This window comes from Amblyraja radiata, chromosome 14 (assembly GCF_010909765.2).
Source record: "Amblyraja radiata isolate CabotCenter1 chromosome 14, sAmbRad1.1.pri, whole genome shotgun sequence".
Lineage (NCBI taxonomy): Eukaryota > Metazoa > Chordata > Chondrichthyes > Rajiformes > Rajidae > Amblyraja > Amblyraja radiata.
Window position 1 is genome coordinate 52,688,509 of NC_045969.1, and position 66,094 is coordinate 52,754,602.

Genomic DNA, 66,094 nt, shown 5'->3' on the forward strand with positions numbered 1-66,094 from the left:
CCCCCCCACCGCACCCCCCTCCCCCCCCGTGACTGTTAATTGTTGAGTTTACTCAACCAGGGGGAGACTTTTCCCTGGTATCCGGGATTAGGGAGGCACGTATATAATTCAGTGCAATGCGTTCACTTTGTTCTTGGCTGGTTTCAACACGATGCTGTAAATACTGGCCTTTTGAATCCTGCACTCTTTACAGAGTACAATGGATCTAATTAACCAATTGACTGTACAGATTGCTACTCAATTGCCAACAATATTGGATGGGCATCTTTTGCCCTTGTTCTTCCTCCTTAGTTAAATTTAACAATTGATGTGTCTGCACTTGTCAGTGGCGGCGCGGCTCTGGCTGCAGCGGCTCTCCGGCAGTCCTGTTTGTTTTGTGTTTTTTGGGTTGTTTATTTTCGTTTTGGTTAGTCTAGTTTTGTTTTTTAGTTTCTGTTTGGGGGGGGGGGGGGTTGAAACGGGGCTTGCTGTCTCTCCCTGCGGGGGAATGCGACTTTTATGTCGTATTCCCCTTCTCTGCCTCCGTCTGCGCTGAGGCCTAATGGCGGAGCTGGCGACCTCGAGGCTCAGGAGGCAGAGCCCGCCAGGACTCGCACTGAGCTCGCTCTCGTGAGGACGGCCCAGCTCGGGGCTGGAACAGGGCTTCCGTGAGGGGCTGTGACGCTACCGTGAGGACGGCCGGCCCGAGGAAGGAACGGTGCTCCCGTCGGAGTGGCCGAGCTCGGGGAGGTACGGCGTTCCCAGCCCGAGGGAGGAGCGGTGCCCAGTCGGGGCTGCCCAGTCGGGGCGGCCCAGCCCGAGGGAGGAGCGGCGCCCAGTCGGGGCGGCCCAGCCCGAGGGAGGAGCGGTGCCCGGTCGGGGCGGCCCAGCCCGAGGCTGAGACGGTAACGGCACTCACGTGAGGGCGATCCGGCTCGGGGCTGGAACGATGCTCCGGTGGCTTGCACGGTGTTCTGGCGGCGGTGGCCTGAGTCCGGGGTTCGGCCGCGGGCCAGCGGCTGCGTCAGCAGGACTGGTGGGCGGCAGCTTCGACCACCCCGGGCCGCAGTGTTTGAGCCGCGGGACAGTTGTAACATCGCCCGGGGGGTATCGCCTCAGCGCAGAAGGAGAAGAGGAGGGAAGAGACTGGAGACCTAAGACTTTTGCCTCCATCACAGTGAGGAGATGTTGGGTGGACTCACTGTGGTGGATGTTAATATGTGTTTATTGTTGTTTTTTATTGTATTGTATTGTATGTATTGTGGTGTATGCCCCTTTAAGAGATATCATACACCTATTGTAATACCGGTAGCCACAAAAAGGGGGCTTGCTTAGTATAAAAGCCCTGGTGGTAGTGTGAGCTCTCTCTCTTCCTTTCCCCCTCTGAAACCATGATTAAAGGCACGTTGGTTTTACCTGATGGTTTCTCGATGGTTATTTAAGTATCTGACTCCCGTACTTAACAGTGGCGACGAGATTAAAGAACCCTGATGTCTTACCGACCTCGGCATCCTGAAAGATCGAGTGGAGAACGCTCCCCGCACCCTCCCAAGGTAAAGAAGCTTGGTAGAGACTGAAGAGACTGGTTGGAAACGGACCTAGAGGGTCCAGGAAAAAGAAAAAAACCGGAAGAGAAGGGTGCAAAAAGCGGGAACCGCCATTTTTGGCACGCCTAAAAACGGAAGAGAAGGGTGCCATTTTACAAGTTTTACAAATTTCATTGAAGCTAATTGATGAGCAACATGGCAATAAAAGGAAAATTTGGAATCTTCGAGAGCAACTTAGAGACTTGGGACACATATTTGGAAAGATTTGATGTTTTTTGTACTGTTAATGATATAGCAGATGATAAGAAAGCTGTGAATTTATTGAATTATATGGGTGCTAAGACTTATGGATTAGCAAAGGGGTTGTTACATCCTACAAAAGCTGCAAATGCAACATTTAAACAGATATCTGATAAATTAAAGGAACACTTGAATCCAGCACCATTGTTCTTATCTGAGCGTTTTGCATTTTATAAAAGGGACCAGCAGTTAGAAGAAACTGTGGCACAATTTCTGGCAGAGCTAAGAACATTAGCTGTATTTTGTAAATTTGATGATTTTTTAAATCAAGCATTACGGGATAGATTTATTTGTGGATTGAAAAGTGAGACTCTATTACAAATACTGTTAGCTGAGGGTGATATAGATTTGTCCAAAGCATTTACAATGGCTATGTCATTTGAGAAAGCCCAAGAGGGCGTGGCAGCCATACAACAGAAGAGTCCAGAGTTTGAAACCCATAAATTATTACCAAAGGCTGAGAGATGTGTCCGGTGTGGAAAAACCACTCACCATCAGAAAGATTGCTGGTTTAAAGATAAAATATGTAATGGATGTGGAAAAGTGGGTCACATTGTACGGGCTTGTAGGTCAAAGAAGCCTGGTAGAAGTGAACACTATAGAGCAAGGACATTGGGGGCTGAGGCCAAGTTAGTCCATGAAGTTAGGGAAAGTAGTGTAAGCAACAGTTGTAGTGACTCAGACTTAGAAGCAAGAGAAGTAAGTTGCTTAAAGATTAAAGCAGTGCAGAAGTCGACAGAACTGGATACAATGTGGGTAAGGTTGACCATTTCAGGAGTTTCATTGAAACTAGAATTGGATACTGGTTCAGCGTTAACGGTGATAAATGAGAAAGATTATTATAGGTATTTTTCACAAGAACGGTTGCAGAAGACTAATATTGCTTTAAAAACTTATACGGGTCAAAAGGTTAGGCCAAAAGGAAGGATTGAGGTATCAGCCAAGTACAATGGTATGACAGTGAGGAATCTGTTTATATACGTGCTGAGGGAAGGCGGACGGCCATTACTGGGTAGAGAGTGGGCTAGGAGACTGAAATTTGATTGGTCAACTATTCACTCATTAAAGCACAGGGAGCTGGGGTTAACAGGGCCCTTGCAAAGTAAATTGGTTGAAGTAAAGCATAGGGAGCGGGGGTTAATAGGACCCTCAAAAAGTAAATTGGCTGAAGTGTTGGCAACAGCTCCAGAGGTGTTTCAATCAGGACTTGGCAAGTTGGTTGGTATTCAAGCTACTATATCAATTACTGAGGGGTCTGCCCCCAAGTTTTTTTAAACCTCGACCAGTACCTTTTGCAATTAGACCAGCAGTGGAAGCTGAATTAGATAACTTAGAGCAACACGGAGTGCTCTCAAGGATAGATTGGAGTGAATGGGCTACACCTATTGTGCCGGGTATGAAAAAGGCTTTGCTGGATGGCCCGGGATTAGCACAGAAAGTACGTATTTGTGGTGATTTTAAAGTTACAGTGAATCCAGTGTTAAAAGTAGTACAATATCCATTGCCAAAGATTGATGAGATTTTTGCCTCATTGGCAGGAGGGCAACATTTTTCTAAAATAGATCTGGCACAAGCATATTTGCAGATGGAGGTAGAGGAAGATTCCAGACATTACCTGACGATTAATACGCATAAAGGCTTGTATAGGTATAATAGGTTGGTTTTTGGGGTAGCTTCGGCGCCGGCTATGTGGCAGAGAGCCATGGAGCAGGTGCTGCAAGGTATTCCAGGTACCCAATGTTACTTGGATGATATTTTGATCACAGGTAGGACGGTGGAAGAACACCTCTCCAATTTGGAACGGGTGTTGGGCAGGTTAAAACCTTGTGGCCTTAGGGCTAACAAGGCCAAGTGTGACTTCTTCAAGGAACAACTGGCGTATTGTGGACATTTGATTGATAGACATGGGTTGCATAAATCACCAGACAAAATTGCTGCGGTGGTAAATGCGCCAGCTCCGGTGAATGTGTCACAGTTACGCTCATTTCTGGGACTGATAAATTACTATCATAAATTTTTGCCAAACTTATCTGCTATCCTGTATCCATTAAATGGATTGTTAAAATCAGGGGTGAAATGGAATTGGTCGTTGGAATGTGTGAAGGCATTTGCTGATAGTAAGGCCTTGATTACATCAAGGAAGGTGCTTGCACATTTTGATCCAGCAATACCAATTAAGCTGGCTTGTGATGCATCTCCTTATGGTATAGGTGCAGTGCTTTCACATCAGTTTCCAGGGGGTCATGAACGACCAATTGCATTTGCATCAAGGTCATTGTCCACGGCTGAAAAGAATTACGCCCAAATTGATAGGGAGGCTCTTAGCCTTGTATGGGGTGTTAAAAAATTTAATCATTACTTATATGGACAGAAATTTACATTGATCACGGATCATCAGCCGTTGGTTTCGATATTTAATCCAAAAAAGGGGGTGCCCTTGATGACGGCACAGCGCTTGCAGAGATGGGCCTTGTTTTTGGGTGCACATCGTTATGACATCCAGTATAGAGGCACAAAGTTGCATGGGAATGCAGATAGTTTGTCAAGATTGCCATTACCGATTGTAAGTGATGTACCAATGACTGATGTGGCAGAATTGTTTCATATGTCCATTTGTGAAGTGTTGCCAGTGGATAACAAACGTATAGAGCGTGAGACAAGGAATGATAGGACTCTTTCAGGGGTATATGATGTAACAGTACGAGGGTGGCCAGCGGAAGGAGATTCTCGTTTTCCTCAATATTCAGCAAGAAGAGAACAATTGTCTACGTGCAGGGGTACCGTGATGTGTGGTTCTAGAGTGGTGATCCCCCAAAAGTTACAGAAACAAATCTTGGAGGAACTACACGTTGGTCATCTAGGATGCACTAAGATGAAAAGTCTGGCTCGTGCATATGTATGGTGGCCAGGTATTGATGGCCAGATTGAGGAATTGGCCAAAAATTGTTCTGGCTGTCGGCTTGAGCAGAAGACACCTCCATTGGCCCCTATCCATCCATGGGAATGGCCGTCTGGTCCATGGAAACGGGTTCATATTGATTATGCAGGACCCTTTCAAGAATCTATGTTCCTGGTGGTAGTAGATGCGCATTCGAAATGGCCTGAGGTTATAAAGATGTCCTCGACTACGTCTCAGAAGACGATTGTGACGTTACGAACAATTTTTGCAAGGTATGGTTTGCCTGAACAAATATGTTCGGATAACGGGCCTCAATTTGTATCTGAAGACTTTAAGAAGTTTCTGAAGACTAATGGCATTAAACACTATACGTCGGCACCTTATCATCCAGCAACAAATGGACTGGCGGAGCGTTTTGTACAGACCTTTAAGAAGGCGCTTAAAGCAATGAAACATGAGGATCTGCCTATGCAACATAAATTGGACAATTTTTTGTTCAACTATAGAAATGCGGTTCATGCTGTAACAGGTCAATCACCTGCGATGGTGTTTTTCAACAGACAGTTGGGTTCCAAATTGGACTTAGTTCGTCCTGATCTTAGAAGACAAGTGGAACAGAAAGTGTTCCATTGTGCACCTCAACGTCTTACCAGGAGTTTCCAGGTTGGTGAAGCTGTACTTGCCCGCGATTATAGAAACCAGAAATGGCAGCCGGGAGTTGTTGCGGAGGTACAAGGACCTCTAATGTATGCAGTCAACATGGCCGATGGCCAGATTCGCCGGCATGTGGATCAAATCGTACAGTCTACTATTGCTCCTCATCTGGAACCTCGGTTAAGTGCTTCGGATCAGCCAGTATCAATGGGGGGCCAATGGTCGAATAAGGAATTGGAACCTATGGTGCCTATGTCTTGTTATCCTGTTCTAGCTGCCAAAGAAGCACCTATGCCTTCGTTGGATATTTCACCAGCTAAAGTAGCAGTACAGGTTCCTGACCAGGTGGTTGCAATACCAAAACAGGTGTTCCCTAGCTCGGAAGTGCGGTGTTCGCCTGTAGAATCTGGATTAAGACGCTCAACCAGAATATCAAGGCCGCCACAGAGGTTGATTGATGAACTTTGACATTGAATATGGGACTGACTAAGTGATGTTTCCTGTGTGTGTTTGGGTTTTTTTTTTTTTTCCCTCACGTATTGGTGATGGTGTTATTATATTGTGCTTGCAAAATATAAGGTGAAGGTGATAATGTAATTTTGTCATCTATTATATGATCTGTTGTAGGTATGGTGTACTTTTCCCCTTAGTTTTTGTGTAAAACTAAGGGTTTTAAAGGGGGAGGATTGTGGTGTATGCCCCTTTAAGAGATATCATACACCTATTGTAATACCGGTAGCCACAAAAAGGGGGCTTGCTTAGTATAAAAGCCCTGGTGGTAGTGTGAGCTCTCTCTCTTCCTTTCCCCCTCTGAAACCATGATTAAAGGCACGTTGGTTTTACCTGATGGTTTCTCGATGGTTATTTAAGTATCTGACTCCCGTACTTAACATGTATGACTGCTTCAATTTCGTTCAGACTTCGGTCTGAATGACAATAAAGGCTATCTAATCTAATTTGAGGGAGTTCCATAAACATACCATCTGTAGACAGTGTAATACTGCTCCCAGTTTGCATAGAGCCTGTCTTCCCAGTAATGGGAGTGGGGCCATTCCAGAGATTATAAAAAATATCTGTAAGGGGCTAGACACCCTCCCTGTTGGCCGTTCCCTTGCTGTATCTGTGGGGAACATCGGCAATGTCGAGCCCAATGCCCATCTCCAACATGTACCTTGAGTTGAATCTTAATGGCCATTGTCCCCCCTGTCATGTTCACAAGCGCTGTGATCACATTCTCCCAATCTAGGTTAACCCTGTCGGGGCAGCAAACAATTTAGTAAAATGTGAACAGCTAGAGGCCCATTTTCAGCTAAGGACCCACCAGCATGTTCCTCCCACTTAAGGGCCTGTCTCACTCCTCGTGTCTCCGTTACACTTCACATGGTTAAAGGATGTGCCTTCCTCATGTAAGTCCAAAACTAAACTAAAAACTAAGCTTCTGCGCAAGAAACGTAGCTTCAAACCTGCCCTAGAATACGTCATAAATCCCACCAACATAATAACGGGCAGTCTAAAATTTAAAGACACGTGCCATAATTAATGACACACAAAATAAGCCAAATGGCCATTACATACCGGCTCCGAATTGTTCCGAGTATATAACGAGGCAATTATTAATAAACATTAGCAATAAAAAAGTAGCCATGAAGGCTTAACATATATCAAAAGCAAAAATTCAGGTAATTGAACCCCGTGGCTCCCCGTCGGGGGAATTGACCATTATACTAACCATTATACTCACGAGAAAAATAGCATGCACTATATATCTGCAATCAGAATTCTTCATCGACTCTTCCATCTTCACATTCGCCTTCTAGAAGCAAGCATAACTTGATTATTAATCTTATTAAAACACTGTTTTTAGTTTAAAGTCGTATCATGTGCACCAAACCCTTAAAATCAAGCTGATACCCAGTATATAGTCCAAAACCTAACATTCCAAAGCTTTGATAGCATGAAATTTCTTCCTTCATGTCCGATCATGTCATGGTTGTGTTGTAACAACAAAGTATGAAAATCTTTCAAAAGAATAACAGGATCTTTAGCAATAAAGTTCACCGTTAGGTTAGATTTAATTTCCGGATCATTAGCAGAGATTTCAATTCCCAGCTCAAGCTTTGGCCATTCTCTCTGGCTTACAGAGAGACTCTAGTTCATTGATCCATCTCTTATCACTTAAGAAACGATTCACTGTCAGTTCTCTGGAAACTTCATTCGCAGGATTTTCTTTGGTGTTAACATATTTCAGTTGTGCAACATTAGTAACTCACGATGCTCGTTCCATTGGTAGATTGTCTCTGTCCAAATCCAACTCTCTGGTTTCTTTGGCTCTATCATCTAGTGGAATGCTTTCACAATTGTCGCTGATCCACTTAGAAAGTGTGAATCCTCCCTTAGTGCAGAGGCAAGTCAGATGTTTTACTGGTTGAATTGCTTCCTGCTCAGTAGACATGGATTTTAAGTAGTCATCCATGTTGAAAATATTCTTCAAAGAGATTCCAGAAGTGGCGGCACTGTTGAATGGCTGCGGCTCGCCTGCAGTCCATCTGTTTTTACTTTTGTTGTTGTTTTTTTGTCTTGTTTAGTTAATTTTTTGGTTATTAGGTTGTGTTATGTGTGGGGGGGTGCTGAAACATGGTTTTCTGTCTCTCCCTTCGGGGGAATGCGACTCTTCTGTCGTATCCCCCCTTCTCTGCCTCCGTTTGCGCTGATGCCTAATGGCGGAGCTGACGGCCTCCAACCTGCGACCGACCTTGAGGCTCCGGAGGCAGAGCCAACCAGGACTCACCAACGCGAGGCTAGCTGACTTCGGAGCTATGGCGGCGGCGTGCGGCATGACTCGGCAGCGGCATGACTCGGGGCTGGGACGGTGCTCCGGTGAGGGCGGCCCGGCGTGGTGCTGAGGCGGTGCTCCGGTGGCTGAGGCGGCCCGGCGCGGGGCTGAGACGGTGCTCCGGTGAGGGCGGCCCGGCGCAGGGCTGAGACGGCGCTCCGGTAGCTGAGGCGGCATTCTGGCGGCGGCGACCTGAATCCGGGGCTCGGCTTCAGTGGACGACATCGTTGGGAGCTCGCAGGTCACAGGCTGGTGCCTGTTTTCCGGAGCTCCCGCGGCAACAGCTGCGTCCGCTGGACTGGAGGACGGCAGCTTCGACCACCCCGGGCAGCGGAGCTTGAACCGGCCCGTTCGCGGAGCTTGGTGAGCCGCGGGACTGACTTACCATCGCCCGGTGGGGTAACAACATATCGCCTCAGCGCAGAAGGAGAATGAGGAGGGAAGAGACAGTAACCTTAAGACATTTGCCTCCATCACAGTGAGGAGGTGCCTGGTGAACTCACTGTGGTGGATGTTAATTTGTGTTTATTGTGTGTTTTGTTGTTTATTATTATATGTATGGCTGCAGGCAACGACATTTCGTTCAGACCGAAAGGTCTGAATGACAAATAAAGGATCTAATCTAATCTAATCTAATTATTGCTTCATGAAATTTAGTATTCTCGCCAAACTTGCATTTCGAATTCTGGTTGCGTTGCTCTGCCATACGACAATTAGTCGGCAGACTAACACTTTCTTGTTTGAAAGTTAAGTACAGACAAAAGTGTCCGTCAATCTTTACTGAGTAGTTCATTATATCCATGAACTTCAACTCTTCATTCGACATCTCTTCAGATTCTTTACTGGTACTTTCATTGAAGCCGTGATTGTATGGCTTCATCATCGGCTTTTCTAGTTTATTAGTAGATATTTGATTAACAGCAATGGTAGGATAGTTCTTCTGATTTCTGTTTTTGTTATTTCTTCTCAAGGAGCCATAGATAACCCATCCAAATCGAGTTTTTGTAGCATATGGTCCATCACCTTGGCTCCTCACAATCTGTATAGGTTCAAATGCTTTCAAAACATTTGTTCCGATAAGTATGTCAACACTAGAATTTATTTCAGATATTTTGACATCCTTCAGGTAAGGTCTTTGTTTCAAGTCTTCATGTCTTGGTATATTTTGACGACCAACGGGCATGGTTCCATGTGTAAACACTTCAGATATTGGTATAAAATTATCTTCATCCAGACTGGATATCTCCATACTCGTAATGTAATGACTCCTGCTCTCTTTATCTTTAGTCATGCTATGTAATCGAATCTTACTCTCTTGTCTTGTGATGTTCAGCCTTCTCGTCAGGTTTTCTGTGCCAAAGGTAGTCGAAATTCCGTGATCCAAAAATGCATATGTTTGCAACACTGTATTTGTCTTACTATTCCTCACTTGTACTGGTGAGATAGCAAAAATACAAGCTTCAACCATGGCCCCAATATGAGAAGTTACTTGAGGCGAGGTGATAGCATTGCTAGTAGTTGGCTTCTTCTTCTGTTCGTTTTGCTCCAGTTCCTCCTCTTCTATTTGCTCTGGTAGTTCATCTTCTATTTGTTCCGGTTCTTCTTCTTCCCAATGCTCTGGTGGATTCTTTGCAATGTGAAGTGCTTCAGGATGATATTGCCTGCACTTATAACAAATTATAGGATTCTCACAGTCTTTCACCATATGTCCGTTTTTCAAACATTCAAAACAGATTCCCTTCTCTATCAAGAAATCCATCTTGTCTTCATATTCTTTCATCTTGAATCATCGATCCCCTCTTATGGTGTGACCAACTTCATCACATAACAAACAAAATACTATTTGCTTGCTAGTAGACATCTCTTTTCATTCCATCTGTCGTTTCCACAGGGCTGGTTGTGGTAGCAAAACTACTTCTCATAGGTTCTGATATTTCTTCAGTTTTGGTAAAGGTAGAACCTTTGTTAGTTGAAATTGGTTTATGATCTTCAATAGTCTCGTAGTGTGGCTCTAACATGTACCGTACTTCCCTTTCTAAGAATTTCACCAGGTCTGGTAGTCTGGCTACCTGCTTCCTCTCATCCATTATCCCGCCTCGTTTATATCTCCACCTTTCTCTCCGTCTTCTGGGCAACTTGCTAATGATGACTCGAGTATTACTCGCAAGATTCATTTCCTCCATATGGCTGTGATTTTTCATCAAGCTGCAACAACTTCTCAGAAATGTTGCATAATTACTCAATCTCCCAATCTTCTGGATTGATATCTTTCCAAGCGTGAGCCTTCTCCATGTGTGCCTTAGCAATCCTCTGTTCATTACCATAGTGTTCTTTAAGTAACCTTCTAGCCTTTTTATAGCCATGGCTGTCAGGCTCATTTTGACAGCTTTCTACAAGTACCTGAGCATCTCCGCTTGTGTACCACTGTTACGGCCGCCAAAATCAAATACCTCAAAGGCCAATAACATAATACAAAACCAGGTTCAAATGCAAAAATTATTTATTTTTCACTAACCAAAAAGAACTAAACCTGGATCAAACAAACAAAGAGGGGTCGGATGGGCTAGCAAACAAAAGATAAAGGGTGCTCTGGCCGACCACTCAATGGGCCACATAGAAACATAGAAACATAGAAAGTAGGTGCGAGAGTAGACCACCAGGTCCGTCGAGCCCGCACCGCCATTCGCTCATGGCTGAACACTAAACAGACACACTTACCCACAAACAGTAGACACAAGACACAGAACACAAGACACTACCCTCCCCTTTATACCGCTATCACCCCTCTCCACCCCAAAAACCTCGTGATCTCCTGGGGGAGGCAAAAAACCGGATAAAAACCCAGGTCCAATTCGGGAAAAAAATCCGGGAAATTCCTCTCCGACCCCAATCTAGGCGATCGACACTTGTCCAGGAGATCACTCAGGTCTTACTATACTAACCATACCTAGGTCCATATCCCTGCCCTCTCCCCGTAGCCCCTTATCCCCTTGGCAGCTAAAAAACCATCTATTTTAGTCTTAAATATATTTAAAGTTTCTGCTTCCACTGCTCCCTGGGGCAGTGAATTCCATAAATTAACCACCCTCTGGGTGAAGAAGTTCTTCCTCATCTCAGTTTTAAAAGAGCCCCCCCTTATTCTGCAACTATGTCCCCTAGTTCTAGTTTCCCCGATCATTGGGAACATCCTCGGTGCATCCACCCGATCAAGGCCCCTCACGATCTTATATGTTTCAATGAGATCGCCTCTCATTCTTCTAAACTCCAAAGAGTAGAGTTCCAGCCTACTTAACCTTTCCTCATATGTCAATCCCCTCATTGCAGGAATTAATCTTGTAAACCTTCGCTGCACTGCCTCCAGGGCTAGTACATCCTTTCTTAAGTATGGACCCCAGAACTGTACACAGTATTCCAAATGTGGTCTCACTAATACTGTGTACAGCTGCAGCAAGACCTCCGTGTTTTTATACTCAATCCCCCTAGCAATAAAGGCCAAAATCCATTGGCCTTCCTGATTGCTTGCTGCACCTGCATACTAACTTTTAGTGATTCATGTACTAATACCCCTAGATCCCTTTGCGTTGCATTACAACGCAGCTCCTCCTCATTTAGAAAATAACTTGCCCTATCATTTTTTTTCCCAAAGTGAATGACTTCACATTTATTAGTATTAAACTTCATCTGCCAAGTTGTTGCCCACTCACCTAGCTTATCTATATCCTTTTGCAGACTCTTCCTATCCTCCTCATCCCCTACTTTTCCTCCCATTTTTGTATCGTCCGCAAATTTTGATATATTACACTTGGTTCCCTCCTCCAAATCATTTATATAAATTGTGAACAACTGGGGTCCCAGCACCGACCCTTGCGGAACCCCGCTAGTTACCGGTTGCCATCCCGAGTATGAACCATTTATCCCCACTCTCTGCTTCCTATTTGTTAGCCAATCCTCTACCCATGCTAATATATTACCCCCAATTCCATAATTTTTTATTTTTAGCAATAGTCTCTTATGTGGCACCTTGTCAAAAGCCTTTTGGAAGTCCAAGTATACCACATCCACCGGTTCCCCTTTATCCACCCGGGTTGTTACTTCCTCAAAGAATTCGAGCAAATTCGTTAAACAGGACTTCCCCTTCACAAAACCATGCTGGTTCTGTCCGATGAAGTCATGTTTATCCAAGTGCCCCGTTAGTGTTTCTTTAATAATTGTCTCTAACATTTTACCCACCACCGATGTTAGACTAACCGGTCTATAGTTACCCGCTTTCTGTTTACTTCCTTTTTTAAATATAGGTGTTACATTGGCCATTTTCCAATCCACTGGGACCGTTCCTGCCTCCAGGGAGTTTTGGAAAATTATCACCAATGCATCCACAATCCCCACCGCTATCTCCCTCAAGACCCTTGGATGTAATCCATCAGGCCCAGGGGATTTATCCTCCTTCAGTCTCATTAATTTCCCTAATACCACCTCCTTGGTGATCTTAATAGTATTTAGCTCCTCCATTCCTACCGCCCCCTGTTTATCCAACGTTGGAATATTTTTTGTGTCTTCTATGGTGAAGACTGATACAAAATACTCGTTTAATGCCTTTGCCATTTCCATGTTCCCCACCAACAACTCTCCAGTCTCACCCTCCAATGGACCAACGTTCACCTTAGCCACCCTTTTTCTTTTTATATAGCTATAAAAACTCTTACTATTAGTTTTTATGTTGTTTGCTAAATTCCTTTCATAGTCTATTTTCCCCGTCTTAATTAATCTCTTAGTTATTTTTTGCTGACCTTTAAATGCTTCCCAATCCTCTACCCTCCCACTATCTCTGGCTACCTTATATGCCCTTGCCTTCAGCCGAATACTATCCTTTATAGTTTTACTGAGCCATGGCTGACTGTTCTTACCCTTACCCCTTTTTTTCTTCATAGGAATAAATTTTTCTTGAAGGTTATACAGTAGACCCTTAAACGTACACCACTGCTCATGTACCGTCTTATTCTTGAGTCTGCTATCCCAGTCAACTTTGATCAGCTCAGTCCTCATACCTTCATAATCCCCCTTATTTAGACTAAGCACCCTAGCCTGAGTTTCAACCTGCTCCCCTTCTATTTGAATATGGAATTCGACCATATTGTGGTCACTTGTTCCCAACGAGTCCCTAACTATGACATTTTTAATTAATCCTGCTTCATTACACAGGACCAGATCCAAGATTGCCTCCCCCCTTGTCGGTTCTGTGACATACTGTTCTAGGAACCCGTCTCTAATACATTCTATAAATTCTTCCTCTAGTCTACCCTGCCCAGTTTGGTTTGCCCAATTAATATGAAAATTGAAGTCCCCCATGATTACAGCAGTTCCCTTTTTACATGCGTCAACTATTTGCAGATTTATGTTCTGACTAACAGCGTCACAGCTATTTGGAGGTCTATAAATTACACCCACTAGTGTTTTTTTCCCCTTGTTATTCTCTATCTGTACCCAAGCTGTTTCACTATCCTGATCCTTCAACGCAATATCCTTCCTCTCTATTGCCGTTATTCCCTCCCTTATTAAAAGGGCCACCCCTCCTCCCTTTCTTTCCTGTCTATCTTTCCTAATTGTCGAGTACCCCTCTATATTTAACTCCCAGTCCTGATCCCCTTGCAGCCATGTCTCCGTAATGGCCACGATATCATAACTATATATACTTAATTGCACCGTTAATTCATTTATCTTATTACGAATACTCCGTGCATTTAGATAAAGCACTTTCAGATGATTTTTACTACCCTTCCTTTCCGTTTTTGCCCCTTTTACATCTAGAGCTTTATCTTCACCCATTATGTCTCCTGTCACATTTTGACTTTCCGCTTCCCCACTGATACCCTGCTCTATTTCCTCTACCCCTGCCGTTATTACCCCCCTTGATACCTCCCCCCCGCTACTTAGTTTAAAGACCTCTCTACTGCCCTAGTTATATGATTTGCCAGGACCCCAGTCCCAGCACCGTTCAGGTGAAGTCCGTCCTTACAGAACAGATCCCCCCTGTCCCAGTACTGGTGCCAGTGGCCCAAGAAACCAAACCCATTATTCCCACACCAGTCTTTGAGCCACGCATTCAGCTTTTTAATTTTACGTACCCTCGCCGATTTGGCCCGTGGCTCAGGTAGCAATCCGGAGATCAGTACCCTCGAGGTTCTGCTTTTTAATTTATTCCCTAACTGCTCAAACTCCTTCAGCAGATCCTCCTTCCTCGTCCTTCCTATGTCATTGGTCCCCACATGGACCACGACCACTGGATCCTCCCCCTCCCACTGCAAATTTCTCTCCAGCATCGCAGAGATATCCTTAACCCTAGCACCGGGTAGGCAACACAGCCTTCGGGACATGTTCTGCTGGCCGCAGAGAACCTTATCTACCCCCCGAATAATACTATCCCCTATCACTACGGCATTTCTTCTAACTCCCCCCTCTTGAATGGCCCCCTGATCCACGGTGCTGCAGCCAGGTTGCTCATCCCTCCCACAGCCCCTGATCCCGTCCTTACATTGAGTAAGAGCCTCGGTCATGCTCGTCAGGGACAAGGGCTGTGGCTCCTGCCGCATCTCCTCCTGGTTCCCCCTACCTGCCTCGCTTATGGCCACACCTTCCTTTCCTTGCTCACTGCCTACTGAATTAGTTAAACTGGTCGGTGTGACCATCCCCTGGCACAAAACATCCAGGTAATACTCCCCCTCCCTGATGTACCGCAGCGTATGAAGTTGGGTCTCCAGCTCATCAATGCGGAGCTGGAGTTCCTCTAGCCTCAAACACTTACTGCAGCTGTAGGGATCTTCTACATCAATGGTGTCGACAAATTCCCACATCTCGCAGTATTGGCACATCTCCTGACCGCCCATCTTATATAAATAATTAACTGGTCCTATTTAAGAATCCCCTACTGTATTGATACACCCCTTATTTATATAATCCTACCTCCTATAAATGGGAAAGTACTCACCCCAGCCGTAAATTACCTACTGGTTTGGCTGTCTAGTGGTAATTCCGTCCGCTCTTCCTGTCTGGTCCACTGCTCCCTTGCAGTGCGTGGCAAACCTCTTTGCCTCTGTTTTATATCTACAGTGCGTGGCAAACCTCTTTGCCAACCTCTTTGCCTCTGTTTTATATCTACAGTGCGTGGCAAACCTCTTTGCCAACCTCTTTGCCTCTGTTTTATATCTACAGTGCGTGGCAAACCTCTTTGCCTCTGTTAGTCTCTGTTAGTCTCTCGAGTCTCTCGAGCCGCGGCTCCGTCCGTCCTCCCTCGGCGACAGCACCTCTACTTGTTTTCCTGCAGACAGGCCAGGAGAAGCCAAAGATCAGCAGCACAAACAGCACCTGCCCGAAACCACAGATCTCTGGACTGAGCTGGGTCCACAATCAAAAAAGCCGTCGGACCAGAGACTCTAAACCTGCCTCAGTGTGAAAATAAACCTGAAACAAAACCACAAAAACAATAATGCCAGTCCCATCCTTCCCAAGCAAATAAGTTAATACAGAATGAAGAGTTACATAAGGAACACTATGCAATCAAACAAACTAAACCAACACCAGACTGCTGCCACCAGTCTGAGGGGGAAGAGAGAGACAGAGAGAGAGACTGCCAGTGCACATGGTCTTTTAAGCTGAGGCTCCGTCATCAGGCTCATGTGATGCAGCTTGGGCCAGGAGCCTCCAATCAGGTACAGGAACAGCCAGGCAGCAGGAGGTACTAATGGAAATCAGAGAAACAGGTTAGTACATAATTAACACCAGCAGAGGGAGCGCATAACAACCACTAGAAATCGTAAGCGCTCCTTTTCATCCGTAATTCTCGTTTCTAATACTTCCTCTAATGACCTTACGAAAGTTTCATACCGCAAAGGATCTCCATCATATGTAGGAATTTCTGCTGGTGGTAGAGTGAGAGAGGTATTTTGTCGAGCTATGATCTGGTTGAATTCAGCTTGCCTATTTGCCCATGCAAATAATCCATCCTGATAACCTTGGCTTGGCTCCAACGAATGAAAGACAGGCCTCCCTGGCTCAAACTGGCTTACTCGAGCCTGTGCATCAGGCCTCAGAAAAGCTTGGTTTGTCCCGAGCATCTACAGACACTCCATAAGTAGTTTGTTTCGATCTAGTACTCATTAGCTGAGATTAAGTTTTACCCATCTTACTCTGTTCCAATGGGTTTTCAAAGCCATGAAATCCGGTGAACCTCGATTGTGGAATTGATCCAACTGCTGACTCCCTTGGAGCAGTTTTTCCTCTCTGTCCAGAGCTCATTGGCTTCGATATTCCAGAACTGCATCTTGAACCCCTCACTTTCCAATATTTCCTTCTTTGATTTGGCCACCGCCATCTTTGTGTCTAGTTCCAGTTGTTCCTTTCATCACCTCAACTGTTCTTCTTGTCGTTCAATCTCATCTTTTTGTCGCATCTTCTCTTTTTTCACCTGCTCTTCTTCTCGCTCAATCTCATGTTTCTTCTTCAAGGCATCCTCTTCTATTGAGAGAGCGGCTATTTCAGCTTCAACTCCCAATCGAGCAAAAACCCTTGATACCTAACTGGCTGTAGAACCAGATTTATATCCTGATCTTCGTGTAGATACTTTCGAGATATTATCTCATGTAATCTCATCTTCCATTCCAGCACCTTGTTGCATCGCACCTCCAGCTGTTAAGTGCATAAATTGTATAATTTCAGATAACCACTCCTCTGCCTTATCCATGAAACCATTGAATATCTTCACCCTGTCTTCCCACCAGTGGGAGTGTCTTACGCATGCTTCCCGAGACGGCTGTGAACACAGCAGCGCATTTTGTTTCTTTCCAACCTCTTGACAGAGGTTCCATAGTTGACCCAGATTATATTCTACGTTGATGGCGTTCTGTACTGATTCGATTCGTTTCTTCTGTTTTTCAATTGATTTGGTAACCTGTTGCCATAACTTGTTTCTCTCCTTGGTGTCTTTCAGGTAGGAAGCTTGTGTATTATCTGTTTCTTCTTGCTACATGAGTTTTCTGTAGCTTTCCATTGACTCGTTAACTTGTTCCCATATCGAGTTTTCCTCCTTCTTATTTTCTTTCAGGTAGGCAGCTTGTCCTTGACTAAGCTTGACTTCGCCACCTTGTGGTTCCTCTGGCATGGCTTCTTCTTCATTTTGCTCCATAATTAAACAGGTCCTGGCAGACTGCCAAGTCTTTAAATTGAACATACAGAGTCCTCTTCCAGTTGCTCTAATTTTGTTTTATCAACATTTTCATCAGAACAATAACAAACTGAGATTGTTGCCAACATCTCTCAAACATCCATGGGCTTAACAATGACGTTAGTTCAGAAGGAATGTGTGTATTCTAGACTTCAAAACAAACCAGACAGATTGGAAAAACACTTATTTGGCTATCTTCCAAGCTAGTGGCTCGCATTTCTTTATCTGGCTCTTCTTACAGAAGCCGCTTAAAATTAAAGCTTTGCAGCTTCAAAATTCAAAGAATTAATAGTTGATTTATACTCACAATATCTTGATAATGTATTCAGATCTTCAGATAAGTCACTTAGTTGTCGATAGACTTCGAGGCCATCTCTGGCCGAGATCTATTGTCTTCAGTTCCTCGGCAGGAACCAGTCTTCTGGCCAAAACCACTTTCTAGATCGTAGCCAAATCTTCTGTCCCACTCTCTGGGACTGGGTTTCATCCCCCTCCCCCCCACCCCCCATCAGAGGTATCCTTTGACTTAATGTAGCAGCAGATGTTTATATCATTCAAGAGATTACTTCATCTCGCCACTAAAGTAGACTACATGATTAAGGAGAATGTCCATGAAACCAGAGCTTCTTCACAGATAAATCTTCAGAACAGACTTTTGATAAATAGTTTCTTTATTGTTGAAGAAAAACAATAACGTATAATTAGCAATGTTACAAAATTTTGAGATTTTAAAAATCAAGTGCAATTTATCCCATCAGATCAAGCATAAAAAGAAGTTTAATGTGACACCTAATTCACTTTCATATCTTCAGTATTAAAATAGTTATGGCCATTTTCATACATCCGGAAATTAGCATCTTGTTCCCTATTGCTTTTCCATTGACTTAACACAAAAGCTGTGATCGAGGACAGTCAAACGCCCATAACTTTCTTAAAAATTAAGAGAACTGAATGAAATTTTCAGTTATTGTAGATTGAAGTTTTCTGAAACAAATATAAAACATCTTACTTGGATGACCTGAAAGTAAAGCATATAATTAGATAATTACCTAATTGTAGCTAATTACAAAATTGACCGTTGTGACGGAAATAGTAATAAACACCCAGACTGCCTTAAATTCAAAAATGTGATATTCTCAAGATCAGAACGTTAATATTATTGTATTGTATGCTGTAAATCCGTAACAGATAGGTAAATGAATTACAATTTCTAGCAATAGACCAAGTTTTTATGGAGAAGAAAAGTTGCTAGCTGGTACATTGGCATATCATAATCAGTAGCATCATCACACTCCTCAGATGTCTCCACTAAGCAATTCTGTACACCTTGTTTTTCCTCAACTTTTCAATTTTGGCATTGTAACTACAAGTTTTTATTCTTCAAACCACACATGACATGCCTTTCTGCCCACTACTTTCCCATTAAGAATATCCTGTAGATTCCATTTCTTAAGAAAAGGATATTTTTTTAAATAGCCTAAGTATGCAAATAACAAACTAATCCCATTCACACAAGAATTCACAATATAACATGATTTTTAAATCTCACTGTAATGAATTTATATGCCAGATGGAAGGAATTTAATGTTTAATTCCCATAAATTAATCTAGAAACATCCACTCAATATAATTAAAGTTTTTTTTTTTTTTTTGCACAATACATGGGACTAAAACTGATATTTAGTATAAAAATATTGACTATGGGTAGACAATAACACAAAATATAGACGATTTAGATGCTCTTATGACATGATTGTCCAAAAAAAGAGCATTTAAATCATCTTGCGAGTGGGATTTTCTGGAACACGATCGATTCGAACGTTGCATTTGTGGTGAATTTGAACACCATATCAGCAGGAAAAACACTGCCGGTTCGTAAGGGGCCCAAATCACATTTTCACAAAGGAAAATTAGATTAAAGCCATCCCAAGAAACAAGTTTATATGTAAAATAAACAACTTACATTATGTTTTGTCCCATTTATGCGATCCGTCACGTGTAGGCATTGAGGGCGTTAGAAGTCGCTTTTTATTTTAATGTATTTATTAAATTGTCTCGCGATTAAACAGAACGGAAGTTCTTCAGCAGCTTAGCAGCCCGAGGAAAGCCGCCTCCGATAAGCAGGAGAAAACGGCATTTTAATCCCGCCCCCCCTCAAAGGTGCCAAAGGCACCAAAGTCGAGCACACGGCCGGTGGCAGAACTGCAGCGCCGCTGAAGGTAAGTTTTGTAACATCGCTAGTATAATCCAACCTACTTCTGACTCGTACTCTATAATCTTCGTCAAACTCCAGCATATCACTTTAAAGGTTAGAAAACTCCTTGTGTCTCCGTTACACTTCACATGGTTAAAGGGTGTGCCTTCTTCATGTAAGTCCAAAACTAAACTAAAAACTAAGCTTCTGCGCAAGAAACTTAGCTCCAAACACGCCCTAGAATACATCATAAATCCCACCCACATAATAACAGGGAGTCTAAAATTTAAATACACATGCCATAATGAATGAAACACAAAATAAGCCATTGGGTGGTTCAATTCCAATCAAAATTAAATACGAAAGGATATTAATTTTACTTCCACACAACTACAGTTCTGGAAAAAGGTCTTGTGGACAGATGAGACGAAGATTGACATATCAGACTGCTGGCAAGATCAAAGTATGGAGGAGAGAAGGAACTGCCCAAGATCCAAAGCATACCACCTCATCTGTGAAACACGGTGGTGGGGGTGTTATGGCCTGGGCATGTATGGCTGCTGAAGGTACTGGCTCACTTATCTTCATTGATGATACAACTGCTGATGGTAGTGGCATAATGAATTCTGAAGTGTATAGACACATCCTATCTGCTCAAGTTCAAACAAATGCCTCAAAACTCATTAGCCAGCAGTTCATTCTACAGCAAGACAATGATGCCAAACATACTGCTAAAGCAACAAAGGAGTTTTTCAAAACGAAAAAATGGTCAATTCTTGAGTGGCCAAGTCAATCACCTGATCTGAACCCAATTGAGCATGCCTTTTATATGCTGAAGAGAAAACTGAGGGGGAGATGGAGAGGCGACTTTTTCCAGATCGCTTTTCCACCTCCCTAACAGCTTGGATTGGAGCGCCTTTTCCCGGAGTCGGGACTAGAGCTTCAGTGGCAGATGCAGTGTGGACTTTTCCATCGCAGAGTGGGGCGAACCCTTGCTGAGGGTCACCAGAGATGAGTGCTCCGATGGCTGGCCTGGTGACTATGGCACCATGGAGCTGTTGTCTGTGGAACTTCTAGCCGCGGGCGTGGCGTGGACTTACTATCCCGAGTCTGGGATCCCTTGCCGGTGATCGCCGGAGAAGAGCTCCGACCACCGGCCTGCGGCCTATAACATCCTGAAGCTGCGGTCTCTGGTAGGAAAGTGGCTGATTTGGGCCGCGGAGAGTGTTTGACCGGCCCGACGTCGGAGTTTCGATCATCCCGATGAGAAGGCCTGTACATCGGGCCGTCTGTAGCGGCAACTACAGAGGGTTCATGGCCGCGACCACGGATGAACAAAGGAGGAGGACTGGCTGAACTTTATTGTCTTCCACCACAGTGAAGAATGCTGTGGTGGATGTTTGTGTTGAATTTTATTGTGTAATGTGGGGGGGGGTTTGTATCATCTTCAAGTGCGGAGCCACGCATGACAATCTTATAATATTTAGAAATTAATGTATGTTACCAATGCTAACCGAATCTAAAAGGTAATCAGTAGTTATGATGGGGTAATTTTAAATATAAAATGACAAGACTAAAGCCTCTGTATTTCCTTTCACCTAGCATTCTAAACAAAACATATGAACTGAGAATGTAAATAGAAAAACCGTAAATAAATGTGATCTGATCACCATTTGAGATGTGATGCAGGCCGACATAAAATGGTTCCTGAATTTCCATGGAAGTGTGGCATAAATGGTGTAGGAGTGAATCTGGTAATTAATGGTTGTCGTAGATCAATATCGAGGAATGACTTTCATCACGCTCTCCACACAAACCATCAATCATCCCTTTTTACATTAAACTGTTTGGAGCAGCCGTGTTGGGAGTAAGGCTGTGTGGAAGGTAGGTGATTGTGGAGGAGGGTAGGTGCTACATGCTGTTCCCAAATCACTAGATTTGGGAACAGATCCATTAAATTAGAATTCTTTATTTATCAAAAGTGGGAAATGGAAATCAAGAAACCAGAAATCAGTCATTTTAATATCTCTCCTGCAGAAAAAGCACGAGGTTGTTATCACAAGACACCTGCGTGAACCTTGTGCGACTTGAGATAGTGAAACAAAGTCAACAGAGTATAGTAAAAAGTGATATTGTGTTTTATCTATTAGACTTCCTTTAAAAGTTATATGTGCTGAGGTTGTACTGTAAATAGATTTTCAGAAAGCATTTGATTAGGTGACATTTCAAAGGTTTGGTTCAAAGAGTAATTCGAAAAGGTAACAGGCCCTTCGGCCCAACTTGCCCATGCCGAACATCTAAGGTAGTCCTATGTTTGGCTCATACCCCTCTAAATCATGTACCTGTTCAAATGTTTTTTTTAATGTAGTTGCAAAAAGTATTAAGTCAGTATCTCAGGAGGAGCTTGTTGGCACGAATGGAAGATGAACTATTACCATGGCAAAAACTAGTTCACATTAACTGGTCTTTTACAATCATCGACTTCATTGCACTCATGTACATATAATAGATCAATAGCTGTTGCAAAATTAACATCTGGAGTGTTTCCAATGAAACATGTTACAAATTTGCCTTCTCCAGAGAGTTAGATTTAGCTCCTAGGGCTAAGAGAATCAAGGGATATGGGGGGAAAGCCAGAACGGTGTACTGATTTTGGATGATCAGCCATGATCATATTGAAAATGGTGGTGCTAGCTCAAAGGGCTGAATGGCCTACTACTGCACCCTAGTTTCTATGTTTCTGTTAGAGGTCTGGATTAAAATTGCACCTTACCCTTCCATATCTCTGTGTCTCCCTCTCCCCTGACTCTAAGTGTGAAGAAGGGTCTCGATCGGAAACGTCACCCATTCCTTCTCTCCAGAGATGCTGTCTGACCCGCTGAATTACTCCAGCATTTTGTGTCTATCAGTGTAAACTGGCATCTGCAGTTCCTTCCAACTGGCTGAACTTTATTGTCTTCCACCACAGTGAAGAATGCTGTGGTGGATGTTTGTGTTGGATTGTATTGTGTATTGTGGGGGGGGGGGGTGGGGGGGTGGGGGGGTTCAACTGTATGGCTGCTGGTAAACTCATTTCACTGCACTTTAGTTGGTGCATGTGACGAATAAATTTGACTTTGACTTTGACTTTGACTTTGACTTTGACTTTGACTTTGACATACAACTTTTTCCATATCGTATCTCCGTTGCACTGCGGACTTAACATCGTGGAGCCCGCGGCCCCTGGTTAGAGACCGACTTCGGGAGCTCCAACCGCGGGAGCTTCGATCGCCGGCTGTGGGAAATTCGATCGCCCCGACTGCGGATGCTTCCACTGCCCCGACCGCGGGAGAAAAGGATCTGTATCAGACATTCGTCGGCCCCACACAGCAGCAGCGCGAAGCTCTACTCCAAACGCACCAAACCTTTTCAAAAGATAGACACAAAAAGCTGGAGTAATTCAACGGGCAGGCAGCATCTCTGGAGAGAAGGAATGGGTGGCGTTTCAGGTCCAGACCCTTCTTCAGACACCTTTCCAAACTATACCTTTCCAAAACTTCAATTTGTCAATTGCACATTTTTTCTCGACGACTTTCTCTTTCAAATGTACAGTACATCTTACCAAACAAAGCGAAATGTTCCAACTCCGGCCAGCGTTGTTTAATTCTTGCTGAGGACTTCATCCATACCTCGCACCACGATCTGACACTGGGGCGCGTAATCAACAACCAAAGCGTTGCCAATGTGAACGTGAGTGGGTACATTCCCGATCGGATGCGTTGCGCATCGGAATTGTAAATATTGCCGATGCCTTTTCCGGCAGTGACACTCCTCTTTAAGCCCGACTCCATTAGTTCAAACCCGCCTGCTGCTGTTAGTGCCGCGATTCACATCGTAACGTATTGTAAGGTTAGTTTGACCGATCTCACCGTTCCTCCAGCCCATCCAAGCAGCAGTCCAGGGAAGAATAACCAGGCTTGGGTCGGGTGGGTATTGTGATTTCTGGGATTTGTGTGTGTTGTGTTGTCTGCCATTTACAGGAACTCTACTGTTCTCAGGGACAGATGGGGCAGCGAGGTTACACAAGAGACACGATGTATATTAAAATTGGGATTTTGTTTAACAAGAGCCCGCTGTGAAAGCGTTTACATTTCCACATTGTCCGCTCGGGTTTTCATCTGCTTTGGGGCAAGTGTTTCGACTTTTGGAGTAAGCCAAAAACAATGTATATCATCTGAGCGTAGTTTACTGACAATAGTTATTCATAATGCTGGCGAAGTTATGTTGCACGATTATGGCGAATGATTGAAAAGGGGCAGTTGCTTTTTGTTTAGCAATTATATATTTTATTCATAGAGCACACGGTAATACAATTGGGGTTTTTGTATCATCTTCAAGTGCGGAGCCACGCATAACAATCTTACAATATTTAGAAATTAATGTATGTTACCAATGCTAACCGAATCTAAAAGGTAATCAGTAGTTATGATGGGGGTAATTTTAAATATAAAATGACAAGACTAAAGCCTCTGTATTTGCTTTCACCTAGCATTCTAAACACAACTTATGAACTGAGAATGGAAATAGAAAAACAGGAAATAAATGTGATCTTGTCACCATTTGAGATGTGATGCAGGCCGACATAAAATGGCATCTGAATTTCCATGGAAGTGTGGCATAAATGGTGTAGGAGTGAATCTGGTAATTAATGGTTGTCGTAGATCAATATCGAGGAATGACTTTCATCACGCTCTCCACACAAACCATCAATCATCCCTTTTTACATTAAACTGTTTGGAGCAGCCGTGTTGGGAGTAAGGCTGTGTGGAAGGTAGGTGATTGTGGAGGAGGGTAGGTGCTACATGCTGTTCCCAAATCACTAGATTTGGGAACAGATCCATTAAATTAGAATTCTTTATTTATCAAAAGTGGGAAATGGAAATCAAGAAACCAGAAATCAGTCATTTTAATATCTCTCCTGCAGAAAAAGCACGAGGTTGTTATCACAAGACACCTGCGTGAACCTTGTGCGACTTGAGATAGTGAAACAAAGTCAACAGAGTATAGTAAAAAGTGATATTGTGTTTTATCTATTAGACTTCCTTTAAAAGTTATATGTGCTGAGGTTGTACTGTAAATAGATTTTCAGAAAGCATTTGATTAGGTGACATTTCAAAGGTTTGGTTCAAAGAGTAATTCGAAAAGGTAACAGGCCCTTCGGCCCAACTTGCCCATGCCGAACATCTAAGGTAGTCCTATGTTTGGCTCATACCCCTCTAAATCATGTACCTGTTCAAATGTTTTTTTTAATGTAGTTGCAAAAAGTATTAAGTCAGTATCTCAGGAGGAGCTTGTTGGCACGAATGGAAGATGAACTATTACCATGGCAAAAACTAGTTCACATTAACTGGTCTTTTACAATCATCGACTTCATTGCACTCATGTACATATAATAGATCAATAGCTGTTGCAAAATTAACATCTGGAGTGTTTCCAATGAAACATGTTACAAATTTGCCTTCTCCAGAGAGTTAGATTTAGCTCCTAGGGCTAAGAGAATCAAGGGATATGGGGGGAAAGCCAGAACGGTGTACTGATTTTGGATGATCAGCCATGATCATATTGAAAATGGTGGTGCTAGCTCAAAGGGCTGAATGGCCTACTACTGCACCCTAGTTTCTATGTTTCTGTTAGAGGTCTGGATTAAAATTGCACCTTACCCTTCCATATCTCTGTGTCTCCCTCTCCCCTGACTCTAAGTGTGAAGAAGGGTCTCGATCGGAAACGTCACCCATTCCTTCTCTCCAGAGATGCTGTCTGACCCGCTGAATTACTCCAGCATTTTGTGTCTATCAGTGTAAACTGGCATCTGCAGTTCCTTCCAACTGGCTGAACTTTATTGTCTTCCACCACAGTGAAGAATGCTGTGGTGGATGTTTGTGTTGGATTGTATTGTGTATTGTGGGGGGGGGGGGGGGGGGGGGGGGGGGGGTTCAACTGTATGGCTGCTGGTAAACTCATTTCACTGCACTTTAGTTGGTGCATGTGACGAATAAATTTGACTTTGACTTTGACTTTGACTTTGACTTTGACTTTGACTTTGACATACAACTTTTTCCATATCGTATCTCCGTTGCACTGCGGACTTAACATCGTGGAGCCCGCGGCCCCTGGTTAGAGACCGACTTCGGGAGCTCCAACCGCGGGAGCTTCGATCGCCGGCTGTGGGAAATTCGATCGCCCCGACTGCGGATGCTTCCACTGCCCCGACCGCGGGAGAAAAGGATCTGTATCAGACATTCGTCGGCCCCACACAGCAGCAGCGCGAAGCTCTACTCCAAACGCACCAAACCTTTTCAAAAGATAGACACAAAAAGCTGGAGTAATTCAACGGGCAGGCAGCATCTCTGGAGAGAAGGAATGGGTGGCGTTTCAGGTCCAGACCCTTCTTCAGACACCTTTCCAAACTATACCTTTCCAAAACTTCAATTTCTCAATTGCCATGATCATATTGAAAATGGTGGTGCTAGCTCAAAGGGCTGAATGGCCTACTACTGCACCCTAGTTTCTATGTTTCTGTTAGAGGTCTGGATTAAAATTGTACCTTACCCTTCCATATCTCTGTGTCTCCCTCTCCCCTGACTAATTGTGAAGAAGGGTCTCGACCGGAAACGTCACCCATTCCTTCTCTCCAGAGATGCTGTCTGACCCGCTGAATTACTCCAGCATTTTGTGTCTATCAGTGTAAACTAGCATCTGCAGTTCCTTCCATCACACGGACTTCTTACCCTTCCCATCTGCATGGGGTTGTGCCACTGATGACCACTGCAAATAAGTCAGAGTGTCTCTTTTTAGAATGTCCCTTCAAATATTTTCACCCCACTAGTGCCTTCAACTTTCACATCCTAATCCCTTTTACTGTAACTACCAAACTTTGACTTTTACCAAATGTGTGACCTACTTTTTTCAAATTTTAATTTTTCCTCTCTGGCATTGGTGTTAATTCTTTGATAGATTAAATTGTTATGCCCCTTGGTTGACATTCGCCATTGAATAATCCATTGTTCATGTCTGAGAAACGTTCTTCGGTGAAAACCCACCATGCCTTTTCACAGAAAGCTCGTCAAATATTTGTAGATAGAACATAGAAGAGTACAGCACAAGCACCTGTCCTTCGGCACACAATGTTTTTGTTTAACATGATGCTAAGACCAGCATCTATGTGCCTGCACGTAACCCATATCCATCCTTTGTCTACCTATTCATGTGCCTTTGGTAACTGCGCTGAGGAGGAGGGTTTCCTGGAATGTATCCAGGATGTGTTTTTAAACCAATATTTACATGAACCGACTAGAGGGCAGGCCATCCTAGACTGGGTATTGTGTAATGAGGAAGGATGAGTTAATGATGATAGACAATAAACAATAGACAATATGTGCAGGAGTAGACCATTCGGCCTTTCGAGCCAGCACCGCCATTCAATGTGATCATGGCTGATCATCCCCAATCAGTAACCCGTTCCTGCCTTCTCCCCATATTACCTGACTCCGCTATTTTTAAGAGCTCTATCTAGCTCTCTCTTGAAAGCATCCAGAGAACCTGCCTCCACTGCCCTCTGAGGCAGAGAATTCCACAGACTTACCACTCTCTATGAGAAAAAGTGTTTCCTCGTCTCCGTTCTAAATGGCTTACTCCTTATTCTTAAACTGTGGCCCCTGGTTCTGAACTCCCCAACATCGGGAACATGTTTCCTGCTTCTAGCGTGTCCAAGCCCTTAACAATCTTATATGTTTCAATGAGATATCCTCTCATCCTTCTAAACTCCAGAGTGTACAAGCCCAGCTGCTCCATTCTCTCAGCATATGACAGTCCCGCCATCCCGGGAATTAACCTTGTAAACCTACGCTGCACTCCCTCAATAGCAAGAATGTCCTTCCTCAAATTAGGGGACCAAAACTGCACATAATACTCCAGGTATGGTCTCACTAGGGCTCTGTACAGCTGCAGAAGGACCTCTTTGCTCCTATATTCGATTCCTCGTGTTATAAAGGCCAACATGCCGTTCGCTTTCTTCACTTTGTACCTGCATGCTTACTTTCATAGACTGATGAACAAGGACCCCCCAGATCCCGTTGTACTTCCTCTTTTCCCAACTTGACACAATTTAGATAGTAATCTGCCTTCCTGTTTTTGCTACGAAAGTGGATAACCTCACATTTATCCGCATTAAACTTCATCTGCCATGCATCTGCCCACTCCCCCAACCTGTCCAAGTCACCCTGCATTCTCATAGCATCCTCCTCACAGTTCACACTGCCACCCAGCTTTGTGTCATCTGCAAATTTGCTAATTTTACTTTGAATCCCTTCATCCAAATCATTGATGTATATTGTAAATAACTGCGGTCCCAGCACCGAGCCTCGCGGTACCCCACTAGTCACTGCCTGCCATTCTGAAAGGGACCGATTAATCCCTACTCTTTGTTTCCTGTCCGCCAACCACTTCTCTATCCATGTCAGCACCCTACCCCCAATACCATGTGCCCTAATTTTGCCCACTAATCTCCTATGTGGGACCTTATCAAATGCTTTCGGAAAGTCCAGGTACATTACATCCACTGGCTCCCCTTTGTCCATTTTCCTAGTTACATCTTCAAAAAACTCCAGAAGATTAGTCAAGCATGATTTCCCCTTCGTAAATCCATGCTGACTCGGACCGATCCTGTTAACGCTATCCAAATGTTCGGCTATCTCATCTTTTATAATTGACTCCAGCATCTTCCCCACCACCGATGTCAGGCTAACTGGTCTATAATTCCCAGTGATCTTGTGGTGCAGAACCCCTTGGGCAACAGTGACTATAATATGGTGCAATTCTGCATTAGGATGGCAAGTGCCATGGCTAATTCAGAGACTTGGGTCCTGAACTTGAATAAAGGAGATTTTGAAGGTATGAGACGGGAATTGGTTAGGATTGATGGGCAAATTATACTTAAAGGGTTGACAGTGGAGATGCAATGGCAAAGATTTAAAGACTGCATGGATGAACTCCAGAAATTGTTCACCCCTGTCTGGCGAAAAAATAAAAGAGGCAAGGCGGTTCAACCGTGGCTGATGAGGGAAGTCAAGGATGGTGTTAAACCCAAGGAAGAGGCATATAAATTGGCCAGAAGAAGCGGCAAACCAGAGGACTGGGGGAAATTTAGAACTCAACAGAGGAGGTCAAAGGGGTTATTTAAGAGGGGAGAAAAAGAGCATGAAAGAAAGCTTGAGGGGACTATAAAAGCATCATCATCGTTGAAAACATCAACATGCACGGTGCCTTACAATGCTATGTACGACAGTGATCGCAACTTCTACTGAAGGGTGGATGGCCGTTGGCTCGCAAGGAGCTCACCTTCCCTCTGACATCTTGTTTTTGGTCCTTCTGGGGGTCCACAGCCCCCTCCTCACCTCGCAAACCAGGTGGGGGAGACAGTTTAGTCGCCGACTATCCGATCATGGAGCAGGTAGCACGGGATTACATGTTACCTGTGGTGGGGGGAACTCACCCGACCTGACCTATAAAAACAGACTGTAAGAGTTGCTTTAACAATGTAAAAAGGAAAAGATTATTGAAGACGAATGTAGGTCCCTTACAGTCAGAGCCAGGTGAATTTATAATAGGAAACAAGGAAATGGCAGAACAGTTAAACGAGCACTTTGGTTCTGTCTTCACTAAGGAAAACACAAACAATCTCCCGGAAATACTAGGGGACTGAGGATCTAGTGAGAGAAAGGACCAAAGGGAATCCACATTAGTCAGAAAATGGTGTTAGGTAAACTGTTGGGACTGAAGGCAGAAAAATCCCAGATGGTCTTCATCCCAGAGTATTCAAGGTGGTGCCCTAAAAATCGTGGATTCATTGGAGATCATATTCCAATGTTCTCTCAACGCTGCATCAGGTCCTGTGGATTGGAGGGTAGCCAATGTAACCCCACTTTTTAAGAAAGGAGGGAGAGAGAAAACAGGAAATTTTAATAGCCTTAAAGGGTTGGTAGTGGGGAAGTGCTGGAATCGATTATTAAAGATGTTATAGCAGCGCATTTGGAAAGCAGTGATGGGATCAGTCAAAGTCAGCATGGATTTTTGAAGGGGAAATTGTGCTTGACTAATCTTTTGGAATTTTTTGAGGATGTAACAAGTAGAATGGATAAGGGAGAGCTAGTGGATGTGGTGTTTCTGGACTTTCAAAAAGTATTTTTACAAGGTCCCACACAAGAGATTAGTGTGCAAAATTAGAGCACATGGTATTGGAGGTTGGGTATTGATATGGATAGAGAACTAATTGGCAGACAGGAAGCAAAGAGTAGGAATTAACGGGTCCTTTTCAGAATGGCAGGCAGTGACTAGTGGGGTGCCGCAAAGCTCGGTGCTGGGACCCCAGTTATTTATAATATATACTAGACTAAGTGGGACCCGTTGGGTCCCAGCATCACACGGGAGGGCTGGTCCCCAAACGTAATATTCCACCTCTCCACCAATTCCAATATTAGTGGCCAGTGGCAGGGGGGGGGGGGGGGGGGGGGGGGGTCTGGAGCGCTAGTATTGGTGTTGTGGGCTGAAGGGACTGGTTTCCAGAGGGCGAGTTTGGACATTTTGGGCCGAATGGATTCTTGGGCTGGCGGCTCAGTCACTCACGCTTATTGTGCTGGTACCTCACGCACTCATGGCTGGTGGGCTGGCAGTTGACTCACGGCTATTCCTTGAAATTCCATTTCAAGCAGGGTGCAAGGCCACCAAATTCAAGTGCAGTTTCTTACCACTTCAAGCAGGGTGCAAGGCCACCAAATTCAAGTGCAGTTTCATACCATTTCAAGCAGCGTGCAAGGCCACTAAAGACAGCGAGTTGTGACCTCTCCCTACTCCACCTTGCAGAGACTGAGCCATGCCCACACTTCTGGGTTTTATAGTCCTCCCCCCCCCCCCCCCACCACCCACCAGAAGGGGTGTGGCCTTCATGGCGTGATTGGCAGGAGAGAGAATCTCAACATTTAAAAAAAACGAATAACTCTTTTATTTTTTATCGATGGGAAAAATCCTCAGCACCTGATAAGCGGAGGGGGACTCTGAGTAAGATGGCCAAAAAACACAGCCGTACGTGGTAGCGTTTCTTCTAAAATCAATATAAAGCGCGAACAGGAAGTGGTCAAGATTAGACTTTTAATTATATGGTAGGCAAGGTAACTTTAAGTAGGCAAGGCAACTTTAAGTAGGCAAAGCAACTTTAATTAGGCAAGGCAACTTTAATTAGGCAAGGCAACTTTAATTAAGCAAGGCAACTTTAATTAGGCAAGGCAACTTTAATTAGGCAAGGCAACTTTAATTAGGCAACACAGCTTTAGCATTTCCAAATCGTAGGCAACAGAGATTTAGCATTTTCAAACCTTAGACAACACAGCTTTAGCATTTCCAAGCTGCAAGTAACACAGCTTTAGCATTTCCAAACCAAAGGCAACACAGCTTCAGCATTTCCAAACCGTAGGCAACACAGCTTTAGCATTTCCAAACCAAAGGCAACACAGCTTTAGCATTTCCAAACCGTAGGCAACACAGCTTTAGCATTTCCAAACCAAAGGCAACACAGCTTTAGCATTTCCAAACCGTAGGCAACACAGCTTTAGCATTTCCAAACCAAAGGCAACACAGCTTTAGCATTTCCAAACTATATTTTCAAACCACATTAAGGGCACTGACAGATCAGTAAAACCACTCACATTTTAGTAGACATGTGTTCAGTGTTATTCACAGCTCAGACTGAGAGACGTGACCCTCTCGCTCCCCCATCTTGCAGAGACTGACTGAGGCACTTAACCCTTCCGGGTTTTATAGTCCCTCCAGAAGGGGCGTGGCCTTCAGGAGAGAGAATCTCAACATTTTTTAAACACTAATAACTCTTTTATTTTTAATCGATGGAAAAAATCCTCTTGTCCTGCGGAACGGGAGTAAGATGGCCAAAAATCACAGCCATAAATGGCAGCGTTTTTTCTAAAATCAATATACAGAACAACAGGAAGTGGTCAAGATCAGACTTTTAGTAATATAAAATTAACAATTTAGATGAGGGAATTAACATCTCTAAGTTTGCGGATCACACAAAGCTGGGTGGCAGTGTGAGCTGCGAGGCGGATGCTATGAGGCTGCAGGGTGCCTTGCATAGGTTGGGTGAGTGGGCAGAAGCATGGCAGATGCAGAATAATTATAAAAGGACCGGACAAGCTAGATGCAGGAAAAATGTTCCCAATATTGGGCGAGTCCCGAACCAGGAGCCACAGTCTTAGAATAAAGGGGAGGCCATTTAAGACTGAGGTGAGAAAAAACTTTTTCACTCAGAGAGTTGTGAATTTGTGGAATTCCCTGCCACAGAATTCCCAGCCACAGTGGAGGCCAAATCACTGGATGGATTTAAGAGAGAGTTAGATAGAGCTCTAGGGGCTAGTAGAATCAAGGGATATGGGGAGAAGGCAGACACGGGTTATTGATTGGGGATGATCAGCCATGATCACAATGAATGGCGGTGCTGGCACGAAGGGCCGAATGGCCTCCTTCTGCACCTATTTTCTATGTTTATATGTTTCTATAATGGGGGTAAATGTTAGGTTATCCACTTTGGTGACAAGAACAAGAAGGCAGATTATTTTCTGAATGGTTAGAAAAAAACTGCAGATGCTGGTTTAAATTGAAGGTAGTTACAAAATGCTGGAGTAACAGCGTGTCAGGCAGCATCTCTGGAGAGAAGGAATGGGTGACCTTCCTCAAGGTCTCGACCAGAAACATCACCCATTCCTTCTCTGCAGAGATGCTGCCTGACCCGCTGAGTTACTCCAGCATTTTGTGTCTCCCATTATCTGAATAGCGTCAGATTAGGAAAAGGGGAGGTACACACCCAGGTCTCGTTGCACATCAGTCACTGAAAGTAAGCATGCTATTACAGCAGGCAGTGAAGAAAGCTAAGGGGGTTTAATACAGACGAGTGTGAGTAGTTGGCCTTCATTGCAAGAGGATTGGTGTTTAGGAGCAAAGAGGTCCTACTTCAGTTGTACAGGGCCCTGGTGAGACCGCACCAAGCGTATTGTGTGCAATTTTGGTCTCTTAATTTGGGGAAGAACATTATTGCTATTGAGGGAGTACAGCGTAGGTTAACCAGGTTAATTCCCGGGATGGGGGGACTGTCATATGCTGAGAGAATGGAGCAGCTGACCTTGTATTCGCCGGAATTTAGAAGGATGAGAGGATATCTTATAGAAACATCTACAATTCTTCGAGGATTGGACAGGGTAGATGCAGGAAAAATGTTCCTGATGTTGGGGAGTCCAGAGCCTGGGATCACAGTTTAAGAATAAGGGGTAGGCCATTTAGGACTGAGATGAGGAAAACATTTTCACCCAGAGAGTTGTGAATCTGGAATTCTCTGCCAGTTCATTGGATGTTTTCAAGAGAGATAGATTTAGCTCTTGGAGCTAATGGAATCAAGGGATATGGGGCAAAAGCCGGAACGTGGTACTAATTTTGTATGATCAGCCATAATCATATTGAATGGCGATGCTGGCTCGAAGGGAAGAATGGCCTACGGCTGCACCTATTTTCTATGATTCTTTGATTGTATCCAAAGGACTCTTAAATGCCACTATCATACTTGCATCTCTCCCCCCCCCCCCCAACCTCAACTTCCAGTCTGAAGAAAGGTTTTGACTCAAAACATCACCTATTCTTTTTTCCAGAGGTGCTCCTGTCCCGCTGAGTTACTCCAGCTTTTTGTCTCTCCGGCATAAACCAACACCTGCAGTTCCTTCCTACTCATCTTTAAACATTCATTATGGTGCTTACAGAGTACTATGCTTACATATCTATGGTGCTGCTGCAAATAAGAATTTCATTGTTCCGTTTCGAGACAAATGAGAATAAAACACATGGCTTCATGGAAAAAGCAGAGTTGGTGAGAGGTGCTGGTGGAACATTGCTTATCGGGCTGGAGACCTTTCACTAGCGGTGTGCCGCAAGGATCAGTGCTGGGTCCATTGCTATTTGTGGTTAATATCAACTAGAGTATTTGGATAAGAAAGTAGTTGTATAAGAAAGTTTGCAGATGTCACTAAATCGGATGGTAACGTGGATCGTGAAAATGATTATTGCAGCAGATTCTTGATCAGCTAGGCAAGTGCTCTGCAGAATAGCAAATGGGGTTTCATACAGATGAGTGTGAGTAGTTGCACTTTCGGAAGTTAAACTAGTGTACGAATTTCACAGTGAATGGCAGGGCTCTGGGAGGTGTTATAGAGCAGAAGGATTTAGAAGTGCAGCTACATCATTCCCTGAAAATGGCATCACAAGTAGATAGGGTGGTTGAGAAAGCTTTCGGTACATTAGCCTTCATCAGTCAGGGTATTCAGTATAGAAGTGGGGATGTTATGTTACACTTGTACAGGACATTGGTGAGGCCACATTTGGAGCATTGTGATCAGTTTTGGTCATCATTCTATAGGAATTATGTCTTTTTCTTCTTGCGTATGGCATGCACAGCCTAAAGTTGTAGGACAACTTGTTCTATTTGATCTTATTTGATTGTGCACGCCGGGTTGATTGCATTCGTCGAAACAGGGCGGACCACGTGAAGGTTGCAATCTCCCACCCCATCTTTCAGCTGGAAAGAATTCAGTGCATATTTACAAGAATGTCACAAGGACTGAGCTATAGGGAAAGGTTGAACAGGCTAGGAATTTATTCCTTGGATTGTAGGAGGCTGCATGGTGATCTTATAGAGGTGTATGAAATGGATGGTAGGATGAATGCACAAGTACTTTACCCAGAGTAGGGGAATTAAGAACCAGGTTTAAGGTTATGGGGGAAAGATTTAATAGGAACTTGAAGGGGCAACTTTGAGACACTGGGGATGGAGGGTTATGGAACAAGCTGTCAGACGAGGTAGTTGAAGCAGGTACTATAACAATAATTAAGGAACAGTCACAAAAAAAGTTGGAGTAACTCAGTGGGTCAGGGAGCATCTCTGGACAAAAGGAATAGGTGAAGTTTTGGGTTGAGACCCTTCTTCGGGTATCTGAATTAAAGACATTTGGACAGGTGCATGGATTAGAAGGGTCTAGAGGGATATTGGCCAAACATGGGTTGGAGGGATTCGCGTAGATGGGGCATAAGGTCACAAGTGATAGGAGCAGAATTAGGCCATTCAGCCCATTGAGACTACTCCTCCATTCAATCACCTCTCTCTCCTAACCTCATTCTACTGCCTTCTCCCCATAACATCTGACACCCGTACTAACCAAGAATCTATCTATGCACCTTGATCCGCTGGAAAAGTTCAGCCAAAGAGCCTGTTTCCAGGCTGTATAACTCTGTGACTGCAACTGCAGTTAGAGAGTCAATGAAGGCATAGAAAGCGTCTAGATGGGTTGTGTGAATATTGGAACACGGGTGAAATTGGGCTTTGAATGGAAGGGGAGAGAGGGTTGAGGCTAGATGGGTGCATTGTATCAGGAAGGCTGTATTGTCAAGGATGCCTGTCAACCAGGGTATTCCCCTTTCCCTCCTCTATCTTCTGGGATAATTTGCATGAACTTGAAAGCTTGGATGTTCAGATTTAAGGATAACCTCTTTGTTTATATTAGCTTTTTACCACAACCAGAGAGCAGTGCTGAACTACTACCTACCTCTTTGGTGACCCTCAGACTATCCTTGATCGGACTATGCTGGCTTTACCTTGCACTAAACGTTGTTCCCATATCATAAGGTCATTAGGTCATAAGTGATAGGAGTAGAATTAGGCCAATCGACCCATCAGGTCTACTCCGTCATTCAATCATGGCTGATCATGTATATTTACACTGTAATGGTTCGATTTTAATCATGCATTGTCTTTCTGCTGACTGGATAGCACGCAAGAAAGGCTTTTCACTGTACCTAAGGTACAGGGGATGATTTTTAGAATAGAATAGAATAGAATGCCTTTTATTGTCATTCAAACAGCTTGGTTTGAACAAAATTGCATTTTCTACAGTCTTAACAATTACAAAAGAACCCAAGACCCACACTTAACACAATTTACACAAACATCCATCACAGTGAATCTCCAACACCTCCTCACTGTGATGGAAGGCAAAAGTTTTATCTCTTCCCTTGTTATTTTCCCGTGGTCCAGCAGTCCAACTGCAGTGTTGAGGCGACTGAGGCTCTCGATGTTAAAGCCCCTGGCGGGCGATTGTAAGTCCCGCGGTCGTTTAAGCCGCGCCGGGCGATGTTAGGCCCCGCTCCAAGTCATTTCACCCCGCGATTGCAGCGGGAGAGTTTGCCGTTGCGGGAGCTCCGAAAAGTGGTCTCCCACCAGGGACCTGCGAGCTCCCGATGTTCCTGTCTACAGGGCCTGCGGCTGGAGCCTCTGAAGCTCCGAAGTCGTGTCGCAGCCGTGTGCCATCACAGCTCCTCCCGTTCCGAGGTCGGCCAGTTCCGCGATGGCAGGTCCGCAGGCTCAGCGACTGGAGCCCTCACGTTAGTTCCGGCCGGAGGATGCCAGCTCCACAATGTTAGGCCAAACGACAATGGAGACAATGAAAAAGTCAGGTCCCCGAACAGGGAAGAGATTAAACGGTTTCCCCCCCACCCCCACACATACACACAGCTAAAAAAATAATAAAACTAGAATCAAAACATACATTTATCAAGACAAAAATTTAAAAAAGACAAACGGACTGCAGTCGAGCCGCTGCCGTTAGGCACTGCCACACCACTGGTAAACTGAACTATAATGAAAAGTAGGCTCCTGAATCAGTCACTTGTTTCACAACCCTTGCCCAGTCTATCACAGTCTTCTCACTTCTTAGGTATGAAGAATGAGGGATGAATGCGTCTATATGGGATAGGATGATGGGTACAATACATTAGATTGATATTAGATTGTGTTGTTAAATGGTAACTGAGGAGAACACAATTTGCACGGGCAAGTTATTTGTGAACATGGGAAGTGACAGGTGAGTAGGATTATACTGGGCAAAGTATTAAAGAGAATGGGGCGTGAAAGGAGGGCAGGATTAGACTGGGATGAGTATTAAAGAGTTTCAAGGTTCAAGGTTCATTTATTGGCATTCGATAAAAACATGCTTCCACATGAATCATGAATGAAATTTGTACTCAGGTCCAAGCAGTGTAATAGTGCAATAAGACATCAATTATTAAAGATGTTATAGCAGCGCATTTGGAAAGCAGTGATGGGATCAGTCAAAGTCAGCATGGATTTTTGAAGGGGAAATTGTGCTTGACTAATCTTTTGGAATTTTTTGAGGATGTAACAAGTAGAATGGATAAGGGAGAGCTAGTGGATGTGGTGTTTCTGGACTTTCAAAAAGCCTTTTTACAAGGTCCCACACAAGAGATTAGTGTGCAAAATTAGAGCACACAGTATTGGAGGTTGGGTATTGATATGCATAGAGAACTAATTGGCAGACAGGAAGCAAAGAGTAGGAATTAACGGGTCCTTTTCAGAATGGCAGGCAGTGACTAGTGGGGTGCCGCAAAGCTCGGTGCTGGGACCCCAGTTATTTATAATATATACTAGACTAAGTGGGACCCATTGGGTCCCAGCATCACACTGGAAGGCTGGTCCCCCGACGTAATATTCCACCTCCACCAATTCCAATATTAGTGGCCAGTGGCGGGGGGGGGGGGGGGGGGGGGGGGGGGGGGGGGGTGGGTTCTGGAGCGCTAGTATTGGTGTTGTGGGCTGAAGGGACTGGTTTCCAGAGGGCGAGTTTGGACATTTTGGGCCGAATGGATTCTTGGGCTGGCGGCTCAGTCACTCACGCTTATTGTGCTGGTACCTCACGCACTCATGGCTGGTGGGCTGGCAGTTGATCACGGCTATTCCTTGAAATTCCATTTCAAGCAGGGTGCAAGGCCACCAAATTCAAGTGCAGTTTCTTACCACTTCAAGCAGGGTGCAAGACCACCAAATTCAAGTGCAGTTTCATACCATTTCAAGCAGCGTGCAAAGCCACTAAAGACAGCGAGTTGTGACCTCCACCTTGCAGAGACTGAGCCATGCCCACACTTCTGGGTTTTATAGTCCTTCCCCCCCCCACCTCCCACCAGAAGGGGTGTGGCCTTCATGGCGTGGTTGGCAGGAGAGAGAATCTCAACATTTTTTTAAAACGAATAACTCTTTTATTTTTTATTGATGGGAAAAATCCTCAGCACCTGATAAGCGGAGGGGGACTCTGAGTAAGATGGCCAAAAAACACAGACGTACGTGGTATCGTGTTTTCTAAAATCAATATAAAGCGCGAACAGGAAGTGGTCAAGATTAGACTTTTAATTATATGGTAGGCAAGGCAACTTTAAGTAGGCAAGGCAACTTTAAGTAGGCAAAGCAACTTTAATTAGGTAAGGCAACTTTAATTAGGCAAGGCAACTTTAATTAAGCAAGGCAACTTTAATTAGGCAAGGCAACTTTAATTAGGCAAGGCAACTTTAATTAGGCAACACAGCTTTAGCATTTCCAAATCATAGGCAACACAGCTTTAGCATTTTCAAACTGTAGGCAACACAGCTTTAGCATTTCCAAGCCACAGGTAACACAGCTTTAGCATTTCCAAACCAAAGGCAACACAGCTTCAGCATTTCCAAACCAAAGGCAACACAGCTTTAGCATTTACAGACTGTAGGCAACACAGCTTTAGCATTTCCAAACCGTAGGCAACACAGCTTTAGCATTTCCAAACCAAAGGCAACACAGCTTTAGCATTTCCAAACCGTAGGCAACACAGCTTTGGCATTTCCAAACCAAAGGCAACACAGCTTTAGCATTTCCAAACCAAAGGCAACACAGCTTTAGCATTTCCAAACTATATTTTCAAACCACATTAAGGGCACTGACAGATCAGTAAAACCACTCACATTTTAGTAGACATGTGTTCAGTGTTATTCACAGCTCAGACTGAGAGACGTGACCCTCTCGCTCCCCCATCTTGCAGAGACTGACTGAGGCACTTAACCCTTCCGGCTTTTATAGTCCCTCCAGAAGGGGCGTGGCCTTCAGGAGAGAGAATCTCGACATTTTTTAAACACTAATAACTCTTTTATTTTTAATCGATGGAAAAAATCCTCTTGTCCTGCGGAACGGGAGTAAGATGACCAAAAATCACAGCCATAAATGGCAGCGTTTTTTCTAAAATCAATATACAGAACAACAGGAAGTGGTCAAGATCAGACTTTAGTAATATAAAATTAACAATTTAGATGAGGGAATTAACATCTCTAAGTTTGCGGATGACACAAAGCTGGGTGGCAGTGTGAGCTGCGAGGCGGATGCTATGAGGCTGCAGGGTGCCTTGCATAGGTTGGGTGAGTGGGCAGAAGCATGGCAGGTGCAGAATAATTATAAAAGGACCGGACAAGCTAGATGCAGGAAAAATGTTCCCAATATTGGGCGAGTCCCGAACCAGGAGCCACAGTCTTAGAATAAAGGGGAGGCCATTTAAAACTGAGGTGAGAAAAACTTTTTCACTCAGAGAGTTGTGAATTTGTGGAATTCCCTGCCACAGAATTCCCTGCCACAGTGGAGGCCAAATCACTGGATGGATTTAAGAGAGTGTTAGATAGAGCCCTAGGGGCTAGTAGAATCAAGGGATATGGGGAGAAGGCAGACACGGGTTATTGATTGGGGATGATCAGCCATGATCACAATGAATGGCGGTGCTGGCACGAAGGGCCGAATGGCCTCCTTCTGCACCTATTTTCTATGTTTATATGTTTCTATAATGGGGGTAAATGTTAGGTTATCCACTTTGGTGGCAAGAACAAGAAGGCAGATTATTATCTGAATGGTTAGAAAAAAACTGCAGATGCTGGTTTAAATCGAAAGTAGTTACAAAATGCTGGAGTAACAGCGTGTCAGGCAGCATCTCTGGAGCGAAGGAATGGGTGACCTTCTTCAAGGTCTCGACCCGAAACATCACCCATTCCTTCTCTGCAGAGATGCTGCCTGACCCGCTGAGTTACTCCAGCATTTTGTGTCTCCCATTATCTGAATAGCGTCAGATTAGGAAAAGGGGAGGTACACACCCAGGTCTCGTTGCTCATCAGTCACTGAAAGTAAGCATGCTATTACAGCAGGCAGTGAAGAAAGCTAAGGGGGTTTAATACAGACGAGTGTGAGTAGTTGGCCTTCATTGCAAGAGGATTGGAGTTTAGGAGCAAAGAGGTCCTACTTCAGTTGTACAGGGCCCTGGTGAGACCGCACCAAGCGTATTGTGTGCAATTTTGGTCTCTTAATTTGGGGAAGAACATTATTGCTATTGAGGGAGTACAGCGTAGGTTAACCAGGTTAATTCCCGGGATGGGGGGACTGTCATATGCTGAGAGAATGGAGCAGCTGACCTTGTATTCGCCGGAATTTAGAAGGATGAGAGGATATCTTATAGAAACATCTACAATTCTTCGAGGATTGGACAGGGTAGATGCAGGAAAAATGTTCCTGATGTTGGGGAGTCCAGAGCCAGGGATCACAGTTTAAGAATAAGGGGTCCATTTAGGACTGAGATGAGGAAAACATTTTCACCCAGAGAGTTGTGAATCTGGAATTCTCTGCCAGTTCATTGGATGTTTTCAAGAGAGATAGATTTAGCTCTTGGAGCTAATGGAATCAAGGGATATGGGGCAAAAGCCGGAATGTGGTACTAATTTTGTATGATCAGCCATAATCATATTGAATGGCGATGCTGGCTCGAAGGGAAGAATGGCCTACGGCTGCACCCATTTTCTATGATTCTTTGATTGTATCCAAAGGACTCTTAAATGCCACTATCATACTTGCATCTCTCCCCCCCCCCCCCCCCCCCCCCCCCCCCCCAACCTCAACTTCCAGTCTGAAGAAAGGTTTTGACTCAAACCATCACCTATTCTTTTTTCCAGAGGTTTCGGTTGAGAAAGCTTTCGGTACATTAGCCTTCATCAATCAGGGTATTCAGTGTAGAAGTGGGGATGTTATGTTACACTTGTACAGGACATTGGTGAGGCCACATTTGGAGCATTGTGATCAGTTTTGGTCATCATTCTATAGGAATTATGTCTTTTTCTTCTTGCGTATGGCATGCACAGCCTAAAGTTGTAGGACAACTTGTTCTATTTGATCTTATTTGATTGTGCACGCCGGGTTGATTGCATTCGTCGAAACAGGGCGGACCACGTGAAGGTTGCAATCTCCCACCCCATCTTTCAGCTGGAAAGAATTCAGTGCATATTTACAAGAATGTCGCAAGGACTGAGCTATAGGGAAAGGTTGAACAGGCTAGGAATTTATTCCTTGGATTGTAGGAGGTTGCATGGTGATCTTATAGAGGTGTATGAAATGGATGGTAGGATGAATGCACAAGTACTTTACCCAGAGTAGGGGAATTAAGAACCAGGTTTAAGGTTATGGGGGAAAGATTTAATAGGAACTTGAAGGGGCAACTTTGAGACACTGGGGATGGAGGGTTATGGAACAAGCTGTCAGACGAGGTAGTTGAAGCAGGTACTATAACAATAATTAAGGAACAGTCACAAAAAAAGTTGGAGTAACTCAGTGGGTCAGGGAGCATCTCTGGACAAAAGGAATAGGTGAAGTTTTGGGTTGAGACCCTTCTTCGGGTATCTGAATTAAAGACATTTGGACAGGTGCATGGATTAGAAGGGTCTAGAGGGATATTGGCCAAACATGGGTTGGAGGGATTCGCGTAGATGGGGCATAAGGTCACAAGTGATAGGAGCAGAATTAGGCCATTCAGCCCATTGAGACTACTCCTCCATTCAATCACCTCTCTCTCCTAACCTCATTCTACTGTCTTCTCCCCATAACATCTGACACCCGTACTAACCAAGAATCTATCTATCTCTGCACCTTGATCCGCTGGAAAAGTTCAGCCAAAGAGCCTGTTTCCATGCTGTATAACTCTGTGACTGCAACTGCAATTAGAGAGTCAAGGAAGGCATAGAAAGCGTCTTGATGGGTTGTGTGAATATTGGAACACGGGTGAAATTGGGCTTTGAATGGAAGGGGAGAGAGGGTTGAGGCTAGATGGGTGCATTGTATCAGGAAGGCTGTATTGTCAAGGATGCCTGTCAACCAGGGTATTCCCCTTTCCCTCCTCTATCTTCTGGGATAATTTGCATGAACTTGAAAGCTTGGATGTTCAGATTTAAGGATAACCTCTTTGTTTATATTAGCTTTCTACCACAACCAGAGAGCAGTGCTGAACTACTACCTACCTCTTTGGTGACCCTCAGACTATCCTTGATCGGACTATGCTGGCTTTACCTTGCACTAAACGTTGTTCCCATATCATAAGGTCGTTAGGTCATAAGTGATAGGAGTAGAATTAGGCCAATCGACCCATCAAGTCTACTCCGTCATTCAATCATGGCTGATCATGTATATTTACACTGTAATGGTTCGATTTTAATCTCGATGTTAGGCCCCGCTCCAAGTCATTTCACCCCGCGATTGCAGCGGGAGAGGTTGCCGTTGCGGGAGCTCCGAAAAGTGGTCTCCCACCAGGGACCTGCGAGCTCCCGATGTACCTGTCTACAGGGCCTGCGGCCGGAGCCTCTGAAGCTCCAAAGTCGTGTCGCAGCCGTGTGCCATCACAGCTCCTCCCGTTCCGAGGTCGGCCAGTTCCGCAATGGCAGGTCCGCAGGCTCAGCGACTGGAGCCCTCACGTTAGTTCCGGCCGGAGGATGCCAGCTCCACAATGTTAGGCCAAACGACAATGGAGACAATGAAAAAGTCAGGTCCCCGAACAGGGAAGAGATTAAACGGTTTCCCCCCCACCCCCCCACATACACACAGCTAAAAAAATAATAAAACTAGAATCAAAACATACATTTATCAAGACAAAAATTTAAAAAAGACAAACGGACTGCAGTCGAGCCGCTGCCGTTAGGCACCGCCACACCACTGGTAAACTGAACTATAATGAAAAGTAGGCTCCTGAATCAGTCACTTGTTTCACAACCCTTGCCCAGTCTATCACAGTCTTCTCACTTCTTAGGTATGAAGAATGAGGGATGAATGCGTCTATATGGGATAGGATGATGGGTACAATACATTAGATTGATATTAGATTGTGTTGTTAAATGGTAACTGAGGAGAACACAATTTGCATGGGCAAGTTATTTGTGAACATGGGAAGTGACAGGTGAGTAGGATTATACTGGGCAAAGTATTAAAGAGAATGGGGCGTGAAAGGAGGGCAGGATTAGACTGGGATGAGTATTAAAGAGTTTCAAGGTTCAAGGTTCATTTATTGGCATTCGATAAAAACATGCTTCCACATGAATTATGAACGAAATTTGTACTCAGGTCCAAGCAGTGTAATAGTGCAATAAGACATCAATAAAGCACAGTAAAGACATCATTAAATTCTAACATATAAAAACCTTCCACAATAAATCTAAATAATAATGAGCCTATAAATAAATAGTAAAAAGTAAAAAAGCAGCATGGTTAAAAGACAGCAACATAATAATGACCATAGCAGCAGCAGTAGCAGCAGACAGTTCACTGAGGTAGTGAGGGTTCAGTCAGTGAGGTAGGGAGTTTAAAAGTCTCACGGCCTCAGGAAACAAGCTGTCTTTAAGCCTTGTTGGTCTGGCCTTTATGCTGAGTGGGGCCCTTCACGATGTTTGAGGCTTTGCTCTTGCACCTGCTGATGTAAATGTCCTCAATGGCAGGGAGGAAGTAATTATATATATTTTTTTGTGGTAGATTTTACCTCCCTCTGCAACGCCATCCTGTCAGCAGCAGAGCAGTTTCCGTACCATTGGGGCGAGAGGAGGCAGTGGAATGAATATGGTTGGGTGGTGCATTCATCGACATGGTGATTGTGAGGGGCACAGAAGAACAGGATTAGATCATGTGATTTATTAATGGGTGCAAGAAATAAATGGAAATGGAAGTGAAAAAAATAAAATACAGCTGCAGGAAATTTAAAATAAAAGGAAATGCGTGGCATTCAACTGGAGGCGGTAGGAATATTCATGTGTAACGGATGTTGATTGAATGTACAATACAATACCTTTTATTGTCATTTGAACCTCACATGAGGTTCAAACGAAATTTGGTTTGCTTTTAATGAAGCTGACAATTAAACTGACAATTAAATGAAATGAAAATCTGCAAATGAATTACAATTAAAATGTTGACAGTCCTGGGTTTCAATATTTGGTTTTGTGCTTTTGCAGATACAGTATATGAAGTTTAAGTTCCTGATGACATTGGGTGCTGTGAATCTAAATATGGAAGAGCAAGGTTCAAAGAAGTTCACACTTCCCTTTTCCATCTTCCATTTGGGTTTCTTCATCTTGACGCTAGTAGTTTTAACCGTGATGGCTTTAAATGTTCATCAGTTGAAGGTGTGTAAGATAATGAAACACAATGTCTGTGCTGTATAACACTATGGGATATATGAAACAAGGTGACATGACGGGTATAACAATGTAATGTGTGTTATGGTTTCTTGATGCTGAAAGCTGAAAGCAACATAATTGAGTCTTTTTAAACTTGTGGAATTTTTGTTTAATCATATGAATTGGTAAGGGAATTTAAAAGTAAGTAAGTTGCAGGATATTACCGTTTCTTCTTAAACCTTCACCTCAATTCTGTGATTCTCCTTCCTTAGCAACCTAGCGTGTGGCACCTTATCAAAGGCTTTATGAAAATCTAAACAATAACTACTGACTCTCCTTTGTCTGTCCTGCTATTTACTTCTTCAAAGAATTCCAGCAAATTTGTCAGGCCAGAGCTCCCCTTCACAAAGCTATGCTGACTTCAGTCTATTTTATCTTCTACGTACTCCATAACCTCATCCTTTATAATGGACTATAATGGATATTAAACTTACCAACCTCCGAAGTCAGACTAACCGGCCTATAGTTCCCACTATTCTGCTTTGCTCTCTTGTTGTGCAGCGGAGTAATATTGGCAATTTTCCAATCATCCGGAGCCACTCCTGACTCTAGTGATTCTTGAAATATCACTATCAATGCCTCTACAATCTCTAAAGCCCTCTTTCGGAACCCTAGGGTGCCGTCTATCTGGTCCAGGTGACTTATCCACCTTCAGCCCTTTCAACTTCCCAAGCACCTTCTCCCTAGTAATAGCCACTCCACTAACTTCCACCTCCTGACTCTCTTGAATATCAGGCACGTTGCTGGTGTCTTCCACTGTGAAGACTGTTACAAAAAAGTTATTCAACTCCTCTACCATTTCTCCCGCATCATTCTCCAGCAGCCACTCTTACTCTTTATAAAAGGATAGTTATCTTACTCTTTATATAACTGATGAAACTCTTGCTATCTTCTTCCATATTATTAGTTAGCTTACCTTTGTATTTCATCTTTTCTCCCCGTATTGCCTTTTTAGTTACCTTCTGCTGCTCTTTAAAAGCCTCCCAATCCTCTGGCTTCCCACTAATCTTTGCAATGTTCAGATTCAGATTTCAGATTCAGATTCAGATTCAAACTTTATTGTCATTGTGCAGTGTACAGTACAGAGGTATGCCTTCTCTTTAAGTTTTATAATGTCCTTGACTTCCCTTGTCAGCCATGGTCACCTCATTCTCCCCCTAAAATCTTTCTTCCTCTTTGGAATGAAAAGATCCTGCATCTTTTGAATTATTCGCAGAAACTCATGCCATTGCTATTTCACCATCATCCCTGTTAGGGTCCCTTTCCAGTCATTTTTGGCCAGCTCCTACCTCACACCTCAGTGGTTCCTGCAATACCGACACATCCGATTTCACCTTCTCCTTCTCAAATTGCAGATTAAAATTAATTATGTTGTGGTCGCCACCTCCTAGTGGTTCCTTTATCTTGCGCCTTAAATATTGCTTTCTCACTGGCCCCCCAAAAGTATATGGAACGTAATTACTTCATTCAAATGAATATAAATATATAATACATAAGATTTACTTATTATATTTAAGCTTTTATGATACAATTTATTCATTTGTTGTTAAACATTACTGTGAAATATTTAAAACATTATCTTTTTCACTTCTTCCTTTTCTGCTTCTCTGTCTGTGAGAATTCTTCAATGTCTTTGGCAGCTCAGCAAGGTGACCAAGGCTGAGTATTGAATATTTTGGGTAACTTTTACTTTCTTGAACAATAAGCAAAAAGTAAATGGAACTTGTGGATTTCTGTTAATAAAGGTTGATTGCACAGTAGTGAGTAATTATCCTAACTTCGATGAAAATGATGAAAATGGAAAAGAGCAAATGGATAGCGTGAACCCTTTAGAACAGAGTATAGGTCAAGCGATAACAGGGGCTTGTAAGAAAGGTTCTGTGATAAGGATGAATGGCTTTAGTTCTCACATAGATTTCATATTTCTGTTGAAGTAAACATGGAGGGTGTTTGGGATAGATTCCAAGAACAATACATTGTAAACGAACATGGGAATTAAATATTTAATATCTGATCATATATAATGAGACCTGATTAATGATCAGTCTGAAGAAGGTTTTCGACCCGAAACGTCACCTATTCCTTCGCTGCATAGATGCTGCCTCACCCGCTGAGTTTCTCCAGCATTTTTGTCCACCATGATTATCGCTTAGTGAAGGATCACCATGGGGAAAAAAAGGATTTCACATTCATTTTGGGAGTATTAAAGTTAGTTCTAAAACATAAGTTTTAAACATATAAATTCAATTATAAAGGTGTGAAGTTCGTGGAATTTATTAGCTTTTGAGCTCACCAACTTTACTATTATATTGCATAATATTTGGAATCCAGTTCCTCATTCCTACTAAATCCTTTATTCTCTTATATTTTCTGTAGCCTTTATATGTTCACTTTCGTGAAGAAAGGGGCAAAATAATTATTTAACTTTTCTGCCACATTATTCCTTGTTAAGCCCAATTTTGGCTTCATTAGTCTTTTTCATTTTGCATATGTATAGAAGCTCTTGCAGTCTGCTTTAGTATTTCGTGTCAATACTATCTTTTTATTCTACTTGGGTTTTTTTTTTAATTGAATTTCTTGTCTTCCTTTGAGTTCGAAAATGCTGCCAATCAAGCCTGATGCTATTTCTGGCAACTTTCTTAGCCTCTTCCTTACACGTACTATGACTTTTGATTACCTACACAAGACAAATGGTCATGGCCTGTCTGATTAGTATAGGTCTCACCTGCCCCACAAATAGTTACAATGCCTCGGAAATCTAAAACATCCATCTGCTATTGCCCTATTTTTGATCATATTAGGTTTAAGTTTATTACTGTCACATGCACTGAGGTACAGTGAAAAGCTTTGTTTTGCATGTAATCCAAACAGATCATACATACTGCATAGAGATACAATGTTTAAACTCAAGTGTGACATATGGAGCAAAGGGGAAGATACAAAGTGCAGTATATAGTTCTTAGCATTATACAAGCACATGGCGCTGGAATAATCCTAAGATTACCCCCTTTTGATGTCACACTTTCTTAACCGTTATCCTTGTTGCCCAAACTCTGCATGATGGACCTCATCCTTATTTCTACCCACACTGTTGGTACTGACGTGAACCGCAACCTCTGGCTGTTTACTCTCCTCTTTCACAATGCTCTGCAACTATTCATAGAAACATAGAAACATAGAAAATAGGTGCAGGAGGAGGCCATTCGGCCCTTCGAGCCAGCACCGCCATTCATTGTTATCATGGCTGATCGTCCCCTATCAATAACCCGTGCCTGCCTTCTCCCCATATCCCTTGACTCCACTAGCCCCTAGAGCTCTATCTAACTCTCTCTTAAATCCATCCAGTGACTTGGCCTCCACTGCCCTCCGTGGCAGGGAATTCCATAAATTCACAACTCTCTGGGTGAAAAAGTTTTTTTCTCACCTCAGTCTTAAATGACCTCCCCTTTATTCTAAGACTGTGGCCCCTGGTTCTGGACTCGCCCAACATTGGGAACATTTTTCCTGCATCTAGCTTGTCCAGTCCTTCTATAATTTTATATTCAGTGGTATCCTTGCCTGGATCCTCGACTTTCTGATCTACAGATCAAAATCAGTGAGGATAGATGACAGCACCCCTGTTGCCCAGTATCCTGTCTGTTCATTCACTACTGTGTGTCCAAATTCAACTCTACCTCTATTGCCAGACTGAGGCCACACACAAACTGGAGGAGCAGCACCACAATTTTCTGAGACACAATTTTCATCATTGTTCAACTTCTATCAAGGAGAATTTATACTTCACCCTTGTTAGACCACATTTGGATTACGCAGTTGCTGCATGGGATCCATACACAAATAGAAACATTTCTTACATCAAACGTGTCCAAAGACAGGCAGCTCGATTTGTTACAAATACCTATGAGAGAGAAGCGAGTGTTACCTAACTTTGAATTCACTGGGGTGGAACCCTCTCCAAGACGGACGTAAAGCTCGCCGTTGCCCTGTTTTTACAAGATGTTAAATGGTCAGCTCAACATAGATTACCAAACCCAAACCTATTAGGAGCTGACGAGGGTATTCGATCCAATTTAAGATACCAGCTAGCAAGACAGATGTGTACAGCAATTCATTCTTCCCCCGCACAATTAAAGCATGGAATAGTCTTCACCCAACCATAGTTACCCAACCAGAAACAGATAAATTTAAGATAGCTCTCGTTCTCTAAGAACCCTTTTTTTGCTTAAGTCCACCCTCCGCCACCTCCAGTTTAAATTCCATTTGGAATATTTTGGAGATCCAAGAACCAAGAAACTGCTTGGGTAGTTCACAACCCAACAGTATGAACATTGGATTCTCCAATTTTAGGTAATGTCTTACGAACTCCCCCCCCCCCCCCAACTAAATTTCTCCCCCACCCCCTCTCTTGCCTCCATTTATTCCTTTGTGCCCCACCTGAACTCCCACCTATTTCTCTCCCTCACCCCCCTCCCCCCCACCACATTCCTCCCCCCAGCTTCACAATTCACAACTCTTCAAGCCTGTCTCACACGTAATGTTCTTATCTCTGGCCTTTGTTCCAACCATCTGTTTATCAACCCCTCTCTAATCCCCCCCCCCCCCCCCCCACCACCAGCCCGTATCGACTTACACGCTTTGACCTGCCCTTTTCTCGATTTCTTCTCCCCCCTACCCAATAAGCAGCCTGAAGAGGGGTCTCAATGCCTATCCAAGTTCTCCATGTTCAGCCATGTTGCCTGACTGCTGTTCAAGAAGGAACTGCAGATGCTGGAAAATCGAAGGTAGACAAAAATGCTGGAGAAACTCAGCGGGTGCGGGTGCGGCAGCATCTATGGAGCGAAGGAAATAGATTTCCTTCGCTCCATAGATGCTGCCGCACCCGCTGAGTTTCTCTAGCATTTTTGTCTTGCCTGACTGCTGAATTACTAAAGCACTTTGTGGTCTTTTGCATATTAGCCAGCATTTGCAGTTCTTTGTTTCTACATAAGAACAGCAGATCCTTTCTCAAAGACATTAATGGATTAGATGTGTTTTTCTGGTAGTTTCCAGGCCATTCTTACTGAAACTAATCTCTTATGCCATACTTAATTTCCTGAATTTAGATTCCCCTTACTGTGAAGATAATTTCCAAACTTCCTTGAACACTGCACTTGCATCTCACCATCCACTAAGATTCTGAACAACCTCCTCAGATTGTTTCCCATGCTTTACCTAGGATTGTAATTGTTAAGATAGGAAGATGAATCTCATGTACAATTATAGTTTTCTTTATTAATAACTCTTTACTTTTCATAGTCTGGTGGCTATGAAGCAGATGTAAAATGGAAGAAATATCCAGATCCAATGTTTAAACACAGAGAAGAACAGTTGAAGGAGGAGAATCTGACTCTTTGGACTTTCAGGCTTTTGCAATGCGGCTACCAGAATCACAGCTTCACCGCCGAGGAAAGGTCAGAGGGGACAGTCCTGATGAAAATGATCGAGTGGCCACATCCACCCAAACCTGCTGTGCCTTTTCTGAAGAGCAGCAATCCATCGCTTACTCGCTTTGTCATTTTAGATTCTGCCAAGACTTTCTACGTTGGAGATCAGTTGCAGGTGCTTCTGCGAATGCTTGACTTTGCAGGAAATACAAAGCAATATGGGGGTGACTATCTCCAGGCACGCATCCACACCCCTGAGTTAAAAGCTGGTGCAGTAGGAACAGTTGTAGATAGACAAAATGGGTTTTATTACATCAATTTTACCTTATTATGGCCAGGGAAAGTGCAAGTGTCCGTTTCCTTGGTTCATCCCAGCGAAGGGGTCCAAGCACTTGAGAGAATACGGGACGAATTCCCGGATAGAGTGTTTTTTAGAAGCACTTTCAAATCAGCAAAATCCTCGGAGACCACAGTGTGCAATCTGTGCCTGCCTCAGACACAACCACTCTGTAACTTTACTGATCTCAGGACTGGGGAGCCCTGGTTCTGTTATAAACCAAAGACGCTCCCCTGCTCTTCCCGTGTCAACCACGCAATGGGAGGTTACAAGCAGAAGCTCTTAACTGGAGAAGAAGTCAATTATTTCAGCAGGTATGACCATCATTCTCATTGAGATATTGCTATTTCTTTCTTCACATCCCTAAGCTCATTTCATGAACTCATCACACTCATGCTCATTGTGCCTTAAGGATCAATATGGTTCAATACTGTAACCAGATGCCTGATCCTGGTGCAGGGTCCTGGTGCAGGGTCTTGACCCAAAATATTGGCCATTTCCCTGCCTCCACAGATGCTGCCTGATCTGCTGAGTTCCTCCACCAGTTATTTTTTAGCCTGTTGAGCTTAGATCCATTTCAAGAATGAGAGATGGTTGATTTTGATCTGCTGTTGGTGAAATAGAAATGTAAGCTCTTTAACATAGGAGACTGCAGCACTGATTATATAGGAATTTGGTCAAGACCATGCTGGAATTGCCCTTCCATGGGCTGGGTGCAGAGAGCCTATCACACTGGCCCTTCCCACTCCACGCTCCAGGAGACTGGTGTTCATGCCAACTGAACCTTTTGCAAACGAGGACCCCCACCCCTCTCTGCCACTGACAGCCAGCAAATGGTTTTGACAGCATCTAATGCTATAAATAGTTTTCAAATATCACCAACATTGAAAGACACTCGACAACAATCGGCGTAAATAAAACATGAACATTTACAAAAATAGTTAACTTAAAACAATGTTTTAATTGTTATTTCACATGAAATATATTTTTTTGTTTAACAGAAGGAACTTATCTTCCCCTGTAACATAAATATTTGCCCTACAACCCCTACCTGAATTGAAAGATCATTGAATCCGCATCAACTCTGACCTGCTGTGTGATCGAAGTGGTGATCTTTAATCCTTTTCTTGATTAGTACGGGTGTCAGAGATTATGAGGAGAAGACAGGACACTAGGGTTAAATGAGATAGATCAGCCATGATTGAATGGCAGAGCAGACTTGTTGAATGGCCCAATTCTACTTATCACTTATGACCATAAGCATGAAATCACAGAAAGACTGGGCTCCACCTCTAGCCTCTGGGCAGCTGTGATCAAGTTATTAGTGACTGGATATGGCTTGCAGCATTATCATTGACTCCTTCCATCACTTTGGCAGAGTTAGGTAGAGTTGCAGTCTTACAGCGCCAGAGACCCGGGTTCGATTCTGACCACAGGTGCAGTCTGTATGGGCGCAGTCTGTATGTTCTCCCATTGACCATGCAGGTTTTCTCCAGGTGTTCTGGTTTCCTCCAACTTTCTAAAGATGTGCAGGTTGTAGGTTAATTGGCTTCTGTAAATTGTCCTTAATGTGTAGGATAGAACTGGTGTACATGTGATCGCTGGTTGGTGCAGACTTGGTGGGCAAAAAGGCCTGTTTCCATGCTGTATCTCTAAACTTTGTTCATGATTCACAATAAATTGATTGGGTGGTAATTACAGCAAAACACAAGGATTATCTAGCCACAAGGTACTGGAATAACTCAGCAGATCAGGCAGTATCCCTGAAGAATATGGATAGGTTACATTTTGGGTTGGGACCCTTCTTCAGACTGACCCACTGAGTTACTCCAGCACTTTTTGTAAACCAGCACCTGCAGTTCCTTGTTTTTCCAGGATTATCAAGGTTCTCTCAGACTCAGATCACTGCATAATAAACATAAAATCTTATCATCAGCATCCACCTCTATACCCACCTTTGCCGCCCTGATTGTGGCAACTCAATCGCAACTGCCGGGGTTATCCATCTCCACCTCCACATGCAGTTCCTCCGCAAATATTTGAAACATCCGTGCTCGAAACATCCGCCCATTCATGATACCTCCTGTTGCTTCCATTTATGGACCAGACTGCGCCCAGTAGCACAATTTCTCCCTTCCTGCGATGATGGACACTAACTCAGCGGGACAGGCAGCATCTCTGGATAGAAGGAATGGGTAGTTTCAGGTCATGATACATCTTCAGACCCGATTATGGTCTGATGAAGGTCCTTCCTTCTATCCAGAGATGCTGCTGCCTGGCCCGCTGAATTACCCCAGCATTTAGTGCCTATTTAGTTTTTAGTTTTAGTTTTAGCTTTAGAGATACAGCACGGAAACCAGCCTTTCGGCCCGTGCCGACCAGTGACCCCCGGACATTAACTCCATTCCTACATCTACTAGGGACAATTTTTACATTTACCCAAGCCTACAAACCTGTACGTCTTTGGAATGTGGGAGGAAACTGAAGATCTCGGAGAAAACCCACGGCGGTCACAGGGAGAACGTACAAACTCCGTACAGACAGCACCCGTAATCGGGATTGAACCCGGGACTCCTGTGCTCCATTCGCTGTAAGGCAGCAACTCTACCGCTGCTCCACTGTGACTGCCTCTATCTTCAGTGTAAACCAGCATCTGCAGTTCCTTGTTGCTCCAGTTTATCCTTTTATCTCACTAGGCAGCAGGAAGGTGCCATTCCACAGCTTATTCCCAGACAATCCCGATGCCTTCCTCCAATAAAAAAAACATATTAAAATGTTGTCCCAAAACTTTGCAATTTAAGCCTGTGCAGATGAGTATGCTTGCTTTCTTCAAAATTCAAATGAAGTGGGTCCCCACCTAAGAGAACAGTATTATTGATCAGCAGAAAGGGTGGCAAATGAAGGAGATGTTTGGTTAACTGCTAGTGGAATTAAAACCACTCCTATTGGAGAGGGATATAGACTTGACTATCATTTAGGAGATCATGGGCTGTGGCTCAGATGCTGTTATTTGTGGCTTTTATGCACAGTTACTTATGGCACAAGAGCAGGCAGGAAGATAGGGGTGTTGCCCAAATGATAAACCTTCCTCTTTTATCTCTATGCTTCTGACAAAATTAAATGTTTACTTGTTTCATTTCATGAATGCAATGGCTTAAGAGATAATAATATATTTTCAGTGGGAAAAATGTCAAGATGCCAATATTACCCAATGGTCAAGGTTATGTAATTGTAGAGCCTTCTCCTCATGCAGGTAAGAGAACGATGATTAACTGACTCACAGATTCGAGATTTGTATATATTCTTGGGGCTGCGTTAGCGAAATGTTGAGAACAGTTATTTTCTGCTGCAGATAACCTAAACTGAATTTCATGTTTTGTGTAGATTTTTTAGATTAGATTAGATTGGAAACAAATATTTTATTAATTTATTTCTTTTGGGCAACAAACATGGGACTGTACTGATATGTGTCATGGATTTACCTAGTTATATGCTGGAAAATTTCAATTTATTAAAGCCCACCTACTGTTCTAGTGCTATTCCCAAACATCGAGGCTGATACACTGTTGCAGCATGGGGGGGGATTGTTGAACGGTAGCAGATATTCACAGATACAGTTGCTCATGTTATTAAACCAAGGCTGGCTCTACTACCCGCTCTATTAGCTCAGACATCCCATGGCACATACGCAAACCAATAACACCTTTCAATATTTGTAGGACCTTGACAAATTTTCCATATTATACAGTGACTACTCTAAGTCACCACAGTGGCTGTAGATTGGGACACACTGAAAGGAACATGACATTGCAATTGAAATCTACGTCATTTCATTTACTACACCGATGCATTCAATTTGATTTTTATTGGCTTGTCCCTCCTGTTTGACATTTCATTTCATCTTTCCACAATATTTGTTTGTTTTTCAATCCAATATTCTCTTAGAATTTGTCATTACCTCAGAAAATATGATTAGATAATTAAAGAAGATAATAAATCAAAGACGTTGTATTTTAAATGTATTTCTCCTAATTTTTAGACAAAGGTCTCAGTGGCTGTCTCCCTGGCACACCATTGCATTCACCATCCGGATATTATTATAAGGATCAATGGGTATCAACAACCTGTAGCATCCAACACTTTGACTCTCCAGCAAGAGTTACCAACTGTCTTCGTAGGAAAAAAATTTATATTTTTGGAGATTCCACCATACGCCAGTGGTTTGAATATTTGATATATTTTGTACCAGGTTAGGTTTACCCATTTCTCATTATGCATTATCGTGTAATTTGTTTGTGGCATTATATTCATTCCCATTCATAATCAATTTTGTGTTATTTTCATGCAATTTATACTTCCTTGCAAGTGAATATTTTTTGCTTCTTGAAGATGAATAGGTTTCAATTTCTACACAACACATCAAAATGATAAGAACATGTGCAATTATAGAGTCATTGTCATACAGCATGGAAACAGGCTTTTAGGCCCAACTTGCCCATGCCGACCAAGATGCCCCATCTGTGCTAGTCCTACCTGCACACATTTGGCCTATATCCCTCAAAACCTTTCCCATCTATGTACATGAGCAAATGTCTTTTAAATGTTGTTATAGTACACGTCTCAACTATCTCATTGGGCAGTTCCTTCCACATTCCCACCACCATTTATCTAATTGTCCAAGCTTCCTTACTCTCATTTGCCTTGCCCTTCACTCTAATAGGAACATGCATGCGCTGACCTCTTGTCATCACACTTTTACAAACATGTGATGCTGGCTCGAAGGGCCAAATGGCCTCCTCCTGCACCTATTTTCTATGCTTATGTTTCCCTCCCACTCTCTGGTAGTTCCTTTGCCTGCAAACTGCCTACTCCAATCAACTTGAGCAAGTTCCTGTCTAATACCATTAAAGTTGGCCTTGCACCAATTAAGAAACTTGAACTTGTGGCCCTCACCTTGTCTTTATCCCAAGCTATTTTAAAGCTAATAGAACAGTGGTCATTGATCCCAAGAACATTCCTGAACACATTTGCCAAATTCCACCCCAACTAAGCCCTTGACACTACGACAGTCCCAGTCTATATTGGGAAAGTTAAAATTCCCTACTTTGACAATTCTATTAGTCTTGCAGCTGCCTGCAATCTCCTGGCATCTTCTAATTCCCTTTGACTATTTGGGAGCCTGTCATACAAGGGAAGCTAACTGCATGGAAACAGGCCATTCAGCCCAATTTGCCACAGTTACCTAACCGAGGTAATGCCACCTGTCTGCACCCTCCAAACATTTCCTATCCACGTCTAAAGGTCCTTTTTAACTATCTTAATTATACCAGCCTCTGCTACTTCCTCTGGCAGCTTATTCCAAATACCCACCATGCCCAGTGTGAAACCCCCTAAGTTCCTATTAAATCTTTCAGCCTCGCATATTAAACCTATGAGTTTCAGACTCCCCGATCAGGGAGAAAGACAGTGGCTATTCACTTTATCTATGCCCCATGCGATTCATGTGCGGAAACAGCTCAATCATAACAGCTCTCATGAGGCTTCAACTGAAATATTCTCTGCAGAGAAAGGATACACTTGCATTAGAAGAAATGTAACAGTGGTTTACAGTACCAGACTGATTCCTGGGATAGTAGGTTTGACAGAAAAAAAGTGAGAGTAAATCATAACGTCATTAGGTCATAAGTGATATGAGTAGAATGAGGTCATTCAGCCCATCAAGTCTACTCTGCCATTCAATCATGGCTGATCTATCTCTCCCTCCTAGCCCCATTCTCCTGCTTTCTCCCCATAACCTCTGACACCTGTACTAATCAAAAGTCTATCTATATCTGTGTTAGAAATATCCACCGACAGCCTCCACAGCCTTCTGTGGCAAAGTATTCCATATAAAGAAGTTGATTAGGTCTGTGCTTTCCTGAGTTCAATCGAATGCATGGTGATTGCATTAAAACATACAAATTCCTTAAGGGACTTTCAGGGTAATTGTTCTGTGGTTGAAGTGTCTACCACCAAGAGTCACTGTCTCAAAATAAGATGTTGGCCATTTAGGACAGAAATGAGAAGGAATGTCATTCCCTAGAAGGTAAGCTTTCCCTAGAGTTCACCAATGATCTTATTAAAGGAGAAAATAGGAAGGTAGGGCTGAATAGCCGAATGCTGCTCTCGCTTATAATGGGACTTTTTCTTCTCTTCTTCCTCCTTGCAGAAGTTTGACTGGCTCAATTTCTCAGCTACAACAGAATACTGTAGCGAGAAGGTTTCTAAACTGCTCCAGGAGTGTGGAATGGACTTACATGACCATTTTTCTATGGATCAACCGCAGCCCGAACATTGGGGCAGTATTTGCAGGACAGAGAGTAGAAACAAAGACTGCTGATGATGGTTACTACACAAAGGGACACAAAGTACTGGAGTAACTCAGCAGATCAGGGGACGTTTTGGGTCGAAACCCTAGGTTAGGTGGTGACGTTTGAGATCGAGACCCATTTTGAGACTAAAGAAGGGTCTTGATGCAAAACATCACCTGTCCTTGTTCTCCAGAGATGCTGCCTGACCTGTTGAGTTATTCCAGGACTTTGCGTCCAAATGCAGGGCAGAGTTTCTCTCCTTAGAATTATGCTCACAACAGCCAAATAATCAATTTTCTATGAAATGAAGTATAATCTTATTTAATGACATAGGGACCAAGTGGCTCATTCCAGCTTCAATTTATTATAGGCTTTATTTCCAAATTCGAACAATAGTGGCAAAGAGGTCCAGGTCCTCACTGGGGCACGGTCCTTCGTCATCACTGAGGAGGCACAAATAATAACGGAACAGTGAAAGGCCTGGATAGTGTGGATGTTTCCACTAGTGGGAGCATCTAGGACCAGAGGTTATAACCTCAGAATAACAGGATGAACCTTTAGAAAGGAGATGAGAGGGAATTTATTTAGTCAGAGGGTAGTGAATCTGTGCCATTCATTGCCACAGACGGCTGTGGAGACCAAGTCAGTGGTTATTTTTAAAGCGGAGATTAACAGATTCTTGATTAGTATGGTTGTTGGGGTTATGGGGGGAAGACAGGAGAATGGGATTGAGAGGGAAGGGTAGATCAACCATGATTGAATGACAGAGTAGACCTAATTCTGCCCTAGAACTTATGAATAAGGGGTCTTTGAATCTGTTTTGACATTGAAACAATTTAAGGAGAGATGCCTTTCGGCTCTGAGAACGACTGTGTGTTTCGGATGAGAGAAGTAGCAATCTGTTTCCTTACAATGGAAGGAGGTTAATCTCTGTCCGACCAACAGAAATGGACAAATCAACATTGAGGGGAATTATGGATGAAACTTGCATCTCATCCCCAGTATGCTGGTAAAACAGCAGACACTACCTCACTAAAAATCATTGCCCTAACCACAAACACTTTCCAAGATCATTACTCTGTTAAATATCATAAAAATAGCCTATCCAATAACAATTTGGGACCAGCAAACAGCAACCATTAAACATGATGATTTGTGCCAAAGGAAAAAGTAATCTTATAGGAACAAAATATTATTATCTGTAGTAAGAAAGAGCTGCAGATGCTGGTAAAATTGACAGTTGTCACAAAATGCTGGAATAACTCAGCAGGTGAGACAGCATCTCTGGAGAGGAATGGGTGACATTTCGGGCTGAGACCCTTCTTCAGACTGATATCTGTAATATCTGTAACTCTTTTCCTTGACCAACAAATTTAGCCGCTGTTGTGTTTCATTTAATTCTACTTTTGATAACTAAAATCTTGACTACCAGTTTTTATTCCTTGTCTGAAGAAGGATCTCTACCCGAAACGTCACCCATTCCTTCTCTCCACAGATGCTGCCTGTCCCGTTGAGTTACTCCAGCTTTTTGCGTCTATCTTTGGTTTAAACCAGCATCTGCAGTTCCTTCCTACACATTTATTCCTTTGATGCTATTTGCCCTAATTATATTTTCTTCTCTACTTTACGTTAATCTTTACAAGTTTGCAATGTAGTCAGTGATTGAATATCTGGTGTGGAGCGGGTTAAGTATAAATCACTTGGAATATAAGGTAGTCACTGGCTGTATATGGCTTTTTTTTGCCAGTAGTCCAGTCTTGTCCACACAGTGGCGATGGTGGTCTTGGGTTTGTCCTAGTCTTCCTCAAACCTGCAAAAGGGGAACACAACCAGGCGGGAGGCATCCCACATTATCATCCTTCCTCTCCTTTCTTCTTCATCCTCCTTTTTTCTCCTGCTTCTTCTCTCATCCTCTCCCTTCTCCCAGTCTGCAGAAGCCTTGGAGTCAACAAAAAAGTCCCAATGGGGAGAAAATAATCACTCTTCTGAAATTTTAGAGAGTGCCAAATGCGTATAATTTGAGCAGTTGGTCCCAAGGGCCTGTTTCCATGCAATATGACTCCTCCACAGCCTCCAGCTAGTTTTTGACAATGATATCCGCGCCATACTTTTTCATCTCTTTACTTGGATCCATTATGGGCAATCACACCACAACTAGAATACCTCCAGCAATGCAAACTCTCATTCCGCACCACATTTACAATCATGCAACCTTTTATAAATTACCATTGTTCTTCGTCAGCAACGTGAAGGATGTTCCCGACATTCTCGGAGGAGGTGAACTAAAAGTTCAACATCTCTGCTTCAGACCAACCTGTGCACCAGCACTTTCAGACACTTCACTTCTGGACATGGAATGAGAGATGTGGTTCTATCTTGGCACAATCAGCTTAAGGATATGCTAATATTTAATTTTAGTTATTACCTACCAAATTATGACTCAAAATTGTTTAAATCGTTTTCTTTTTTAGGCCTGAGAAAGTTTGATCTGGGCAATTCAATGCAAACTGGACCGCATCTTGCTCTGGATGTGGACAACACAATCAAGATAGATTATTTTGCACATGGGAAACCCATCCGCATCCAGCCCATATCAAGTCAGAACCTGCCATTCATTGCAAATAAATTGGATGACATTAATGGAGGGAAGGACACAGTTATAGCCATCACCATCTGGTGCCATTTCAACACTTTTCCAGTGGAATCTTACATCCGAAGGTTGCAGAACATCCGGCAGTCAGTTCTACGCTTGCTCAACAGAAGTCCCGATACAGTGATTGTGATAAAAACTGCCAACGTCCAGGCCCTTCCAAAAGACGTCAGCCTCTACAACAGTGACTGGTTCTCCTACCAACTTGATTTAGTGATGCGAAGAATGTTCCAGGGCGTCAAAGTGGCCTTTGTGGATGCATGGGAGATGACTATAGCCCATTACCTGCCACATGCCCTGCACCCCAAACAAATCATTATCAAGAATGAGGTCGATATGTTTCTCTCGTACGTGTGTCCTTAGAAAAAGGAAGAAATGCTTAATTACGTCTGTCCCAACAATCATGAGAATCATGTAAAAAGAAATGGCGGCGGCGCGACCGACGTCGCAGCGGCCTCTGCAGTCTGTCTGTGTATTTTTTATTTTTTTGTCCTGTTGAGGGTTTAGTTTGTAGTGGGTTTTTAAATGTGTATGTGTGGGGGGTGGGGGGTGGGTGGGGGAAACTTTTAAATCTCTTCCCTGCATGGAGACCCGACCTTTTCCCTGTCGGGTCTCCGTTGCCGTTGGGGCCTAGCGCCGTGGAGCGGCCTCGAACCGGAGCGACCTGGGGGCTGAAGTCACGGAGCCTGTGGAGCTGGGGAGCTGCGGACCTACCTCCGTGGAGCTGTGGAGCTGTGGAGCTGTGGATCTGTGGAGCTGTGGAGCTGTGGAGCTGTGGAGCTGTGGAGCTGTGGAGCTGTGGACCTACGGACCTACGGACCTACCTCCGTGGAGCTAGCCAGTTTCGGAGCGTGGAGAGCTGCGGGGGCGAGCTGCTGCGACCCGACTCCGGTGGATGGTGACACCGCGAGCTCGCGGGTCCCCGGTGGGAGATTGCTTTGCGGGTCACCGGCAACGGCGACTTCTCCCGCCCGAATTGCGGGGTTGAGAGTGACCTGGAGCGGGGCCTTACAACGCCCGGTGCGGCTGTAAATTGCCACGGACTTGCTAGCGCCCGCCGGGGGCTCCAACACCAAGACCCGGGGCAGGGCCCTACATCGCCCGGCGTGGCTTTGAGTGGCCGCGGACTTGCTAGCGCCCGCCGGGGGTTTTGACCTCGACTTCGGGAGAGGAATGGAGAGCAGGGGAGAGACAAGTTTTGCCTTCCATCACAGTGAGGAGGAGATTCACTGTGATGGATGTTTGTGTAAATTGTGTTGGTGTGTGTCTTGGTTCTTTTCTTGTATGGCTGCAGAAACCAAATTTCGTTTGAACCTCATGTGAGGTTCAAATGACAAATAAAAGGTATTGTATTGTATTGGAAAGATTTTACATAAAATAAATTAGTGGCACTGGGCTTTTTTTTAATTAAACATAAAATATTGTGATCTCAGTCTGTTCTGATTTTAAAATTAGTTGTATATAAGATATGTGGATCATGATTTAAGTATAAATCACTTGGGGGAAAAAATGTACAAATTTAATTAAATTAAATCAAATTAACATATATATCATGACTGGAGTGAGAAACATTGTTATTTTATATTGTACACATAACTTATTTTCATTCCTGTTCTGAAGGTGTACCCTTTTCCTGATATAGATACCCATGAATGTTATCCGCAGTTATACCTTGTGTTACATGTGAGTGAAAATATCTGCACTGAATTTGACCCATGCTTTATCATCGCAGTGCAGAATGGGTACAGAATTCCAATGTATTCTTCCAAAATATATCTCTACATGATTGCAGAGCTCACCCACTCCATGACACACTGGTCAACTTGAGGAGTACCTTAAGCAACAGACTGGTTCCACCAAGATGCAGCACAGAACGCCACAGGAGATCCTTCTTCCCTGTGGCTATCAAACTGTACACCTCCTCCCCCTTCAGTCACGGGGTAGACTGAGACTGTCTCCCCTCCCCCCCCTTGTCACTTTCGTTTTATGTTTTATGTATCTTGTGTTTTATGATTGTTGACAGATCAAATTCCCTCCTGGGATAAATAAAGTGCTATCATATTGTATCGTATAGAATCCACAAACCTGACTGTCCTGGGAGACCCATTGTCTCTGCCAGATCGTGCCCTACCGAATTTATTTCCACATACCTCGACTCCATCCTATCCCTCCTGGTTAAATCCCTCCCTACCTATGTTCAAGATACATCAGACACTCTCCGTCGTCTCCGACAATTCCTTTCTCTAGGCCCCCATCCCCTCATCTTCACCATGGACGTCCAGTCACTCTACACCTCCATCCCCCACCAGGAGGGTCTCAAAATCCTCCGTTTCTTCCTCGTCCGCAGAATCATCCAATCCCCGTCTACAGATACTCTCCTCCGCCTAGCGGAGCTGGTCCTTACCCTCAATAACCCCGTTTGACTCCTCCCATTTCCTCCAAATACAAGGCGTAGCTATGGGCACGTGCATGGGCCCCAGCTATGCCTGCCTCTTTGTAGGATATGTCGAACAATCCTTGTTCGAGACTTACCAGGGCCCTATCCCTGACATCTAGAAACATAGAAAATAGGTGCAGGAGTAGGCCATTCGGCCCTTCAAGCCTGCACCGCCATTCGATATGATCATGGCTCCGCTACATCGGCGACTGCATTGGTGCTACCTCCTGCACCCACACACAACTCACTGACTTCATCCATTTCACAACTAACTTCCATCCAGCACTCAAATACACCTGGACCATTTCCACATTTCCCTACCATTTCTTGACCTCACTATCTCCATCGCAGGAGATAGACTTCTGTCCATCATCCACTATAAACTCACTGACTCCCATGGCTATCTTGACTACACTTCCTCCCACCCTGCTTCCTGTAAGGACTCCATCCCCTACTCCCAATTCCTCAGTCTACGCTGCATCTGCTCCCAGGATGAGGTATTCCACACCAGGGCATCAGAAATATCCTAATTCTTCAGGGAACAGGGGGTTCCCCTCCTCCACTATAGATGAGGCTCGCACCAGGGTCTCTTCACTATCCCGTAACACTACTCTCTTTCACCATCCACACACTTGTAACAAGGGCAGAGTCCCTCTAGTACTCATCTTCCACCCTACTAGCTGTCACATACAACAAATAGTCCTCCCTCATTTTCACCACCTCCAATGTGACCCCACCACTCGCCACATCTTCCCATCTCCCCCCCCCCCCCTGTCTGCTTTCCACAAAGACCGCTCCCTCCGTAACACCCTGGTCAATTCTTCCCATACCACCCCCTCCCCGGGCACTTTCCCCTGTAACCGCAAGAGATGTTACACTTGTCGCTTTACCTCCCCCCTCGACTCCATTTGAGGACCCAAGCAGTGGTTCCAGGTGTGACAGAGGTTCACCTGCACTTCCTCCAACCTCATCTATTGCATCCGCTGCTCTAGATGTCAGCTGATCTACATCTGTGAGACCAAGCGTAGGCTTGGCGATCGCTTCGCCGAACACCTCCGCACGGTCCGCATTAACCAACCTGATCTCCCGGTGACTCAGCACTTCATCTCCCCCTCCCATTCCGAATCCGACCTTTCTGTCCTGGGCCTCCTCCATGGCCAGAGTGAACACCACCGGAAATTGGAGGAGCAGCACCTCATATTCCACTTGGGCAGTTTACACCCCAACGGCATGAACATTGACTTTTCTAATTTCCGGTAGCCCTTGCTGTCTCCTCCCCTTCTCAGCTCTCCCTCAGCCCTCTGGCTCTTCCGCTTCCTTTCTTCTTCTGTTGAAATTAGTTCCTCTGTCACTGTTTATACCCATCGGTATCCCGAATCTAGATATTATTTCTTCCATTCAAATATTGACCACCTTCCATGCATCATCCCTCCTTGTGGGGGTGTCCTTCCACTCATCTGGAGAACATATCAACTACGACCAGAATGTACTTAAAACCCTTTGCGGCGGGCATATGTCCAAAATCAATTTGCAAATTCTCAAAAGGCATTCCAGGTTGTGGTAGGGGAGCAAATTTTGCAGGCTTCTTCCCTCTATCATTTTGTTGACACACCAGACATGTTCTTGCAACCTTATCAATTATGACTGATATAGCTGATGCATACCATTGCTGGGACAATGCATGTGCCATCCAGTTTGTGAGATATAAATGTGTGCGCTCACAATCACAAATGCCAGAGACAAAGTCGTGGAAACAAGAAACTCCTTTATTTACGAGTCTGCAGCCCCTGGGTGTCTCTCCAACCGAGACACACCGAGGATGGAGATGCCCTCCACTTTTATTCATTTCAGTTTACAATTGTCACACCCTTTTCCTCCCCTTCGGGCTCCTTCCAATCAGAGCACTAAGGTTTACAATACAATACAATACAATACAATACAATACAATTCAATTTATTGTCATTTGGACCCCTTGAGGTCCAAACGAAATGCCGTTTCTGCAGCCATACATTACAAACAAATAGACCCAAGACACAACATAATTTACATAAACATCCATCACATTGCTGTGATGGAAGGCCAAAAAAACTTCTCTCTCCACTGCACTCCCCCCCCCCCCCCCCCCCCCCCCGATGTCAGAGTCAAAGTCAAATTACATTCCCACGAGAACGTCTCGGAACGCCTCTCGATGTCAAAGTTAACTCCTACATCATGCATCGCATGTGCATTTAAATGAGGCATCTTGTCATAGTGGGTGTTGTCTTCATAGTCATGTTTCTCATTACGCATGCGTGATACAGAGTATCTCCTGCCCTTTCCTCCAGTTCTCGTAAAGGTTTCTGCCGGACTGGTTATCTGTTAATTCTCAACCTTGAAAGAAACGACCTGTTCTTCTGTTGTTACTATCTAGCCTAGCGCATTTCTGATGTCTGTGCTGAAAGCTCACTATTATTCTACCTCAGCTATATTTTTTTTTAGTCTTAGTCTAAATCAACTATCCCTATTAACCCTTTCCTCACTATCCACCCATTTTCTTTTGCTACGCAATTTTTGATTTATACTATTTCTTCCTTCTCTAGTGCTAGCAGCACACTCTTCGCCTCCCTATCCTCCTCTCGCTGGTCATACTGTGTTCTGAAGGCCAATTCGATAGACAGGGAGGTGAGACCTGCTAGGGCTCTTGACACTGACCCATCCGGAGCAGTGTTGTTGGGGATGAAGGTGCAACATTGTTCCCCAAACATTATACACACCCCTCCCTTCTCAGCCATTAGCATGCCCAAGGCCATGCGATTTTGCCAGGCCATTAGGCTGGTAGCTGTCAGTTGTTCCGCTAATCCTTCAACTGCATCTCGAGTGTAATTTATAAAGCGTTGTTGATTGCAGTATAAGTAGTTGATCCAGTCCACATTTACTTACAGTGATTACCATCATTAGCACAAGTGCCAAGCACTGCATTTTATCTCTTATTTCAATCGCTCTTTTTCAAAGATCAGTCAGTGGTTTCTTTCCCTGTCTTACTGTCCACTCCTCCTCAGCCGGAGGTTCCACCGGTCCCTTTATTCGCACTGCGTGTGTCCACCCTTTTTCTTTTGTCCGCACTGCTGTTTCCGTGGTCAACAGGGTTGCAACTTTTCTTCCTTCCACGATTTTACAAGATCCCAGTCCCCCGCTTTCACAGAATGGATTGGAAAGTCAAGATGGGGACTCTGTGCCAGCAGCCCCTTGGTTTTTAATTCTGTAATAGAACGAGATACTGCCAGTAAATAGTTCCTTAAGAAAACATCACTACCCTCTATGGTGGGTATTCCTTCTATCTTTCCCAAATAATAAAGACCTAACTTGTTCAACCTTTCTCTGTATCTTAGTTGCTGAAACCCAGTCAACATTCCAATTGATCTCCTCTGTACTCTCCCTATTTTGTTGACCTTTTTCCTATAATTATGCCTATCAAAATTATACACCATACTCCACAATTGACCTCACCAATACCTTGTACAATTTAACATTACAACCCAACTTCTATACACAATGCTCTGATTTATAAAGGCCAACACACCAAAATCTTTCTTTACCATCCTATCTACATGAGATTCCACCTTCAGGGAACTATGCACAGTTATTCCTAGATCCCTCTGTTCAACTTCATTCCTCAATTCACAATCATTTACCATGTACGTCCAATTTTGATTTGTCCTGCCAAGATGTATCACCTCACACTTATCAACATTAAACCCATCTGTCATGTTTCAACCCACTCTTCCAAATGACCTAAATCTCTCTGTACACTTTTAAAATCTACTTCATTATTCACAACACCACCTATCTTAGTATCATCTACATACTTATTAATCTATTTTATCACATCAGAATCCAGATTATTGATTCACATGACAAACAACAGTGGACCCAACACACATCCCCGAGGTACCCCTCTAGTCACTGACCTCCAACCTGACAAACATCCATCCACCATTGCTCTCTGACATCTCCCATACAGCCACTTTTTAATCCATCTTGCAATTCCTTACTAACCCCTTCTTAACCAACCTTATTTCCTTATTGAAACTTGTCAAAGGCCTTACTAAAGCTCATCTAGACAACATCCACCACTTTAACCTCATCAATTTCCCTAATAACCTTTTCAAAAAAAATCAAGATTAGTCAAACATCACAATCACAAATCCATGCTAATTCTTCCTAATCCTACCCTATTTATCCAAATTCCTATATATTGTCTTTAGTATCCTTTCCATTATTTTTCCCACCACTGATGTCAAACAACGTTCTTGTTAAAACTCTACTCTTTTCTCACACCTTTGTCCTCCGGTTTACTTACCTCAGGGCTATTATCTATTCGTAACTGCGGGACAGCCCTCATGTAATTATTGAAATGGTACTAGGTAGATCAACCTTCTAAACGAACATCGGTCGGTGATTTAGAAAACTCATACATACACCTTGTCTTCAGGTTTAAAGGGTCCTTCCTCCTGGTCCACCTCCGACAGCTTTTACTTTACCTGTTCATAAATAGACTTGTATATCATAATTAACTGTTTCATATACTTTTTAAATTCTATCTTTAACTGTTCCAAACTCGGTTCCTTGTAGGGACCTCTCCATTGTGCCACCTGCTGGTTAGTTTGCATGCAACATCTCTTCAGTGCCAATGGCAGGGCATCGATTCAATTCAACTTTGTAATTACACAAATCTTATTTATATTAACCTTCAATGTTCCATTTATTCTTTTCACCATGCTTGTGACTGCAGCTGTTACACACCCAAATGTGTATTTTACTCTAAGGGCC

The 66,094-nt window shown here is 43.7% G+C and overlaps 2 protein-coding genes across 3 annotated transcripts; both read left to right on the top strand.

Annotated features, from left to right (window-relative positions):
• Positions 1-1,721: 1,721 nt before the first annotated feature.
• Positions 1,722-5,847, top strand: LOC116980244 (uncharacterized protein K02A2.6-like). Its single transcript, XM_033032298.1, has 2 exons — positions 1,722-2,735; positions 3,058-5,847. The coding sequence occupies exons 1-2, from the start codon at positions 1,722-1,724 to the stop codon at positions 5,845-5,847; spliced, it is 3,804 nt and encodes a 1,267-aa protein (XP_032888189.1).
• A 17,212-nt stretch (positions 5,848-23,059) lies between these two features.
• LOC116980776 (NXPE family member 3-like) lies at positions 23,060-60,339 on the top strand. 2 transcript variants are annotated; one of them, XM_033033358.1, is made up of 7 exons: positions 23,060-23,508; positions 43,864-44,034; positions 49,384-50,162; positions 53,028-53,101; positions 53,888-54,097; positions 58,670-59,273; positions 60,207-60,339. In XM_033033358.1, exons 1-6 carry the CDS (start codon positions 23,407-23,409, stop codon positions 59,209-59,211), a joined length of 1,878 nt encoding a protein of 625 aa, XP_032889249.1. In that variant the 5' UTR covers positions 23,060-23,406; the 3' UTR covers positions 59,212-59,273; positions 60,207-60,339. The 2 variants fall into 2 exon arrangements, with proteins under 2 accessions (XP_032889249.1, XP_032889250.1); XM_033033359.1 differs by lacking the exons at positions 23,060-23,508; positions 43,864-44,034 and adding an exon at positions 45,584-45,767.
• Positions 60,340-66,094: the final 5,755 nt, after the last annotated feature.

Coding starts and splice junctions, on each gene's coding strand:
- LOC116980244 (XM_033032298.1), top strand. CDS start 1,722: ATGGCAATAAAAGGAAAATTTGGAATCTTCGAGAGCAACTTAGAGACT. Junction 2,736..3,057: donor AAACTTATACGGGTCAAAAG/GTTAGGCCAAAA, acceptor TTGGTATTCAAG/CTACTATATCAATTACTGAG.
- LOC116980776 (XM_033033358.1), top strand. CDS start 23,407: ATGCCTTTTCCGGCAGTGACACTCCTCTTTAAGCCCGACTCCATTAGT. Junction 44,035..49,383: donor TAAATGTTCATCAGTTGAAG/GTGTGTAAGATA, acceptor TACTTTTCATAG/TCTGGTGGCTATGAAGCAGA. Junction 53,102..53,887: donor AGAGCCTTCTCCTCATGCAG/GTAAGAGAACGA, acceptor CCTAATTTTTAG/ACAAAGGTCTCAGTGGCTGT.